Genomic DNA, 72,089 nt, shown 5'->3' with positions numbered 1-72,089 from the left:
TAATCTGAGGCCTGCTTTTCTTATATTTCAGCAACTAGATCACTTAGAGACTTCTGGATTTCACTAAATGATTTGCCTAATCTTAAGGTACAACTTAACGCTGAAAAATTAAAATTCTGAAATAAAATTATTGTTTCCGTTTGGATGGAAAATAGCAAATTTCATGTAATTTCCCAATTAAATGTTTAAATATAAAACCCATCGTTACAAATTTTGTTGCCTTGCAAATGTAATGTTAATAGTAATCAGAGTGAAAATTTTGAATCAAAGTCTCTCTGGAGTAAGAATGATATTTATTCACTGACGTTGCTTTCTTAGGGTTTTTATCCTCATTTATGCATCTGTGCCAATAATCGATAACGGGGCTAAGTCAAGGCCTTGGCTAAGTAAAGAGACATATACTAGGATCTTTATCACAAGTAACTTGTACGCTGCGAACCATTCTTTTCTAAAACTCAGCGACTAGACTACTTAGAAATTTCGGAATTTCATTAAATGATTTGTTTAACCTTAAAGTAAAACTTAACGCTTTAAAAAAAAATCTAAAATAAAATTTTGTTTGAAAACGAAAAATTTAAAAATACTAAGCACTTATCATAATGCACTCAAAAGGATAAAATAACTTTTCTGAGTCAGAAAGGAAAATTTAAGTATTCCTGTAGTTTTCAATTATTCCAAGAAAAAGACTTCACAAACGAAGAAAAGTGCGCTCAAGTCATTTCAAGCCGAACCTTCTCATTAAGAAAAATATGCATGCTTTAACACTCAAATTGAAAAGAGATTGAAACCCAGATAATGATAAAACATTCTCTACATGACTTGAGCCGCACTTTTCTTTGTTTGTGAAATCTTTTTTCTTGGAATTTTTGAAAACTACAGGAATACTTAAACTCTCCTTTCTGACCCAGAAAAGTTATTTTGTCCCTTTGAGTGCATTATGAAAAGTGCTTAGTATTTTTTAAAAAAATTCTGTTATTTTATTTAGTTACTAAGTATTTAAATTTAAACTAAAGAGCAAAACAACGTTAACTGCATTTTAATAATAGAGTACAAATTGAAGTTTACAATATTATGTTTTTACTTATGTAATTGCTGAAATTCACATCGTATTTTATAGCTTGGATGGCATTTGTTGAACAAACTCATTGCTTAATTATAGTAACGAAATTACACATTATAGTATAAGTTAAAAATTGTACAGATTTAACTTTATATAGCAATGTTACACTTAAAAATTAAGTAGTAAAATCAATTTAAGGTAGTAATTATAAAAATGTGTACATGTTTAAATCTAGAGTGATGTTTTTGCGGTTCCAAGAAAGCCGCTTTTAAGTGCTGTTTCTTATTAGGAAATAGCTGCGTTGCCCGGCTTTGCACGGTCTACCTTGAAAATAAAAGCTATGTCAAGGGACGCGTGTTTAACGATATGGCTTGAACAAAAGAAAGAAAAAAAAAACTGTAAAATTTCCCGACTGATTGCGCGAAAATAACCAAAAAGGAAAATTCCAGATCCCCCGATGACAGGAAGGCCCGCAAAACAAAAGCCAGAATTTTATTTATTGACATTCGAGGGAAAAAAAAGATATCTTTCCCGTAAATGATTTTCTTTACACTACAACATTTAATAAAAGCATTGTTCAACAATAAGCATGATCAACAATGAATTTCTAATTTAATGTTTTCCTACATTTTAGCATACAATTAGTTAAAAACATTTATAATTCATTTTCTAGCTACCTTGGAGCTTGGAAAAATTTTATCTGATGCAGAAAAATCAGGGGTTTCTGGATATTTATTCTCATTTTTGCGAGCATTTTTTAGTCTTCGTATTAGAAAAATGCCATTTTTGGGTCCTTAAATTAAAATTCCAACGGTTCGGTACTTTTTTGGCGTTCAAAAACCCCCCTACGTTCCTTCTCGGGTACCCAAGTACCTCCCTGCCAAATTCAGTCGAGATCCGACATAAATTGTGGATTTGTATAGGGAATGTACGTACATGCATAGATACATACACACACATATGTATTTTCTGTTTTATTTATACAGATTTTAGATTTACCGAAGCAGGTCCGGTCCCGTTCGTCTCGGTTAATCAATGACCTAATACATCATATTTATCAAAATAAATAAATAAATAAAATTCTAACTTTTAAGCTTAAAGATACTGAAACTATACCATAAGAATGCAATTTTTCAGAAACATACCCAAATTAACTTTTGGAATGCATTAAATGCAATGGGTTGGATTTGCAGTGAAAAATGTTTGAAGATTTACAGTGCAGTTTTTTTTCAAAGCAATAGTGAAACGAACCGTAATTAAATTTCGATAAACCAAATGCGTAGTACAGTAGAGCTTTATTAATCCAGACTAATGAGTCGTCTGAATAAAGGAAAGTACGGATCAAACAAAATAACCAATAAATTGAACCAAGGTGCACAAACAAACTCTACACAGTAAATTTTGTATTTAGAATTCAAGAGAATGAGATATAAAACTACGAAAGATAAAAATACACAAATACATTATAAAAATACAAAATACGGCCCACAAAAGTACATTACTGCACTAATTTTCCTTTTATTGATGCAGTATGCATATCTAAATGGCTGTCCGGATCAAAAATGAAGCATCAATAGCACGTCATCGGCAATGTTTCCAATGGTAAGCTTCTAGACAACGGAGCCCTTATACAAAACAAGGCAAAATATAATGAAAATAAGGTTAAAATATCTGTACATTATTGAGAAAGCATGTCCCTAGATGAAACATCTTGATGTGCAGAGCTTTTACTTATAATTACTTACAAAATGTTTTGAAAAGTAATTAATAATTGCTTTGATTACAACTTTTTTACCACATATTGTAAAACTATGAGACAAATAAAAATTTTGAAGCATACAACAGCAAAGGTTCTGAAGTGCTTCTGCATAAAAGATAAGCAGTGATACATAAAATAAATAATGAAAAGAAACATTTCTGTTCCTGCTACTAGCAAAGGAACTGCGCTTGATATGCAGCGAGAAATTCCAAATAATAATAAAAAGGTTATAGCGCAAATGTTAATGAACTGTGTTAATTTTTCAGTTGCAATAACTTTTAGCTGGAAAAACCGAGATCTTGGGGCGGGTCTTCTTGAGCCAGACTCAGAGAAATTCAGCTGATATTCCAGAAAGGTAACTGTCGATAACAATAGGTGGCAAATGATGCACGCTAGAAAAGAGAAAAAAAATATTAAAAGATTGGGCACACTGTTAAAACTACAGGTTGCGTTTGGCACCTTTCAGGGGGGGAAACGCTTGTTCACCAGCGACACCCAATACGGAGCCGAAATCGCACCTTTTACAAGGGTGAAAAATAGGCACCTTTTAAAAGACAGACAGCGGGGGTGAAAAGAAGGAACCTTCGGAGAGATAAATGGCACCCTTACTGATTTCTACAGTAGATCCTTCCCCCCCTTCCCCGTATTGTGTGCGGTTTTTGAATATTATTGTGTTTATTGTTTAGGTTTATGATATACAATGTCTTGGTACGTTTTTCACATTGAATTGATTTTGGATTAAAACTTGTCATTTAAGGCTTCACATTTCAGACTTTCCAACATAATTTAGAAGAGTTCATGACTTCAATTCCTCTATTCGAGTTGTAACCCTTTGATTGTTCAGTAGTTTTAAATAATATTTACATTTACTACAGCATGATACCAAAAATTAAAAGTGTAGGCATTTATGGATAATTTACAGGCACAGCCAAAAATATTTAGTTATATTACAATGGCGGAAAAATCAAATCGTTCCATAAATTGCAGGCGTTTCATAAACGTTCAAAATATTTTAATCAAGAGTAACATATAGATACGTATATATGGTTCGACATTTGAATATCATATTTGAACATAAGTAATCTAAAAAAATGCACTTTTTTTTCTTTTTTAAATAGGAACTTATTTAACATTAAAAATAAAAACAAATTTTTAGCATCCTACATAATAAAAAGCATTGGAAACACAAATTAGAAAGAAAAATATAATAAACGCGTCTAGACACTGCATTCTTTTTTTGAAATAACACCAACGAAATATTTTCACGTAATGAGTCATGGCATAAAACACAAAGAGATTTCTTTTGAAAGCGTTTTTTTTTCTTCCTTTGCTACGTCTACGCAGTTATTTTATTGAGAAGATAAAGACATTTAGAGTATCTGCTGCAGCAGTTAGTTAAATCATTGCATTTTCATCCCGGTTACTCAATAATTATTTCGTATTGCTAACAATAAACATTTTTGGGGAAAATCCGCGAGGCCGCTGACGCGACAAACAAGTAACACCATATATTATTACACATGATAGAAAAAGCCATACATCACTGCTAAAACCGTTAACTATAAACAATAAGTAATACTCAGTTTACTTTGTTGAAACACAACTCTGAAAACACTAAAACCCTGTTGGAAAGCCTTAAATGTTACACCATGATTAAAAGCCTGTACTTACGCAAGTTTTTGAAGGTTTGTCACAGAAATGTTGAATTTTAATCCAGTTTCGTTGTCTATTCAATGTGAAAATTTAATGTACCAACAACTTTGTTGCAGCATCGTCGTCCGCCATTAAAGTGGCTAAACTGAACTTATACCGGAACGCACAGCGCATGTGCGAGCGGGGCACCTTTTCGAAGGGAAAAGATTCAGCTATTAGCTACTGCGTGGGCTGATGGCCTTTCATTACCTTCTTTCATCCACTGAGGAGCTGAAAGATATCGGAACAATATTTCCTATCCTCCATGTCTCCCTGTGGTTCCGTCTTTGCACCCTAAGGCGGAAATTCGCTCCAATATGGCACCTCTGGTTATAACAGTGCATCAAGACACATTAAATGCGCTAAAACTAGTGTTGTAAAAACTAGTGTCGTCCAGCTTTCCAAAATATTTTTAAATACTTAGTGTAAGCACAGCAGACCCTCGTTTTACGCGAATTTATTTTACGCGGATTTGATTATACGCGGTTTAAAATTTGGCACCCTAATTTTACTTTACGCAGATGCCGCATAGCAAACAGAGTAAACGTTCACCTCTTTCGAAATTCAATCTCCTACGATCGCAGATTACGTGCGATGAACTGTATTTTGGAGTGCTAATAAGGAGTTTGGGAGATCGGAGATATTTTTTGCAACTGAATCCAGAGATCTTTCCAGAAGCAAAGTTATAAACTCACACAATGCAGAACTCACTGGAAGAAAAGCTCTTAGAAGAGATAGAAGAGAACGAAACCAACGAGGGTACCTAAATCGATGACACACAATCAAAAGCTTTCATACTGAAAGTTTGGAGCCATTCCTCAACAATGACAAATGATCTTTCTGATTTGTTAGTGGAGGAAGATCCCGTCATTTAAATAATGGAGTGATCACGAAAGCGTTAATTCTTCACAAAGAACTACATTGAAAAACGCTTAATGGCTACCAAAAGAGTATCATGACCAGTTCTTTTTTTAATAAACTATAAGTGAATTCTTGTTTTGTGTATGCACGTCGTGCATATGTATCGGAATAAATACGCATCAAAGTTATTATAAATATTTATCTATCACTACAATGCAAGGGCGCCCATATAGAGAGCAAGGGGGGGGGGGGCTCGAGCCCCCCCCCCCCCTTTGAAATTAGAACTTTCTTGCTTTTGGTACTTTCTTCTTTGCAAAAATGTAAAAACATTTCTTCTCCAGACATTAATGAATAAGTTATTAAAAATGACAAATTGTAATGACTCTAATCTGTTCTGAAATCGGTTTCCATGGAGAAAATACCCTGCTAAATCATAGGAGAAAATATCTGAGCTCCCCCACCTAAAATTTTGCATATGGGCGCCCTTGCTACAAAGTTTTTTTTTTTTTTTTTTTCATGTATGGAGCCTAACCCTTATTTTAACACTACTATTAAGTCTCAATTTACGCGGTTTTGATTTAAGCGGCATTTTCGTGGAACGTAACGCCCGTTTAAAACGAGGGTCTACTGTATTAAAAAAGCACTACCCTAAAAGAAAAAAAAACACTTATAGCAATTATTTCAAAAATTGCATCACAAAACAACTGTAGTCGAGGCAAAGCAAACATGAGAGCATTGTGAAGGTTACGCAGATCCCGATCAAAGCATTGCGATGCCATCGGATTAGTCTCGCTCCAAATATTGTGAGGCTCTCAGAATTTGAGCTCCGACTTTGACAATGTTTACCTCTGTTTCGGAAAATAGGAAGGGTTAATTGGTGCTAAGTTGAGTTGAGAAACTTTCTTAGTAGTTTTCAAGAATATTCCAACTAAAATCTGAGCCAATAACACGTCTATTTTTCACTAAACTCCCTAAAACAGGTAAACAGTCAAGGTCACTGCTCAACTAACCAGGGCTGCACTTCATATATCTAAGTGATGCAAATTGACGTATGTTTTTTATTTATTTATTTTTAATATCTTCAGGTTTTTCTTTTCTTTTTTTTTCAATGCTTCAAGTGAGAACGAGCAGTTTCTAAACTGTTAGATAAAGTTTACAGACTGGTCTTATTAATCTTACATTAGCCAATTAAGTAACGTTCATTTTGGCAGTAGAATGATGTTGTTAATTTTCTTTGTCTAGGAATGACAGCTATTCAGTTTATATTTTGCTATGAGGAAACAATGAGACACCATTAAATTCATTGCTCACTACTGTAATGGCACTTTTATAATAAAAGTAGAAAAACCATCCGTTGAATTACATTTAATTACAACTAGCCTGTTGAAGCAAATAACGATAAAATAAGTTTGAAAGCCCTATATCAACAAATTAAGGATGTTTTAACGGAATAATGCCTTTATAGCTACACTAGCGGCCAGTCCCAACCTTGTACGGGTCAAAAAACATCTATCAAGAATTAAACATTATGTAGGTTTTTTAATTTTAAATTTAATAATAACCAAAATGTTTTGTTTCGATTTTATGACTATTGAAACAAATTGGTTTACCTTATTTCCTTATCAAGAGATACCAACACGTTCCTACTGAACAGTACAATCTTTCCGTATGTAACGTTGCACTACGAGGGGGAACCCAAAAGAAACCGGACTAATGGTGCGATGCCAATCCTAGATGTAGTAGAGTGTTCACCAGCTAGATGGATGATGGATCAAGTAGAGACCTTCACAAACCAGCTGTGCAAGTGGCGTCAGTTTAGTCGATAACGTCTGATCTTAGTGCTGGTTTCCTCGGGTGTTGTTGCTTTCCGCTTGCGAACTCCTTACGACAGATTTAAAAAAACAAACTGTAAGCTTGAAATTTTGCTTCCTGCTTGAAAAGTCGGCAACGGAATAGCTTACCAAATGTTTCAACAAGCTTTCAAGAACGATGTTATGAGCCGTGCACAAGTTTTCGAGTGGTTTGGGTGCTCTAAACGTGGTAGCATGAATGTTGAAGATCATGCTCGCTCTGAGCGCTCTTAAACGTCTTGAAATGATGAAAACGTTGAAAAAATCCGCCAAAAAATCGTTGAGTTTTCGTTTTACGATTGACGAAACTTTAGAAGAAACAAGAGTGAGTTGGAGCTCGCGTGGGCGATCGGAAGAATTGTTCCTTTACCATGATAACACTCCTGTACACACAGCCTTCACTATTAACTGCTACTTGGCCTCTCAGGGGTGGCTAGTCGTTCCTCGACCCCTGTATTTGCCAGAGCTAGACCCCTGTGATCTTTCTCTGTTCCCAAGGATGAAAAAAATTCTGAAAGTGAAGCGTTTTGATGATGTAGAGGCTGTAAAAACTGCTTCTCAACGGGCACTGGACATGGTCAAAGTTAAAGAGTTCCAGGGAAGCTTCTAACTGACGAAAAAAAGAATTAACAAGTGCATTGCATCCAAGGGTGAACACTTTGAAGGAGACTAAAGAAATTTTGCGAATAAACTAATATATAAATACTTTAGAACAAAAACCCGGTTATTTTTGGGTCCCTCCTCATATGTATCGTATAGTTGTATGTTTGAACTTCAGATTTGATGATGGTGATGGCATAAGAAATTTAATTGGATATTGCAATCACTTAAATTGGAAAAGGAAATATGCTGGGACCTTAGGGAAGTAAAAACATAAGAGGAACATAAGGGAAAGTAACATAAAGGACTCCTAATTTCTCCGTCAAACACTGAATACGTAAATTCAACCTTTAGCGTGAAAATAAAAACAAATCATATCAAGAATAATTATTTCAAAGTAAAAACTAAGGCTGTGAAGTCGGAGTCGATCTCATTTTGGGGTAAAAGAGTCAGATTCTGGAGTTGAAGGTTTTTAATTCAAAGACTCGGACTTGGAATCATTTTTCCTTACAGTCCGCTACTCTGTCAATATTTGTGGAGTCCGAGTGAGAGTCGAAGACTTGAAATTTCCAAAAGTTGGAGTTGGTCATTTTCCCTACGTGTATAAATTTTTGCCAAAGCTACGAAGTCAGAGTCGAAGTCGGGAATACGGAGTCCGACTAATTTTTGGGTTGAGGAGTCGGAGTCGATTGCCCTAAAATTTTGAAGTCGGAGTCAGGAAATAGAAATCAAAAGCTATTTCCAGCAAAATTTGAAGTAAATCTGTCTTTAAGCTCGGGATCTACATTAATTTTTAGTTTTGCCGTGGGCACTAAGGTTAAGGGATTTGAACTGTTCAAAATTGAACGGCAAATCGTTCAAATCAAAAATATATTTTCTATACATGCTCTTCTTCAGAAACTTTTTCCAACGAAGTTTGTTTGAACTAAATTCGCCTCTTTGTTTGGGATAGCTTGAATTCTCCTGCAGGCGCAAGTGTTAAGTTTTTTTGACCTGTTAAAAATTGAACGAAAAATTGTTCAAATCAAAAAATGAAATATCGAAATGAGGTGTCCTCAGATCTTTCGAACAAAAAAAAAGGCTCAAATCGGACTATTCACTCAAAAGTTATTAAGGGGGGGGGGGGGGGGAGCAGAAAGACAAACACACCGACAGATATTTTCCCCCATCTCAATACCTTACTTTCCAATTTTTAATTTTTCGACATTAATTCAATTATTTTATTTGTTTTTGACTTTTTTTCATGTTTTTCGTGATATTTTTAAGATGCATTAAGCCTTCTTTCATGCTTTTTTCTTCTTTCTCTGACTTTTACTGGGAGAGTAAGCTAAGAAATGTAGTTGAATTTTCGTGTCCTTCTGTACCCACTCTTCCCCTACTTTATTTTTTGGAAATCTGTTCACTTACATATTCCAGCAATAAGACATTTTATGCCTTGATATCCTGGGTGCAAAAAAAAAAAAATGTTTTTTTTTTTGGTTAAGAGTTATTGTCTGTAGATCAGGCAGGTTGTGATTGTTGGAATTTTTAATTTTCTTTATTTTCACATATGTTGTTCCTTATCATGAATGTAATGTAAATCCAAAATATAATCTTTGTTAGATTCACCGTTTTTGAGAAAATAATTTTTTTAGTTTAGGGGGCGTGGCAAATTTTTGCTGGTTTTTCAAATTTGTATTTTTTTATGTGCTTGTTACTTGAAGCGCACTTATAATGACATGGATTTTTTCAAATCCATCTTATTCTACGGTCTTGTTAGATACTGTTACAGCTGTCAAATCGGTGACAATACGAGGGCGACGCCCACAAACTCCGTTTCAAAATGACCGAAAATGAAATTTTTTCTATATTCAAGGTCAATTTTCTCAAAGCGCCTTCATGATGACACCAACATTATTAGATCATTTTTCAGTCACACTTACATACATGAAAAATATCTAATAAAATCGGTAACACTATAAGGGCGCCAGAAGATATTGGAACTTTTATTTGAAAAATTTCACAAAAACACAAATATTTAAAATCTAACAACAACTGTCGCCCTCATAGCAGAGATCTGATACTAAATAAGTTTGATAACCAACATGTTTGTCTAACATTTGCTCAAAAAAAATCGGTGTCACTCCTATTATTTTTGGAAATATAATCATTCGAAGTTAGTACATTATGGCGTTTTTTTATATTTATTTATTTAATCTTTCACAATCAGATAGTTTTTTGAACATATTTATTTTCAATTTAATACAAAGAAGTGTACTTTTTAACGTAAATAGCTTTGGGCAGTAAGAGAATCTTTTTCTTCTATAGAAAATGCCCGTTTTGATACAGGTGCAGGCGGATCTATTGTGCATAATATGTCTTGATTATCATACCAATGCTCGTCTTGTTTTTTCGGCCAAACAAATTTATTTATTCGAATTTTTCTTGACATATATTTGACCTTAACTTGCAAATGGATTGCGTACGAAAGATGTTCAGTGAGAAGTTCTTACAAACATCTTATATAAATGCTTCAAATTGTTCAACTCTAATACATAGGTACCCCTGCATTGCCATAAGTTCAATTTAATGAATTTGGATGGGTCCTATCTTTACGAGTTCAATTCAAGTTCACTTCAAAGCAGAAACAGTATTTATAAGAACAAGTTATGATTGGTGAATATACTGGGAAAAAACAATATCCAAGTCAAGTTGCACACTTAATGAGGAATGCAGTTCGTAACGGGAAAAAACTGTTCGCTACTTCAGAGTATTGTACTAAGAACCAAATCCTACCCCTTTTTTCTCGATGGAAGAAGCAAAAAAAAAAAAAAAAAAACGAAGGCATTCTCAAACACATCAAATTAGAATATTGAAGAAAGCGAGCATTCAGAATCTGAAATAGAACTTGGATAACGTAGACCAAAATGAAGAAAACATTAAGAATCAAATCAACCAGTTTCAGAAAGACGGTCATCTCTTTTTGAAAACTGGTAATTTTGTAGCACTAAAGCATGGGAAAACAAGTTATCCCGGAAAAATAGTAGAAGTTGACCATTTGCAAGTTAAGGTCAAATGCTTGTCTAGAACAATAGGAATAAATAAATTTGTTTGGCCGGAAAAACAAGACAAGTATTGTTATGATAATCTAGACATATTATGCACAATAGATCTACCTGTACCTATATTAAAATGGGCATTTTCTATTCAAGAAAAAGACTCTCTTACTACCCAAAGCTATTTACGTTAAAAGGTACACTTCTTTGTATTAAATTAAAAATAAATATGTTCAAAAAACTATCTGGGTGTGAAAAGATTAAATAAATAAATATAAAAAAAAAGCCATAACGTACTAACTTCGAAAGATTATATTTCCAAAAATAGGAGTGACACCGATTTTTTTTTGTGCAAATGTTAGACAAACATGTTGGTTATCAAACTTATTTAGAATCAGATCTCTGCTATGAGAGCGACAGTTGTAGTTAGATTTTAAATATTTGTGTTTTTGTGAAATTTATCAAATAAAAGTTCCTATATCTTCTGGCGCCCTTATAGTGACACCGATTTTATTGCATATTTTTGATGTATGTAAGTATGGCTAGAAAATGATCTAAAAACGTTCGTGTCATCATGAAGGCGCATTGAGAAAATTGGCGTTAAATATAGAAAAATATTTCATTTTCGGTCATTTTTAAACGGAGTTTGTGGGCGTCGCCCTCGTAATGTCACCGATTTGAGAGCTGTAACAGTATCTAACAAGACTATATAATAATATGGAATTAAAAAATCCATGTCATTATGAGGGCGCTTCAAGCAACTAGCACATTCAAATCTGTAAATATGAAAAACCAGTAAAAATGTGCCACACCCCCTAAACTAAAAAAATCATTTTCTCAAAAACAGTAAGTCAGATAAAGCTCAAACTTCAGATTTACATTACATTCATGATAAAGAACAACATATGTGAAAATAAAGAAAATTAAAAACGTCAACAATCACAAATGCCTTAAACTGCCTGATTCTTACAGACAGTGGCTTTTAAGAAGTATTATTTTCTTGATCTTTTTTATTCCTAAAGGATTGATTATAGTTTTTTCTAAGCTTCAGAAATGATGAAATATTTTTTTACAGCTCATTGCATTTGGCTACATTTTGAAGATAATGTTTTTCATGTTCCATGTAAAAATATAATTAAACATATAGCTAACTTCATTTAAGCACGAGATTTATGTTCCTCAGTTTTAACTCATCGTTTCGCAAACATATCCCGTCTTTGTGTGTGTATGTGTGTTTTAAGCAGGAAGGAGTGTATTAAATATTCATGTTTTAAAGATTTTTATTTGGATCATAATAAAGACAAAATACTTACTCATATAGTATGAAGATGTATCAAAACCATATTTAGCAACCTGAAAAAGATAAATTTTCAATTTCGAATTGAATTGAAATTTAATTTACTATCTGAAACTGATAATTTAATGGAAAATACTGAGCTTGCAGTTGCAAATCAATTAGAATCGGGTTGTTTCATTCAGGCAAAAATAGTACTTTTAGTCACTGAAATTGATAGAATAAGCAAAAAAAAAAAAAAAAAAACAAGGACCCAGAAAATACTTTCATTTTCCCAACAGTTATTTTTTAATTAATTTTTTAAAATGTCCAATTTTTCAAACAAAGCGTGGTCTTGATGACGTCACAAATGATGCTATTTGTGGCGCATCTTTCTACCGCGTTTTCACGTTATGATAATCAAGAAGCGAATTAAAATTGCGCTCTACGCTTGCTATCAACCATATCGTTGCCAATACTCGTGAGTAAAGATGCGAATAAAATATTTTGCTCTGTGAATGGCAACACTAAATGGCATTTCATCATTTGTGATGTCAGCGACAGAAGCGTAAAACAATAAAAGCGCACCGATTTAAGTATTTTTTTAAAAAATATTAAACTTAACAAAATTTAAAAAATGGTCAGATCCTATGTTTTTAAGCATGCTCTTTCAGATAAAATACTTTTAAAATTTTGGAAACGACCCCATTAAACTTTCTTCTTCTAATTTTTAGCATAAAAGCTTATTGGAACATTGAAAAAATAAAAAGGAAATTTTTGGAATTTTTCATATTTGTTCATAAGTTCCATGAGAATTACAATATTTAAAAGTAGTCACTTAGAGATGGTAACAATGCTCCAAATTGTTCACCGTCCATAAGAACGGTCGTTCATTTTTTAAGAGATCTATCTGACCCGTTCATTTTAAGGATTCGTTCTTTTAGACCACTGTGCTCATGAACGACACATCCCCATTGTGATGTCGATAACGCTGTCATTAGCTTTTCAATCGTTGCCCGTTGCGAATTATATGAATGCTTATTTAATAAAGTTGAACTGGTAGTGTTAACGAAAGTAATTTTAATTGGTTTTTTCTGTATCAACCATGAAATTAAGTGGACATTTTCAAAGTACGAAAAAAAAATCATAATCACATGTTTAATCAGCCTCGTTGCTGTTAGATGTGGAAAAAAAAAACAGTTGAAATTGTTACAGTACACAACATTATAATTAAGATTTCAAAAAAAAAAAAAAAAAAAGACACATAAAAACGGTTTCGAAACATTCGAAATGTTTTTTGAAAATTACAGATAGGATTCTGTAGTACTCGGTCACTTTTTTTGAAAACTTCATGAATCGCAGCTGACCAAAACATTCAGAAACGTTTCCTACTGGTAATTAGTTTTTACTTTTGAAATTTCCGCTTATCTTTTCATATCTGCTGCTGACAAGTGGCCAAAGTGGAAGTGACTCGCAGACAGGAAGGTCAAACAGGGAAAACGAATGTTTTTCGAGTGGCGTCGAAGCCTGTTTTTCGATATACAAGGAAAAATTATAATTCAAATGACTTGCTTAAGTGAAGCTCAATCTTTAATGCGATGATTTTTTCTTCTTTTCGTTGAAATTTAAAGGAATGTGATTTACGTCCCAAAACTCAATTTAAAATATTTCACTAGCTTAAGCTGTCTCAGATTGCAAGTGTACGGGGCGAAACCCCAAGAGCACCTTTGTGGTACTGCCAGGAAATGGGATGCTGCACAAATATGCTGCAAGCGGATCCGGAGGGGGGGGGGGGGCATTCATTAATTACGTAAGGGTCCCGATGGGGAGGGGAGTTACAAAAATCTCTACATATCCTTACTTTGGGGGGAGGGAGGGGTCAAACCCATTCTTACGTAATATTTTCCAAGTCGATATTTAAACACCAAAAATCGCGCGATCTAGTGGTTTGGAAGAGATTATATTTCATTTCCTTCCGGAAGGTAAAAAATGAGCTGTTTTTTACTTTTTGAGCAAAGAATGAATAGTGTAAAATATGATTATTTTTAATTAGTATCGTATCATATAATATATTTGAAAATAAAATCTTGTGATTTACGTCAAACTGGGAGCTTTAGTGTAACAGATCCTTTTGTAACAAAATTTTAATATTTTGAAAAACTAAATGAAAACTTAAAAAAGAATAGGGGGAAGGGGTTTGAAATTTCTTACGCACCCTTACATGGGGGGAGAGGGGGTCAAAAATTGACAAAATCATCCTTACGTAATTAATGAATGGCCCCCTAGATGCCGTGGGGATGCTGCACAGCAGGCAGTGGCAAGAAGGCGGCGAAGCCTCCTCTTGGACGGGTACACCTCCGAAAGTGGTGCACACCAAACCGCCGGCGCCGCAAGGGAATAATGTAGCCTCCTAGTTTTTTTTTATAATTGATTTTACGTGTCCCGTGCGAGACACACTTTTGGACACCAGCACTAAAATTCTCAATTATAGTAGTGAAACTTCTCTGGGAAGACCACTCCCCGTTCCTAAAAAACGTGGTCGTAAAAGGAGTTTGGCCGCTCTTAGAGGTTGTTTTCTAAGCAGTGGCGTAGCTACAGTTTCTGCCGCCCGGGGCGGTTCCTCTATTTGCCGCCCTTTCCCTGAAACATAACTGATACCATAGAAAATTATTGAACTTAAAACTTTGTTTAAGGTTAGGGGCAAAAATAAATAAATAATCCGTATTCCTCCTACAAAAACAGGGAGGGTCAAGTTCCTCTTTCGGAGAAATTTTCAATTTTTTTTTTCAAAAATTGCAATTAAGGGGGGTTGGGGGGGTCTCTTCCGAAACTTCTTCAAAACTTGCGTTAGTTTTAGCCTTTGGTGACGTTCGGAGATCGGGGGCTTATGCAGAATACTTTCCAATGTTCCAGTGCCTAAAATAACAATTTTAGTAGGGGACGTTGAGGAAATGAGGAACGTCGGGGGCTCGATGCGAAAGCATTTAGATTTTGAACTCTTTGATCTCTTTCTCTCTTCGATGGTGTTAGGAGAGCAAGGAGGGCTCGGGGTTCCCATTCGAAACATTTTTAATTTGAAATCTATTTTAAGCTGTCTTTTTGGGTATGTTAAGGTAATGGGGAAGCTTCGGACCTTTCTTTGAATATGTTTTAACACCGAAAGGGAGAAGGGCCTCAAAAACAGAATTATAGGATATTTTCGTGGATCTTAGGGGGTGGGGTGAGGTGATATAACGTCACCAAAATTGCTGTGAAGTCAGGTAAGCGATCCTGGAAAGACGAAGAAAGAAGGGTGGAGTAATCTCCCTACTGAAATTGAAATGCGTTGTACGCTATTTTTCAGAGGGGTACGCTATTTTTCAAATTTGTTGCTGTTTGGAAGATAACATAACGATAAACGTTACAAAGATATCAAGAATGCAGAATTCTTTCGTAAGTACTGCAACAATTAATTTTGTAAGTACAGTGCTGTGTTATAAGTTTCGCATTCAATTTTGTGTAAATTAATTCACTCACACCCCATAAGAGTAATTAAATGACCGACTACTGAACTCATACATGGCTGAGCGCTGGATTTCTATGGCTGACTACTGGAGCATATTCTCGTATTAATAATAGCTTGGTTTTTAAAATAAAAATGTTATTCTAGAAACAAGCTAGTGAAGCCATTATCAGAAAGGTATAGCCGCAACTTTTACAATGGTTTTGTTGTATTGATTGCTGAAATTTATAGATCAGTAAATATCAATAACCGATCTCTTAAATGGCCAACTTCTGGAGCTTCTACCCTATTTATAATAAATGTCAAACATGTTACCCCATTCCTCTGCTTGGTCTTTTCATAATTTCACCAGCACCTGTCCGCTTGAGAGCGTGGCGTTATTGTGGAAAATGCTATTTATAAAAATTCATATTTTTACACTATTTTTGACATTCCTCCACTTTTATCAAAGTTTCACACTTCAACTAACCCCCCCTCCCACTGCGTCACAAGCCAAACTGCTTTTCATATGCATACTTTTATTTAAAACACTAGGAGGCATTGCTCCCTGCTCGTTAACGCTCACCAACCTCCGAAGATTTAATAAGATTGCAAAGCAAAGATTTAAATCGTCAGTTAGAAATAAACAGATTAAAAACGCATTGAGTTCCCTTTGGATCAAAAAGCACCCCTTCACCGGGTTTCAAAATAATTTGTACCAACTTGCAGACCCGTAAGGGCTAAGGCGCTCCTGAGCATTGCAAAACTAGTTTTGTATATTCATGGTCTCAGTAATATATTATGCTCTTTAGCTCGGGGCTTGAATTGAGTTGAGCCTAAGATTTTCCGTTAAAATCAAAACTCTTAAAGTTTGTGAATAAGGGAAACAAGAAACATGCGAATCGAAAAGACATGACTATGGCAATGCCAAATAAAACATCAATAATTTTAATGGAGATGAGGATTATTTGAACTTATTTTTAACGGCTTGTAAATTTTTTCCTATGGAGATAGAAACTCAGTTTTTCGACCATAGGTCGAGTTAGATCTGGAGTAATAAAAGTCGCTCTTCTCAGTGGTGTCAAAAATAAAACAGTACTGATAGGCTTAGCTAAAATTTAGGCATTACTTTCTTCATTAAATCTAAAAAATTTCGAGCTAAAAACGGAAATTCCCTCCGTATTTAAGTTACAGCATTGAAACAAATTTCGTAGAACGCGGACTTTCTAACGATATGTAATAGTAATTCGCAACTCCAATGAACTATAGGGGGCACTGTAGCCACTTTCTAATGGCGGACGAAAAAGGTAAAATAAACGCACGTGGTAACGAAGAAAATGCAAATAAGCCTAGTAAATTTGGATCGTATGCATGATTTTTTGGCTTTATTCTTTTTAAATTATTTTTGAAAGTCTTGTTAATATTCTGACCCACGTAGAAAGAAATGAGAATTCAAGAAGCATTACTAAACGTTAGAAATTAATGCAAATTACGCAGTTCGTAGTTCTAAGCAGCCATTTTCACGATGTTGAATTCGATATTTATCAATTCTTGATAAAACTAAATAATAATTGTGGCCTGACAAGAATAACAATTAATGCTAGAAAATTTAATATGACATTACGAATTATTATCAAAACAAGATACTTCTTTGCCTTGCGTGGCTAGTGCTTATTGTTTTGTATTTGTAGCTGAGTTATTTTTCTCAAATTGCCGAATTTTCTAATTTTTGCGTTATGATTTAATTGTGTCATGCCATGCAATTCATCATCAACATTCTCCCGGATATCTCTCACGGAGTTTTCTTTTCAATTGATCTAACGCTATTTCTTTAAACTTATCGAATTCTGTAATCTTTCTACCATTTTATTTCACGCATGATAAAAAATAAATGTGGTTTAACTGACATTTGAAATCTCACCAAATGTTCTTCTTGCACAATACTAAAACAATAACCCTAAACTATAATCCCACTATTTTGGCGAGGAAAATTCTCAGCGTTAAACATTTTTTATTTCGTTTTACGATAATATATTCAAGAAAATATTTTGCATACTGCCCATTCCAACTAAATGCTGCAGTAAAATTAGGTAGGTTAAATTATTTTTAAACTAGGCGGAGATGAAAGCCCTAATTCTTCTGCTAATGTTATTAAATCCTTCTTTCGAACTTAAGATTAAAAAACCCATATTCTTACAAATTCACACAAAACAATTTTGAAAAAACTTACCTGGTATACCGTTATCCTGTTTCAAAAAAAAAAAAAAATTTGTTCGATAATTTGCATTTGTATTTCTGTTCCATGTGAATGAAACACAGAATATCACTTACTTCTCGTTTATTGTAAGTTCACACGAATAATACACGAGTTCAGTTCACACAGGGACCTCTGATCAAAACGAAGCATCTCGTACGCGCACAAACAATCAACTGAGAAAAAATGAAAAAACTCAACGTCCCTGCATGAACTGAAGCGCCCTCTAGAGCAGTGGACTGTATTGGAAAATAATTCTAAACAAATTGCATCGAACAAAAAATGCATCGAACAGAGCAAATGCGAAGTTTGTTAACTCAGTTTTCTTGTCTTTCGCCATTTAAAACAATCATCACACTTTTTAGAGGGTAATAATGAAAACTAACATTATTTTCAGAAGATCGAGAATACCTTTAAGGGATGAAACAATTTCTATTGCTGAAAGCAATCTAAGGGCCGTGGTAGCCTGATCGGTAGGGCATTGGACTCGGGGCCGGAGGGGCTCGGGTTCGATCCCCGCTGGTCGAAGACCCACCGTCGTCATTAAAGGGGACTGGGCGACGTTAAATATGCTCGTGGTCTCAATGTCCTCCAAGTGAAACGATACCTCTGGGGGTGCTAGTACCAGGTAGCTATTAGCTCTTGGACTAGTTCTAAATTCTCATTAACTGTTCGATCCGGTGATGGTGCTGCCATCTATCGGTATATAAAATAATGGAGGCAAGGCACTAGTATGCAGACCTCGACATAAATACAGTTGTAGTCAGTTGTGACTCTTGAATAGAATAGAATAGAAAGCAATCTAAGACACATCGAATGCTGCCTGTGTTTACGTCAACACTCACATTGAACGCAACGTGGCAATGATTTAGTTTTTTCGGAAGTTTTGTGAATCACTGCAAGGTAGCGTATTCGAGCGCTGGAGTTGCGAATATGTGCAAGCAATTTTTCACCCCTTAAATAGGCAATTTATGCGAAATTTCAAAATTTAAGCTTAAAAAATTAATTAGAGAAAAACTAATTCGATTCTAAAAAAAAAATAAAACCCCAGGTGCACACCCCCGGGGTTTGAAGTAATTTTGTACAAAATTAAAAACAAATTGTACAAAATTTGTTTGAAAATATTGTTTTGTTCTTTTGTTCATTATTTTCGAAAAATTATGATGTAATTTTCTATCTTTTGTTTTTGACTTTCTGGTTTACTATTTGCAGCGCCATCGATTGGAAAAATGTTCAACTAAAATTTGGAACTGGGGGGGGGGGGGGGATTTACCCGTCACATTAATTTTCTATAAGAATTATATTTTATTTACAGTTTTCCTGTTATGAATTTTTGGAAACAGTCGGTCTTTTTCAGGACACACTGTGGGTAATAATTATTCGTTTGTTGCTTTGAAAGTATTAATGTTACGATATTTCTCTTATTTAGGGTGACTGATTGTGAAAGGGACATCAAAGTTAGTACTTGGTGAGCTTTTCTAAGTGATACTGGTTACTGTGTAATCTCACTCTGAATCTGGACACTCAACTTTGAAGACAAGCAGTCATCAAAGTCGTGGTGAAAAACATTTGATGGTTTTCTTTGATGGAAACTCAACATGTGAAGACAAGCCGTTATACGTCGTCATTAGCTGGTGTTAAGGCGCTTAACACATGCACCTGCACTTATTTTTCGCTGATGAAACAAAAACATTATGTGAATCTCTCAAAGTTTTAATACATGTACTGAAAGTGCAATCTACACTGATTAGGGAAATACCCAGCACTGTGTTTCTGTCAGCGAACTTTGTTGCAAACTTTGAATTTATGACACGATTGTTACTTTAGTTTCAAATCGAGTCGAAATTCGTGTTACATAAAATTATGTTAATGGTTAAGAGAAATTTACGTTACTCTAATCTCTGTAAACATGTGATCTGTATTCTCTTTTGAAATAAAATTTAGATGCAATGGGGTACTGGGGCGGAGGAATGGGAGACCATTTTCCTTCATACTCTGGTAAGTAAAAGGTAAGTGATATTCAAGTCTCGTAAACCACTCGATAAAGTTAAGTGATTAAACTTCAGACTATTAATGTAAGATTTTGATGCAAAAACATATGAGTAAAATAGGATCTGTCTTATAATGCACATTTAAAAAAAATTTTTGAATTTTTTTTTGTAAGGGAACCCTTAAATTGTTTTCTTTTGATCAAAAACTATGTTACCGTTAAATGTTAACATAAAGGCTAAATGAAAGAGTTGATAGAATTTATGACCGAAAATTGTGCTGGCTTTTAACTGGTCCACGTTCAGTACAACGAAACTTCAACATATGGAACATGAAATTAAAATTAGGTGTAGAAAATAATAATGTGAATGTGATAAAAAAGTAGAAAAAGCAAACAACTCGCATAAAATATATCAAGACAGCAAATATTTATTCAATAAAATGACTTAATACATGTTATAAACATATTTCAAACACTCATTATTAGTAAGAATGTAATAAGTTTTTGAAAAGTATATCCATCAGCAATGTAAGCTAATTGCTCTGCAAATTCTAAATAGCAGTTGCATTCGATTAAAAGAAAGAGAAAGAACTACAAATAAAATTAACTTTAAAAGAAGCCAAGAACACAAAGAATATCTTTTTTAACCTTATCTTTTGCTTTATGTTAAAAGTGAATAAATTGGGAACAAGTATTTTGCATTTTCAAATATGCGTCATGTAAACATGAAGCGTCATGAAAACGTAAGGTTCGCAGTCATTCTATGATAGACATAATCAGTGACGTACCTAGCATGGGTAACAACCGGGATGGTAATTTGTGGTGTCACCCCCCCCCCCCACACACACACACAGAGACGCAAAAGAAAACAAAATTTTATGTAAGCATGAATTTCATGCAATTTTCAGGAACAATTTACATTTGTGTCATAACGAAACTTGAAGTGAGCTAATGTAGCTACAGACAAGAAATAAAGGTGGGGGTCCTGGGGGTTTACACTCCCCTCCCGGAAAATGTTCAAATTTGTAGACTTAAAAATGCATTTTAACTTCATATATATTTAAAAAACTTACAATTTCACTTAGGGTGTCACCAGCCAGACAGGTGACACACGGGGCTGACCCCCCCCCCCGTAGTGACGTTACTGATATAATGCAATAGAAAACTAATTCAGTAACCCCTAGTTATATCGTGTCACGATGTATCACTCATATGGATATATCCTGCTTTCCAATAGTTACCCGAATATTAAAAAGGTAAAGCATAATAATTATTATTTTGAAAGCAATCTGCTTTAAGCTTTAGAGAAATGAAATGGAATTACTTTATTTCTCGCGAAAATATTTTTACTCCAGCCTTTATAGTCCAGTCAATGAACACATTGTAGCGTGCATGGAATATGTGATAATTTTTGACTTCAGAATATTGTTAGGGGTTGTTAGTAAATAAACGAACTAAAAGTCCCTGTCCCTGGGGGGGGGGGGGGGAGAAATTTTTGGGTTTTTCAAGAAATCGTCGGAAACTGTGGAAAAAATGTGTTTAAAATAAAAATTAAAGCCAAATAAACTTACTATGAAACTGCTTCTACACATATTTGTCAAAATTGCAAAACATTTCTAGGTATATGTTATGAAAACTCGACGATTTTCGAAGAAATTCTCTCTTTTTGTCAAACATTTACTCTTAGTACCTCCCAATATCAATATGCATAAAAATTGTCAATGACCAAGTTGTAGATCATAAAATTGCCTTCAATTTGATATGCTGCTTTGTAGCATTTTATTCAACCAATCAAAAATTATAGGATTTCAAATCCGCACCTTCATGGCAAAAATGAAACGCCATTCATAAACACTAAACTGACTCGAACAGTCCAGTCAATGAATACATTATAGCGTGCATGGAATATGTGATAATTTTCACTTCAGAAATTTTTTAGGGTTAGTTAGTAGGTAAACATATTGAAAGTCCCCGCCCCTGAGAGGTGAGTTAAAGGTAGAAGCGGGCAGGGGTTGCAAATTTTGGGTTTTTCCATAAAATCTCGAAAAAAAGAGAAAGTTATGTTCCAAATAAAAATGGAAGCTGACTAAATTTTCTATGAAATTGTTTTTATACATATTTGTCAAATATCAAGTTGTTTTCGATGTATACGTTATTGAAAATCGTTAACTTTTGAAAAAAAAAAAAATTTCAACTGGCTCTTTTTCTCCCAGAGTGCCAAAGCCAAATATGCACTCAAGGGATCGGTAACAGGCCGCAATCATGCGACATGTCCACTGACGATTTTTTTCGTTACGAAAATTCATCGACTGAACACTTAAACTACGGGTTTAAACCTGCGACTAAAGGCTTATGAAGCCAGTGTCTAACCACTACGACATCCAGCAAACAAGCTATCAAAAGTTATGAATTTCTAACATGTACACTGAATGTCGGTGTTCTTTTTGAATTGAGTATGGTGACACTACTATTATAATTAACATTTTAACAATAGGAATTAGATATTGGCAATTGACGAAAAATAATCTGTTGCAATATTCTTTTTATTATATCATTACTAATCACGTTTTAAAAATATTTTACAAATGAATACGGAATGACAGTAATTAAAAAATTAAAATATAACTTTGCAAGGTGACATCTTGGTATTCTTGAGGCGGAAATGTCGAGGCTTATTCATGCTCATCGGCATTGGAAACGGTGTCCACAGAGATTAGCAGTGTATTGATGTCATCGTCGTCGCTTTCGTCATGAATACATATTTTGGCGCCGTTGTTGCAATGCAGGCACGCGACAGAGCAGCTTAGCGATGCTTTTCTACAACTGCCTCTGCCGCTGTCACATTTTTTCGTGCATCGACAAAAAATCATTTTTAAGATTTCGTCAGGAGCAGCATCCAACTCTGAGAGTTCTGGAACTAGTTGATCATGCTTCTTTTCCATTTTGATTTAAATCCACCTCAAGATGAAATCACCCAATTAAAAGTCCAAACTATAAAAGTGGTTACCGCTTACCTTTACCGGAAAAAAAACGTAAATCAATTATCCATTAAACAGCATTCATTATCTTTTTTTTTAATACATGGGTATGAAATAAAATTTAGTTTAAACTATTTATTAACAAAAGCTTCAAACAATTCAACGTGTTTCTTCCGAAAACTTAGCAGGAAAAAATATCTACAAACCAAAATGATTCTCATACTCACAGATCAGTAGCGGATTATGGAAGAGTAAGGGGGGGGGGGCTCCCCCTCCCCCCCAAAAAAAAGAATAAATTAATTCATTAATTATTTTTAATTGACTTCTGTATAACATAATTTTTTTTTGATTAAAAAGACCACCAAACATACACAGCATATTTTGAATAAAAGCATTTTTACTCACTTCGAATTCAAGTGAACGTAATACCACGATTTGTCCATTAATTCTTCTTTGATGGAATCAATATTTTTTTTAAAAAATATGTAGACGTTCTTAAAACAGTCGTTTCTATCAAGAAGCTATTTTCAAAATAATAGATTTCTTTTTCAGCTCATAAAAATGCAAAATGAAAGAACTCACATGGTAGTTTCTTTGTAAAACAATTATTTAATAGAAACAGCAGGTAGTTTCAAAATGTCGCCTCAACTGCATCATGGCTTTAAAAACAAATCTGTAACTGCTTTGAAATTCGCAAAGAAATAGTTTTTGCCGACCCGGATCTGAAAATTTTGGGCCCTCCTGCAAAAAAATCAGCAATGCCCATAATAGCCTACGGGATTGCTCACCTCCCCCTCCTCCCCCCCCTGCTTTAATATTTCTACCTCCTAGATAGTTATGTGGGCTTTTTAAACTCGATTTTATGAATTATGTCAGCAAAGAAACAAGTCTCCCATAAATTAACATTGCTCCCCTCTCCCGAAATTCAAAAATTCTTGTAATTTCAATGTCGGCTCCTATTAGTTAAGATTCGCTTTTGTTCTTGATGCGTAGTATGCGTTTAATTTTCCTGAATTTTTTACTAAAACATTACAAAAATATTTAAATCCTTTAAAATTTGTGTGAAGATTTCTTTTATTTTTTGATTTTTTCTTGGTTTCTTGGGCCGTCGGCCTTTTAGTGTTGTGGGGCCCCACAACACTAATTATCCAGTATACGGAACACAGAATTTTTTTTCGAGAGGGGCTCGTTATCGCTCTTTTCGAACATTGCCCTAGCACACACACACATTTTTTAATGCTCCCCGCTGTTTTTATTTTAATTTTTTATTATCTTTAATTCACCTGGTAACAGGAGAGTGGCCCTTTAAATGAGATGTAGAACATGCATAATTTCAGGGTTTCCTTGGGTTTCTCCACCGGGAAAATTTTCGAAAAAGATATAAAAATCTGTATTTTGAGGCCTTATATGGTGGTAATTGAGACTACAAATATGAAGAAAAATAGGCAAACAAAACCTTTTAAAAGTTATGCACACAACAATAATTGATCACAAAAATGCGAGAATCGTCTTTTTGCATTTTTTAGGCAGGAAGGAGCTGAATTAGACGCATCTTGGTAATCAGACACTTATTGCCTAATCGGAAACTAGGGGCTCGACCCTTGAGGAGTCCCGAAATTGGCGTACTGTAAGTTTTATAAGAGTTTTTGGGGGAGGAGGGGAAGTCTACCAAACTGACCGAGCACCTGCCTTGGTCCTGGACGGCTTTGAATTGAATTGGGAAAGAGAGCAGGAAGCCCTAATAAGTGTCGAAATTTTAAGTATGCTTTGCAGCTAATGAGAACTAATTGCTTATTCTGCATTTCTTCAAATTTTCACTCGCTTAATAGTTACCCAGTTAAGACTTTAAAAAATCCTTTCTTCCGTTTTACGTTGCAAAACGATTCTGGGGAGTGGTCCCCCCCCCCCCCCCTGTGGATACGTCCCTAGTCTGCGGGTACGTAGATCCAGGTCAGAGTTTCTGAATTCTTCAATAAAACTTATGTGTTATGATGTTATGATTTTCCTAATTACATGACATTTTACAGCTAAAATAAAAATTAATTAATAAAAACTCAAATGAGGTATGGGTTTATTTAATAGCCTTGCCCTCGTGTTATAATCAGTATGACAATGTTCCTAATTAAAACCGTTCATTTTATAATATCTAGTGATGTTATATTGGGTTTAGTATTTAATTCGTTTCAGGGGTGCCCATCCCCCCCCCAAGTTCAATGACACAAATCCCCCCCCCTTATTTTTCTCAATCCTCTTTCCATTTTTAAAAATTTTTCATTTGTTTTTGCTCTTTTTTTATTGTATTTATTTTTTTAATTTATTTAATTTATTTAATTTTAATTGCTATTTTGATTATTTTATCAGAAAAGTTCTGTGCTACGCCAATGACATACATACACACACGCACACTAAATAAATAAATGAAATAAATTATAAACAGAATGAAATGAAATAATTTAAATTAAAAATTAATCGATACATTTAAATAAAAAAAATAATCATTAAAAATTAATCAAATTCAAAAAAATAAATAAAAACATTAAAACAATCCCCCCCCCCCAAAAATAAAACTTTTGATTACGCAACTTGTGCCATTATCCTCTCCTGTGGGCACCCCTGATTCGCTTGAAATGTTAAAGATGTTTTACGTCCACATTCAAAGCATATTAGTGTATAATATTTATGTACCTAAAAGTAGACGAAAAGGCCCTAAGTGATCCTAAAAGAAACATTTAAAAATAAAGTCATGAAAACTTTGTTATGAAACATTGTATGCCGGGGGGGGGGGGGGTGCGCTATTTAATTTCCAGACCCCTCCAAAAGTTTTTTCTGTATCCGCCCCTGTCACAGATGAACCGTTTTCTCTGAGGTTTTAACATTTTGATGCTTGTATAAGAGCAGTTATATGCACTACAAGTTGGCATTGGTTGTTATAAAAAAAACTATACGCATCCGATTTAAAATCCAACACTGGAACCACATTGAACAATGCAACAATGAACAACAAAAGAGCCCTCGCCAAAAGGCATCTTCGCCAAATATCTGCCAAACTAGCGATAACGTAGCCACGCTAGGAGCTGGAACCACACCCGAAACTCTCTCCATGAAGGCGGCGAACGGCTTCCCCCGGCTAAGGGGAAGTGAGCTATCCAGAAATTCTAGTTCAGATCAGTGTTCTTTTCCCAACCCCATTTCGTCGACTCGCCATTGGACGCTTCCCCTAGCCACAGGTGTACTTGGTGGTATCAAAGATAGTAAAAGTAGAAGATTGGACACTGCGTGAGTGTATTGCCGAGAAAACAACGACTTCTAATAATGATGGTATGACACAAAAGCTAACATACAGGGAAAGTGAGCACGCGTTTGGCGCCAATGTTGAATTGGAGTTTCTCGGAATTGGCTCAGAAGTTGCTTGGGTTGCTATAGCTTTTGACTCGGAATTCCAAGAAAAAAGAGGGACGCAAGGTTTGTTGAGGGGAACACATGACCACAGAAACGGAGGGTGGGACCGTGTCTTTGATCTTTCAGTTTCGCCGCTCGTGGCTAAAGGAGGGGAGAAATGGCCGTGTCTGACGTCATCCTGGAAGCACTGACTTGCGTATTTCCATAGCTCAATACTGGTTTGCATCTTCAATTTTAATTTTTCTGCTCGCACTGTTTATCGCACGGGCTCCCCTTGCCCGTGCCCTGGGCATGACATTTCCAAGAAACAGGAGAATTTTTTATACTTTATTTAAATTATTTTTCAAAAACTATCCCAGTGCTTTGAAATAAATTCTTTAATTCTTAGTATTCCCTCCTATATTTTTTTCCCTTTTTCGTTCGGTGAGGGGGGGGTGTGTAGTTTATAATGAATTTAAAACACAGAAGCAAAAATAAAATAACTAATGACGAAAATTAAGAGCAGCTGCAACATAGGTTTTGGTATATTGGAAAAAAAGGGGTCAGACAGTGATAGGGGCGGACGGGCCCGCCGACCGATGCGCCTTCAATGTACCTTGGTTATTATTATTTTCTTTTTTGCAATCTCAAATTTGTATGACTTCGTTTTTTTTTCATTCATTCTTTTTTTTTATTTTTTGCACCCCTTCAATCCTGAGCCTCTTTTTTTTTTTTTCCTTTCTTCCTCAAACCTAAACTCAGTTTTTCTTTCATCCCTTGAACCTGTGTACCTTCGGTTTATTTATTTTATTTTACTTAATTTTTTACGGACTAAAACCTGTGCGCTTTAGGGGTGTCCCCCCCCCTTAAACCTGTGGACTTTCGAGGTTTTTTTTTTTTTTTGAAACCTTTGGGAGTCAAGGTTGGTTCTACCTTGGGGAATCCTGTCCGCCCCTGAATAGTTATGGATTTCAGAGTGGTTTTTTAAAAAATACCTATGAATTTGAAATGTTATGCACTTTTTTGTTATTTCATAATCAATGATGTTTATTGATAGAAATTATTTAAGAATGTTAATTAATTGGAGATTAATAAAAAAAAAATGCATATATTTGATGACTTGTGCATCTTTTCATTTCAATTCGTATTAATTCGTATCGCTTCATAATTATTTCCGTTTTATAGTTGTGTACCTGAGTGGTTATTCTTTATTTTTTTTCGAGTTTAAAATCTTCTTATGAAACATACTTACCTGTAAACAAGAAGCAAAATATTTAACAAAAATTGCTTAACATAGGTTCGAAATTTCTTCAATTGAGCATCAAGTCGAAAACATGAAAGGGTTGGCGGTACATCTCTTTGATGTTCAATTTCGTATAACGCATATTTTTCCATCTAGAGTTGCGCATATATTCTACAAATGCAATTATTTCAGTATATGTATTTATTATAGCTTATTTCATTTATTTGAATCGTAAACATCAGGAATTACATAGTTGATCATACTTTGAATGTTCATCAGTGGTATCCATTTGAAAAGTCATGGCCAATAGTTCTTGGAAATATCAGTTTAAAGTAAAGGTTTGATCTTAAAAATATTTCATAGGATAATTTTTTTGAGGGTTTATTAAAGAAACGTTAGGTACCAACCAGCTTCTGATATTCCGTACTTATTCCTCTATAGTTATTTTAATATTCTGCAAAAATAATATTTTAATATATGTATTTATTGTAGTCATTTATGTACACAGCTATTTGCATTTTGAATCAACATAGTAGTTACAAAATCTTTCCATTATACACGAGTAACAGTACTTGGGAAATATCTGCTTGTAATAACAGTAATTGCTTTAAAAATGCTTCATGAGATATTTAATTACTTTCATAAAAGACGTATAAATGAAGTATTACCATGTGGTAATCAGTTTCTGAGTATTTGTATTTTTCCCTCTATGCTGTTGTATATATTTTATAAATGTAAATATATAACTATTTTGAACTAATATAGTTGCTATATATTATTAAATTCAATCATTATTCATTGAAAAATTCGTTTTTTACTTCTTAGAATTAATATTAATTTATTATATTATTAATATTAATAATGATTCTTTCTCTCTTCTACAATTTTTTGAAGATAAACTTTAAATAAATGAATAACAGTACTTTCTCTTCCAAATCAGGAAAAGTTTTTTTGTAGCAGTTTACGAATTTAATGACTCAAATAGATTACCATTTTCTTCTAATAAAATTATTTTAAGTTGTAGTCAAACTTGGTTTAGTTTCATAATAATTATCGTTTGAAATCACTCATGATCAAGTTTTGTTCTTCCATTTTATTCGAATTCAAAACGATTCTCGTAAAATATGGGTGAGAAACTAGTATCAAAGAAGGTAAATTAAGACACGAAGACTTAATTCTTTTTTTTCAAATTATGCTTTTATGTCCAAAAATAGGAGCGAAGCAATGCCATTTCCTATTGAAATCGTCTTAAAGTGCTCCGCGAGTGCTTCCGGAGCTACGTCACCAATTTCATCCCCCCACAACCTGTTTCGGGAGAAACGACGGGATACTAATTACCACCCCGATGTCCGATCAATGATAGCAAGATAGTTTGTGATCGTTCTCTATTCCTGGCTTTTTTTCTGAAGAATGGATGCCAGATGTGTGCAGCGGGCATTTGCTTTGTTGAAATCCAACTGTGCAGTTAAATTGCGTTTGGAAGAAAAGTACACTTGCGGAATTGATGGACTTTTTACTCACAACCATATTTCACTTCTATCTTTTCTTCTAATATTATACATAAATAGTCCAAAAAATAAACATATTTAATTTTTCAACATTTTTATCGGATGGTTGTGAAAGCACATTCACCTCCCCCCTTAGCCCTTAATTAACCGTTGTGCAATGCATGCTGTAACTTTTTAGTTGATGAATTTGACTCCCATCTGCTCACTTTAATGCCTGTAAAAGAAGCGTTCCCGAAACTAAAACATAAAGCTGACGCGGAAACTATGACTTTTTCCAGTATTTTATTATTTATAGTCATGACAAAGCGAGTACTTGTTTCTGATGAGATGAATTGAAAGAAATAATATAATAACAAAAAAAAAAAAAAAAAAAACGACTCACGGAATGCAAATGTCACAAGAATATCTGAATTTGGGAAATTAAATTGCAACCATCTGATCAACTTTTTGCATTAGTGTTTGTGAAAATTCAAATTAAAGCGAAACATAACGAGCTGAGAAATTACTATAAATTAAAGAAAAAGATTAATACAACAATGACTAGTGATACACAGGAAATAATTGCAGAGTTTTAACTTTAATAATTTGTTGCCTGGGACATACATTTAAAAATCTAATTTTAAAAAAAAATAGATTTTGAATTCCAACAAATCATACAAAATTTATAAATAGGTAAACATTTACATGAAAAAAAAAAGTTTTTTCTCAAAAAATCTGACGTGATACATAATAATCTTTCAATCAATAAACATAATTGAAAAGTAATTTCAATTACAAAACGGTTTTCAAAAGTAAAAGAAGCTGCAAACAGTCAGTAAAAATTATGCAACTACTGGTGAACAGCAAAAGTTGACTTTTATTCAGCTTTGTCTTGTGTGTGTGTGTTGAAATTTTTTTTAATGAATTTTTTATTTTTTTATGGTAAATTATAATTTTTAATTCAATTTTTGAATTTTTGTGTACATGCAGTAGAAAAACACGTGAAGAATGAATATATATATATATATATATATATATATATTCATTCATATACGAGTATACGAGTATATATTTAAAGTCACAATTCCTTCCGAACAGCAAATAGCCGCTGAACATTTTAGTCATTGGAGTCCGTTTCATTAATTTCTTGTTGTATATTGGCACTTTTAATTAAATTGCAATTGAAATGAATCTAGCAGCAGATCCTATGCCCAATATTGTAGAATGAAGAACTTTGCTTTTATATAAATTGAGCAGTAGTATTCCTTAACGCCATATCCAAATGTATACCATAAAAATTCCTGGTATATAATTCTCCATAACAAAAGGATTTTACTCGTATGCTTTTGAAAAAAATCTTGTGATTCTCACAAAAGTGATTTATGTTAAAACTTTATTTAAAGTACATTCATATGAATACGAACTGAAATAAGATTAATTTTGATTATTGGCTCAATATGTAGTTCCAGAAAAATTCTTTAACCATTATTTTCTTGTAGCCCAATAGTTACTTCAATTAAAATGACATAACGAATCTCTCTCACCTAAGGAATCTTTGTCTAAGGAATGCCTAAGGAATCATTTATGTTGTAAGTGAGAAATACGCAATGAAAAAATAATCTAAATTTAGAACAGCAATCTTAGGAGATTCTCCTCAAATATTTTGATTATTAGCTCAATATGTAGTTGAAGAGAAATTATTCCACCATTATTTGCTTGTAGCCCTATAGTTACGTTGAGAGAAACTTCATAAAAGAAACCAGGTCCGGATATATAAGTTTTGGGTCCCCCTACAACAAAGTATGTAGGGCCCTTTCCCAGAGGTTTCTCTTCTCTTTTTTTTTTTTTTTTTTTTTCAATTTTTCGTTTCAATTTCTTAGGTAGTTGGGTTGAAAGTCTAAAAATTTCCAAATATAAGAAATCATAATAATAATAAAAATGCATTGAACTTTTTCAGAAATCACATTTCATTCAAAATTAACGGATGAATGATGAGTAGAATAATTTGGATAATTTTTGAAACGTTGAACAAAGAAAGCTACGTGCTAATTTTTTAAACAGATAGAAACATTTCGCATGTGTTTTTGTTAAACAGAAAGAATAATATGGATTGCATTATATTTTTGAATGTTTAATATTTTTGATGTTTTGTAAGAAAAATAAACCGCATTTGATTTGTAAGAAGTTAATTTTTCTAATTATAGTAAATGTAATAAGGTATGAATTAGAAATTTTATTAAGTACTAAAATTTTTAGAGCATGTTCATACATGAAACATTTGCTTGATTCAAGTTGATGACTACTGAAATTTCCAGAGGCGATTACTGTGGTCATTTAGCGAGAAACATTTTGAAGTAATGTACAAAATAAAAGAGTGTTAAGACTCCCCCCTTACCCCACCACCATTTTGAATTTTGTAATAAAAGTGGACATTGTTATTAATGCAGTACTTCTGCTTAATACTGTTATTAGTATTTAAATTATTGATCGCTAAATAAATGTGTATAAAATGAACACAAAGATTACAAAACATTATTTAAGTTTTCAAATAGTTTTGGGGGTAATGCTAATGCAACTACTTAATAATGAAAAATTCGAAACCGAACAGAAAAATATTGTCAAAACAACAAATTCGGCCTTCCAATTAAAACATTACATTTATTTGCATTATTAAAGGCTGTGAATTTAACAGATTTGCATTTCGTAACGTTTAAATTAATTAGAGCATGAATAAAATATCCCACCACTTTAAATTTTTTCTAATGGAGTTAAGCCTATCGAACTGAGTCAATCATAAAAATTAGCCAATAATAAAGATTTTCTTTGTCGTTATTTAATGTTTTAAAATCAATATTTTAAGACCGCTAAAATCTTCATTCCCGTGACATTTTCCTTAAATCTTAGAACGCTTTCAGTAAAATTTAACCATTTGATTCACTCTGTTTTGGAACATTCAAATGAAAGTATTAAATTACCCGATTTATTTTACTCTTTACTTATTACAAACTAGGTAGGGTGTCCGAGAGAAACGGAAAACATCGGATAGCGGTCAACAGAAAGAGCTTTGGAACCTCTCCGTTTAGTTACAACTTGAGTTACCCGTTTGTGGCAGAGAAAGCAACGTGCAGGGGCACGCAAGATGATTTTCTTCTGCTTCTCTTATGTTCTTTATTTTGCTCTTCTATCTTTTAAGGTTAGAATTACTGCGTGAAGGAAAAAGTGTGCATTAAAAATTTTTATTTATCGAACAGATTCTTTTCTGCTCAATAATGATTAAAAATGAGTAAGTTATGATATAGTGCTTTCAGTTGGTTGTGATTAGCATTCAATCAGCAATAGGTTTAAAAGAGTCTTGAGTATTTGAAATTTTAAACTCTTTTGCTTATAATATTCAATTTTATCTCTCTCACACTGTCTTTTTCTTTTTTATCCGCTACTTCTCGACCTAAAAAATTAATTTGAAAAATAAATAAATAAATAAATAAATGAAATAAAAAAATAATTTAACAAGACAAAGATATTAGTGTACAAACACGATATCGAATGCATAAGTATATGAAATGAACGGTTTTATCTCAAGATCTTTCTATTTTGATTCTTTGAAATCAGATTTTATGGTAATATATAATTTTTAATTTAATGTTTGTGATAAGCTGATTTGTAGGTTTCGTACATGCAGTAGAAAAACAGTGAAGAATGGGGGAAAAATACGAAATTAATAAAGTCACAATTCCTTCCGAACAGCAAATAGCCGCTGAACATTTTAGTCCTTAGTTTCCGTTTCATTGATTTCTTGTTTTATACGGGCACTTTCAATTAACTCTTCATAAATTGCGCTTAAAATGAATCAGCAGCAGACTCGATGCTTAGTACTGTAGAATGGAGAACTTAGCTTTTATAATTTCACGTTTCATTCAAAACTAACGGATGAATTATGATTAGAATAAAATGGGTAATTTTTGAAGCTTTGAACAAAGAAAGGTACGTGATAATATTTTAAACAGAAACATTTGGCATATGTTTCTGTTAAAAAGAAAGAATAATATGAATGGCACATATATTTTTGATGTTTTCTAAGAAAACGAGCTAACTGCATTTTAATTTGTAAATATTCAAATTTTCCATTTTTCCAAAAAAAAAAAAAACTTTTTGACAGCAAAACACCTCTAAATTTCCGAAATTTATCAAAATTTCCCAACCCTCTTTCCGTTTTTTTATTTTTAAGCGTTTTTCTTTTAGTTTATTTATTTATTTATTTAATAATGTTTTTTATTTATTTATTTATTTTTAATAGTTATTATTATTATTATTTTACTAGAAAAGTTCTGTTCCAATGACAGACCACATACACACACAAACTGATTAAATAAATGAAATAAAATGTAAACAGAATAAAATAAAAGTAAATATTTCAAATTAAAAAAAATAAGGAATTTTTTAAATTTATCTATTTGAAGAAATAAATTTAGGAATCTCCCCCTCCCCCCCCGAAAATTTTTTTCCATGGCGGAATTCGCGCCATAATTCCCCCCCCCCCCCCAAATCCCCGGTGGGCACCCTGTTGTTCAGAATGAAAAAAGTAATAAGTTTATGATAATGTCAATCTGTGATAAAATCTCATTGTAAGTCAAACTTGAAATGCGTTAAATTAGTTGCAGCTTTTCCAACTTTAAGCAGCATATTGTAATAAAAATAACGCTCTAATAGCAAATTATAGCAACCGAATTCGCTGGTTTATTTCAATAATTAATATTCTTAAGCATCTAAGACTTTTAGTTTATAGCTTTTTCACATTCGCGAACAGATGAGACAGTAGATATTTTCGGAATCTTATTTTACAAACAGCTACTCTCTTGTGCTTGACGACACCCCGCTGGCGACCCTCCCTCCGAAAAACGGCTTCAGGCTTAATTACTTTCACCACCTCCAAAGACGCGGACGACACAGCGTAGCGAAAAGAGCAGCGCTTCCGTATTGGCGACGTATTGCCTCTACGACACCTAAACGCGACTTTCGCCAAAATTTTCACGCCAATCTTCTCCTAAATGTTGGCTTTTTTGTCATAATGTTCGTAACCAGTCTTCTCCGAGAAAAATAGCATAGGATTATGCTACAGTGTCCCGTCTGGATCCTCTTAAGTCTGTGGGGTCATCATGATTCTTCCGAGAATCACGTGATCAAGGGACATCGTGTCTCCCTCTTCTCGGGCAGCAGTGATATAACAATGCGAAGCGTCGTTAAAAGTCTAGGATTGTCTGAAGATTTTCATTATACTTATGGGAGAAATCTCTATATGTGTGAAAGTGAGATTTTCTAGCGAAAGAAGATTTGATGAATTTTATTAAAAAATAAAGACATAGTGAGTAACAGAAATCTTTCTTTCTGCTAAAGGCAAAAAAAGTCCCCATGCAGAGTCGAAATTAAGAATATTTTAAGCAATTTACTATAGATACCGAGCATTATATTAAATCGCTAAAAACAAGCGATGGAAAACTAGTTATAGTATGTCCGCGAAAACCTGGATTTTTAGGTTTCCTAATTTCTATGAAAAGTGTGCTGGGAACATATAAAAATTATGTAGGTGCCTGAATTCCAGTTTTAAACTGCGTAATGACTTATAAGCTTACTCAGGATCACCTTGAAACTTTTTTCAGTGCGATCAGGTTGTGAGGGGGGATTCAACAATAATCGTCGGATAATTTCGAACAGTGAAAAAAAGATTATTCATTCATAGGGAAATTAAAGAGTCCAGTTCTTCAAATTGCGCTGATTTTGACAACCTTCAAATGCTATGATTAAATTTTAAGCGTAACGAAAATGCTTTGAAAGAAAGCCTTTTCTTCCGATTCCTTTGACGAATATTTGGAAAATTCAGAAATCATCTCAATTAACACGACGCAGTACATTAATGATGTTTCTTACTACGCTGGATTTTTTTGTCCGGGAAGTGCACTCTGTTGTGAATTGCGACGACTGCAACGCAGTCTTAACTACAACAAATCAAAAAATAGATCTAATAAAATTTAAGAATTTTGAGACACATTTAAGTATGATAACTTATTGCAAGATTTTGCAGCCATTGAAATATGTACATTTATGAAGAACAACTGAGCGAGAATGTGAAAAAGTTTTGGGAGTAAAACACAAAAATATAATGTTACTCATGATACCACAAAAGTTATGCGAAAAAATTTCAAATTCCGTTTTTCTAAGTTTAAATAAGCATATGTTGGAAACAGAAGCAGCAGATTTTCTCAATAAAAAGTTTATAAAATTAATCGTTACTAAATATTTAAGCGTTAGAATGTATCGCGCAGTCAATTCAAACAATGAAAATAATTCACAAAGACCAATAAGTAGGAAAGTAACAAAATTAATGTTGTTAAGGGACAATAATCACTAGTTTTCTTCACCCTCGAGTTTAAATTGTCAAAATTATCATAGTCTGTGGGACGAAAAAAAAAAAGAAGAAAAGAAAAATTAGGGAGGGAGCGGATGTCAAATGACCATTCATGTAGTTTATAATTGCAAATAATTTATTTTCTGAGTACTTTAAAAAAAAAACACTGAAGTTGCAGTTAGGAACAAACCAAAGGTTTGTTCCTAATCCGTTCTATATTGGTTTGGCTAATATAGTGTTGATGCGAAATGCATGCGAATATTAGAATATTATTTAATTGAGTTGATATTCGATACTATTTACATTTGTATTTCTAATTGGTTTATGGTTTTAGATCGGGTTTTATGTTAAATTGTTGCACTGGTTTCAAAAGTTGTGGGAAAAAGCACGCATTGAAACTATTTATCTGTATTTGAAAAATTTGATTGAAATAAAAGAAAATTTATAAGGTCAATTTTTGTTTAAGATTTTTGAAGACGTCTTTTTCTACTCAGTAAAGCACTTGAAAAAAGGTTTAAATAGCTTGTGCGCCTGCTTCAAAAGTTATGATGGGAAAATATCTTTCTAATGGACCATTCCATGAAAAAGCTGTCATTTTGTCCCGCATTTCATTAAAAAGTAATAACTTAAAAAGGTCACAAAGAATATTTTTTTTAAAAGTACAACAAATACATTTGCGATTTCTTAATGAAAAAAACAATTGTTACCTTTTTTAATTATTACTTTTAGTGAAAAATATGAGGTGTTACGTGAGGGACAGAGTGTTCCGTTTTTCTTTCATAATGGATAAAATGCTTTAATTTAACCCATGCTTAAAGGGGGATTTAACCCATGCTTAAAGCATTTAACCCATGGGTTAAATGCTTTAATTTCCCTTAATTGTGCAAATGATCGCGGCGCAAAGTGATTCTCTTCGATAAGGGAAACAGTTTCTTGTGAGGGGAGTCCCTTGATCACGTGATGTCCAACGGGGGATGTTGACGCGCGCTCTGAGGAGAAAAGTGGGGAGAAGGCACATCTATTCTATTTTAAGATCTATGTATGTAACATGTATAAACTTCAAACATTTAAGCCATTACAAACTCTAACTAAAATTACGTTGATTTCATATTGAAGAAACAAAACTTAAAGGGCTATTTATTCCAAAGCGTCGTATAGGATCATACAAAACAAAAGAAATAAATATTTCAAATGCTACAAAACGATGCGTATTTTGGTGGCAAAAAAAAAGTAAAAAAATCGTGTGCTTGTCAGAGAACAAAAGGCAGACAATCCAAATAGCTGTTCCATTCTCAACAAGTTGTCCACGTTGTCGTCAAAGATCTGCTAAGAAGTCGTGACGGAAAATCAGTATATGCTTTTGTGAAAGTTGAACGGCGTACAGTACAATGCTTATCCGAAATGAGCATTCGTATGATTTTTTACACTCGTCTCTTGTTTAATGCTTTTAGACAAGCCATTCAACGCCGGATGCGCAGGTGATGAAAACAAATAACGTTAACCTTGTGAACACAGAACTACTGTTCAACAAAATACTTTAAAATTTAAGACTTGTATCACATCTAGGATGTTAAATGAAAGTTGGAGAAATCATACAAGATACATATTGATGTCGTTTGCTTAAATGCAACACTATTGGCGTTGATTACGTATGTGCTGTGTATTATTACGCAAACTGGCGTGGACGAAAATTTTGCATTTCTTCTTGAAGAGGTTTTTGATACTATGCAGTAGAAAATCAAGAATCCGAAATGATTGGGATCATAGGTAGTTTAAATCTTCAAATTATTTGAGTTTAGAGTATTATATTGTAACGGATCCGCTGCGACTTCCAACTTTCTTGAAAGGACGACACAGTTCTTGATAAAAACACAGGAGCTTTATTTAGACTATGTACAGGAGAAATCGTTAACAACTGCTAAATTTCATCAGCAATTAAACAAGTATCACTCAACACCGTAAACTCAACGGTTACACACGTGTTTACTTCCAAATACGAAAACAACACAGCGAAATGCCTCGCAATAAACAGAAATAATACACTCTCAGTACGAATTCTCAATCGAAACTCACTTTTTATCACGCGGGACGCTTTTATAAACATCGATAGAAATCTCTCAAATATTCCACAAGATTCCAAACGCTTCTGGAAAATAGTAGACCGATATCAAATTTTATCAATGACCAAAAAAATAGGGGGATCGTATACTTTAGCCGAATGTATGGGGTTGTATATTCATTACGGGAAACTATTTACAGGTTACGTTACTACAATAATTACTATTTAAAGAATTTGTAACATTGCCCCCTTCCTAAGGACTGCACGTCCCGGGCAGTACAATCCCCAGAGAGGGTGCCAAACTTCTATCACAAGTTCACAAATACACACATTAAATAATAACCAATAACGCATAGGAAACACAATAATAACAAGAAATATTACTAAACATTAAAAGCAAAAAAATTATCTACAACTTTTATGTTATCAACCATGGTTGTTTAGGTAATACTCATGAACTATGGCCATAGAATGGGGCTAACCGATCATAATGTACAACCCTAGGTTTTGCATTAGGTGATTTTTGGATCCTCACTACGACGTCATTCAGTCGGTTAAGGACTTTATAGGGTCCATCCCAATGCGACTGCAATTTGGGTGAAAGACCTTTCCGTCGGATGGGATTCCATAACCAAACCTTGTCGCTTTCGCTGAATTCATGTCCAGTAGACCTTGTGTCGTATCGGGTCTTCATCTTCTCCGCCGCGATGTTGATTCGCTCTCGTGCGAAGTTATGAACGTCTTCCAACCGGGCCTGGAGATCCTAGATGTACTCCTCAGGCGATGAAGGCGCATCCGGAGGACGACCGAAGACGAGATCACAAGGTAGCCGAAGCTCTCGTCCGAAGAGCATCTGAGATGGGGCAAATCCGGTAGTCTCGTGGACAGCACTGCGGTAGGCCAGCAGGAACAAAGGTAGCTTCTTGTCCCAATCCTGTTGATTTCTGGAGACCATAAGCGAGAGATTATTTAGGATTGTGCGGTTAAATCTCTCCACCATGCCGTCTGATTGTGGGTGTAGTGGTGTTGTCCTAGTTTTCTCAATTCCGAGAATTTGACATAGGCCCTTAAACACAGCAGAGATGAAATTCCTCCCTTGATCGGAATGGATCTGCAAAGGTGTTCCATATCTCGAGATTCAATGCTGGACTAGAGTCTCTGCTACGGTGGTAGCCTCTTGATCTGGAATGGGATACGCTTCCGGCCATTTGGTGAAGTAGTCGATGGAAACAAGAATGTATTTGTTCCCATCAGCAGTTCTTGGTAGAGGACCCAGGATGTCGATCCCAATTCGTTCGAAAGGAGCTCCAACGTTGTACAGATGTAGCTTTCCTCTGCTTCTCTTCTTCGGTCCTTTACGAGCAGCACAGGCGTCACAAGAATGGCACCACTTCTCCACGTCATCCTTCGCCTTGCTCCAGAAGAAGCGCTCCCAAACTTTATTGAAGGTTTTCAAGACACCAAAATGTCCTCCAGTCGCACTACTATGTATTTCTTTCAGAACATCTGAAATCCTTGATCGGGGAAGTAGTAACTGTCACCTAGATGTTTTGCCTTCGTCAGATTCCCATTTTCGGTGTAGCACGCCGTTCCGTAAATGGAGCGAGTTCCATAAAGCCCAGTATCTTTTTGTTGCAGGACTGAAGATGGAAACGTCCTGCCAGCTACGTCGCCGACTGTCACTCTCCATGAACTCCAAAATTGGTTTTATGTCGGCGTCTTCAAGTTGATCTTTTCGAACTTGGTCGTCACTCCATGGATCAGGTTCTGATGTTGTTGGAGTCACTGTCACCTGATAGGCAGTAGGGCTAGTCGTTCCATACTGTTTCTCGATTCGGAAACAATAATTGCAGTTCTCAGGACAGGGTCTCCTTGATAAAGCGTCGGCAATACCGTGAGACAACCCTTTTCGGTGTTTGATCTCCATGTCATATTCCTGGAGTCGCTGTATCCACCTGGCTATCTGGCCTTCCGGATTTTTGAAGTTCAAAAGCCAAGTTAACGAGGCATGATCTGTCCGAAGCAGAAATTTTCGGCCGTAGAGGTAATGATGGAAGTGTTCTACAGCTTTCACTATGGCCAGTAACTCCTTTCTGGTGACGCAGTAATTTCGCTCTGACTTTGATAAGTATTTGCTCCAGTAAGCGATGATATGTTCATTGCCGTCAATTTCTTGGGATAAAACAGCTCCGATGCCCTCGTTGCTCGCATCAGTGTCCAGGATAAAGGATTTTTTCAGGCTGAGGATAGGCGAGGATAGGCGTTGATGTTAAAGCCTCCTTCAGTCGTAGAAATGCATCTTCGCATTCTTTGGACCATTCAAACTTTTGCTTGCTCTCCGTCAGCTTATGCAAAGGTCGTGCAATGTTGGAAAAACCCTTCACAAACTTCCTAGTACGTGCAGAGCCCCAGGAAACTTCGCAGCTGATGGATGTTTTCGGGACGACTCTTACTCTTGACCGCAGATACCTTTTCTGGATCGGTTTGTACACCTTCAGAAGAGATGATGTGACCGAGGTAGTTCACTTCCCGGCGGAACAAATTACATTTGGACGGGCTTAACTTCAGATTGATTTCCTTAAGCTTTTGCAGCACCTTCCTAAGATTTGCCAGATGTTCTTCGAAACTGCGTCCCACGATGATGATATCATCTAAGTAGACCAGACAGGATTCGTAGGAAAGTAATCTTAACACTGTCTCCATAAGACGCTCGAACGTAGCTGGTGCATTACAGAGGCCGAAGGGCATCACTTTAAACTGCCATAAGCCTTGTCCAGTTGTAAACGCTGTCTTCTCTCGGTCATCAAGGTGTATCTCAACCTGCCAGTAGCCGCTCTTCAAGTCCAGGGTCGAAAACCACTTGTGTCCGGAAAGAGTGTCTAAGGTGTCGTCTATCCGTGGAAGAGGGTAACTGTCTTTCTTGGTGATTTCATTCAGCCGTCGGTAATCGACACAAAATCTGGTGGAGCCATCTTTCTTTCGGACCAAGACGATGGGAGAGGCCCAAGGACTGGATGACGGTTCGATTACATCATTCTCCTTCATCTCTTTCAGGAGGGTCTCAACCTCTTCCTTCTTGGCGAACGGTAGTCGTCTTGGATGCTGTTTAATAGGGAAGTGTTCTCCTATGTAGATCCTATGCTGCGTTAAATTCGTACGGCCAACATCCTCCGATGTAGATGAAAACAGATGCTTGAAGTCATCCACCAATTGTTCCGCAGCAGTTCTTTGATCTTTCGATAAGGGTGCACTCCCAATTAACTTCGATGTCAAGGACTCAGAAGACACAGTCTCGGGGGAATTGATTCTTCTAATGATGCAGTTTACTGGAGTACAAGTTGCTAACACTTCACCTTTCCGGATATTCCTTGGCCTTTCACTCACGTTGGCGACTCTCACAGGAATTACATTCTTAGAAAGGTCCACAAGCGTAGATGCTACCAGCACTCCTTTAAGGCTATTGCTTAGGTTAGGGTATTCAATGAGTCCAAATCGAAAACTATTGCTTTCTTCAATGGAGCCAGGTATTAATGATTCTGACCTTGAGGGAATCGATAAATCTGTTTGGGCTATTATTTGATGAGCGGACTTTACATCATTTTCAACGTTGAAGATGGCTATGTCTTCTCTCATCGAGTGCAGTTCATTAGTCTTGAAGTCAAGGGTGAAGTCGTATTTCTTTAAAACGTCCAATCCGAGAATGAAGGGGTCCGTGATATCAGCAACGAATGCCGTATGATGGTAGGTGGCATTCCAAAACACTATTTCCAAGTCCACTTTACCCTCAATCTCACTTTTGTCACCTGTCACAGTCTGGAGACTTACGCGTGGCGATCTCCACAACAGTTTCAATCCAAATTCACGAGCCACATCTGTGCTAACGATTGTCACATTGGCTCCAGTGTCGACAATCAGTTTGCAAGGATTCCCATTTACATGTGCGTAAATGAAAAGTCCATCACTGCCACTACTAGTAGAGGAAATCTGCAGAGCTCTGGTGGAGGTGATTTCTTTCCCTCGCGTAGCTTGGCGAGCAGGACAACTCCTTTGCAGGTGCCCTTCACTACCGCATTTCCAGCACTTCTGCTCTTGTTTCTTTTGGGCTGTTATGCTGTTCAGATGTCTTGCCAAGTCACCGAGTTGTCTCTCAAGATCAGCGAGATGGGACGACCTGGAATCATACTCATCAGCTTCCAGAGTTCGGATGGGATGGCGATCCACACGGGTTGCTTGCTGGGCGGCGTTCAACTTCATCGCATACACAACAGCAGAACTCAGGTCTTTGACATCCGCCATCCGTAGAGCTTTCTGGATTTCCGGATCTCGAACCCCGTCGATGTTGTAGTTGAGTGCCAGGTTGTCTCGAACAACCGCAGGGCAGTCGCAAAAAGCAAGATGAGATAGTCTCTCGATGTCCGCCGCAAGCTCTTGCAGGGTTTCCCCGGTTTTCTGGAAACGGGACTTCAACTGGAGTCATCTGAAATATTTCTGGCACTTCTCACCGAAGCGAAGCTCCAACGCAGATGTGAGGGCGGCGAAATCCAGGCGCTGGCTGTCCGGAAGGGTCTGGAAAATGTCCGCTGCGTCACCTCTCAGGGATGCTGCAAGATGACAGGCCTTGGTAGCAGAGTCCCATCCGTTCGCTTCCGCCACTATCATGAATTGGGTCTTGTACACCTGACACGAAATTTTCCCATCAAATGTGGCCAGTTTAATGGACGGTCGAGCAACAGATGTGGGAGCGCCAAACTGTACAGAGCTGCTTTCCGCGGTCGCCAATCTCCTTTCCATGTCTTTAATTATTTCTTCCTTAAATGAAGTAAATTTCTTGTCTTCTCCTTCCAACTTATTTTCCACATTGGCGATACGCTCTTCCACAGTATCAAATTTTTCTTCCAGAGCATCATCTCCCATGGCGGTTAGTTGATTCTCCATCATGGTTTTCATCGACGTAGGTCACTTTTTATTTCATCTTGACTTGTAGTAATTTTAGCAGTTAAATCACTATTTAACTGTTCTTGGTTAGTCGCCAATTCATTTTTCAAATGTTCTTGATTAGCCGCCAAACTTTCGGTCAAGTCACTTTTCACAGCATTAATTGCTTCCAGAGGTTGTTTTAGTTGGTCATCTATTGCGCGAGTAATCACCATAAACAAATAAAGTCCCAAATTCAAAGTCTTTATGAAAAAAAAATGTCCAAAGTCACACTTACTCCAAGAAAGTCCAGAAGAAGCCCCACGTTGGGCGCCAATTGTAACGGATCCGCTGCGACTTTCAACTTTCTTGAAAGGACGACACAGTTCTTGATAAAAACACAGGAGCTTTATTTACACTATGTACAGGAGAAATCGTTAACAACTGCTAAATTTCATCAGCAATTAAACAAGTATCACTCAACACCGTAAACTCAACGGTTACAAACGTATTTACTTCCAAATACGAAAACAACACAGCGAAATGCCTCGCAATAAACAGAGCTAATACACTCTCAGTGCGAATTCTCAATCGAAACTCACTTTTTATCACGCGGGGCTTTTATAAACATTGAAAGAAATCTCTCAAATATTCCACAAGATTCCAAACGCTTCTGGAAAATAGTAGACCGTTATCAAATTTTATCAATGAACAAAAAAGAAATAGGGGATCGTATACTTTAGCCGAATGTATAGGGGTTGTATATTCATTACGGGAAACTATTTACAGGTTACGTTACTACAATAATTACTATTTACAGAATTTGTAACAATATCAAGAAAAAATCAATTTGGAAAATAGTATGCCATTTAATCAAATAAAGTAGTCGTACAATATGTATGTGTATACGTACAATGCAGTACATAGCGCTAGTATGCAAGTATTAAGATTTTTAACAAAATTTAACAAAAATTAACGCTTACTATTTAGTTAACGCTTTACTAATTGTAAAACTGAAAGTGAATCTCTGGATATCTGGATCTCTTAGCGCTTAGACCATTCTGCCGATTTTCATGAAATTTGGCACACAATTAGTTCGTGACATAGGGGTGAGCATTTTGAAGCAATTTTTTGAAACTTTGATTTTGTTCTTTTTCAATTTCAATTTTAAGAACATTTTACCGAGCAAATTATCATAACATGGACGAGTAAATTACCAAATTATCATAACATGGAACCATAACATGGGCGAGCAAATTAAAGTAGCAAATTGGCGAGAAATTCATCATCCATTATATTTAAATATACAAGCGAACCAAATAATCTTTTAATTTTCTACTACCGGCAAAGCCTTGCGGGTACCGCTAGTTGAATACAAAGGAAAAATGGAAAACATTTACAGTTGTTTTTTCACTTTAATCACATTTACAGTACTGTATGTGCTTTTAATTGTTTACGTAGTTTTGCTGTTTCTGTGAAATGTACTACTTGACATGTTTCTTATTGAGAGACTGATATAGGTCTCCCATCGTTTAATCGGCAACGAACGTCCCCCCGCCCCCGTTATGACTCTAAACATTTTTACATTCGAACTTAATTTCATGTTTTGCTTAATCCGATTTCCTTTGTGGAGGAATTCATTTTGCATTTTACCATTTTTGCACGGTAAAATATTTCTCCACCTATGTTACCTAACGTCGGCACCATGCTAAACTAACGAATGAAAATTCTCACTTTTCAACAGAGCCAAAACATTTTTTTTTCACCTGACACGTTTAGTTAATTGTAAAACTATCGTTTCAAGTAGCTATTACCAGTAGGTACCCCTTTTTGAGTAATACTGCAAACCATCGAATTTGAAAAACGCGATTCATGGTTCTTCACATTCGTTAGTTAATCATGGTGGCCGATGATATGTAGGGGAATATGGGACAAAGAGAAATAGCGGTGCAAAGTGTGAAACAGTTACTCTGTTTCTTGCGCCAACTATCCGGTAACACTAATTATGGAGTAACACATGTAGCCTATTCTGGTCAGGAAATGTTACCTCTAAAGATCAAAGCATATGGTTTTGTTGTAAGTCAAAAGTTAACTTTTTTTATCATATAATGGCAAAGTTCTTGGTATAAATATTGTTATAAATCCTGTAAATAGTAATCATTTTTATGATTAATTTGTTGTAATCTGGCTATATTTAGCGTTTATTCCATTATCTTTCATCTGAAATTGTCTTAGTAGCGTTATCTGTAAATAGTTTCGTGTAATGAATACACAACCTTCTTGCATTCGAATGAAGTATATGGTCCCTCCATTTCTGAAAGATAAGATTTATGAATGGAATAAAAAGAAAATACGAGAAATTTGTAGAACGTAATCGAAATTTCTCAATGGAATATCGTGGAAACTTTTCAAGGATTTATAAATAGCCTCCAAGGCATAAAAAGGGAGTCTCGACTGAGCCGTCGCGCTGGAAGAGAGTGTAGTGTTTTAGCTCTGTTCCACGAAGCCCTTGCTCTGTGTTTTTACGTATTTTTATGTGAATACGTGTGTGACCGTTGAGTTTACGGTGTTAATTGATATTTTTGCCTAATTGCTATGGTTAATTTAGAAGTTGCTAACGATATTTCTTGTACATAGTTGTAAATAAATCTCCTGTGTTTTCTCAAGAACTGTGTCGTCATTTAGAGAAAGTTTGAAGTTGCAACTGAACTTGTAACAATATTTGAAATACTAATTGAGGCCTACAAATATTCGGTGCGCTATTTATTTATTTAATATTGCTCTTAATTTTACTTTAAATTATTTGCGCAATGATTCAAGTGCATGCGGGACAAAGTGGATGGAGCAAAGGGAAATAGTTCCATTAATTTCGTTTACATATTCAGTCACTTATTAAAATTCTCACAAGTTCATTTATTGATTAGTTCATTTACATTCCTTCATTTAATAAACTAATTTCATTCAAATAACTTATTTAACTCATTCACTTATTTCTTATTCATTCACTACTTTATTCACTCACTTTATTTTATAATTTTTCACGCATTTTCTCACATATTAATTAATTAATTGATTAACTTTTCCATTTATTGTTTCATCATTTATTCATTCATTCCTTTATTTACTCATTCACTTCATCAGAAATATTTTCAATAATCAAATAGAAAATATTTCGTTAGAAATATTATTATTATTGCCTTTGCCTCATGAAAAAAAAGGGGCAAATTTTTCACTTTTTTTTTGAAAACATAAATTTGCTACCAAAAATTTAAAAAAAAAATTCAGTGCAAGTTTTATTATAAAAAACATAGTGTTAATTCTTAATGGACTGTAACTTTCAAAACACGTTTTCAATTTGTTCATTTTGAAAAATGTAAGTCATCTTAACTATTTCACTTTGTGTGCCCCACATTCTCTCATTTAGTTTCATTTCTTTAATCATTGTATGCAATTATTTTTTTCATGAAAAGAATCTGTTCTTTAACCGTTATTAAAACTTCATGGGGCTATGCGATCGAATTTTTGGCGTTTTGAACTTTCACGTTCGAATTTTTGACATCCTACTAAAATTTTCCAACGTGAGTGCCTCCGTAATGGTGAAGCAATTCGCAATTCCAGCAAACTATAGAGGCACTGCAGCCACGTCTAATTGCGGATGAAAAAGGTAAAACAAACGCATGCCGTAGCGTAGAAAATGCTAATAAGCCTAGGTATTTTTGTTTATAAAAGTCTTGTGGGTATTCTGGCCCACGTAGAAAAAAATGAGAATTCAAGAAGCATTACTAAATGTCAGAAATTAATGCAAATTACGTAGTTCGTAGTTCTAAGCAGCCATTTCCACGATGTTGAATACAATATTTATCAATTCTTGATGGAACAACATTTTCAGTGTATCCATAAGACTGACAAGAATAACAATTAATACTAGATAATTTAATTATATTACATTACGAATTATTATCAAAAGAAGATTATACTTCTTTGCATTGCTTGGCTAGCGCTAATTGTTTTGCATTTGTAGCTGAGTTATTTTTCTCAAATTGCCGAATGGTTAACTTAAAATTTTTCTGTTTCGTATGTTTCTAATTTCTGAATTATGATTTAATTCTTTCATGCTATGCAAATCATTAACGAAATTCTCACTGATATATTGTAGTAGTTTTCTTTTTAATTGATCTACCATTATTTCTTTTAACTTATCGAATTCTGTAATCTTTCTAACATTTTATTCCACTCATGATAAAAAATTAAAATGGTTTAACTGACATGTGAAATCTCGCCAAGGGTTCTTTGCTCGCACAATACTAAAACTATAACCCTAAACAATTTTTTGGTGAAACTCTTCAGCTGAGAATAAAAGCAATAAAGTTGGCACACTATTTTGGCGATAAAATTTCTCGGCTTTTGTTTTTGCTTCTAATTTCATTCTCGGTTAAACATTTTTTTATTTCGTTCTACGATAATATATTCAAGAAAATATTTTGCATACTGTCCATTCCAGCCAAATGCTGCAGTAAAACGTTATTTTGAGAAGCTCGAGAATACCATTACGGGAGGAAACAATTTCTGTTGCTGAAAGCAATCTAAGACACGTCGAATGCGTCAATAAATACTCATAAACAAACTGCCTATGTTTACGAACAGACACACGTGGAACGTTTACCTCTTTCTTTAATTTTGTAAATCACCGCAAGGTAGCGTATTCAAGCGCTGGAGTTGCGAATATAAGTTAATAACAAAAAGCAGTTTAGTCATTAAGGGCAACTTGAAACCATGTGCGTTGGCTTTGGTCCACTTTTTTTTTTACTTGACTGCAAAAGAAACTGAAAAAGCCCAATGCTGTTCTCTGCTCTCAAAGTTAGAATATCAATTTTTTACTTCTTATTTTATAAAATAACTTGGCAAAACCGTAAACTGACTCACGTTATCATCTAACCATTATGAAGTTACTGTTTGAAAGTAGCTCTTGAACGCTGATTTTGAAGTTGTTCAAATTCCTCGCCCTCTACGCTGTTGACATTATAAGCTACACAATAAAATTATAAAAATTTTGTGATGTCGTAAAATAAAAAAGACGAGTTTAAGAAAAAAGTAGAAATTTTATTTCTCTGGTTCAGTATTGTACTAATTTACTAAAATTATATATTTTGCATCACATTTCTCACAAGGTTCAAGTAGACCTTGAGTTGCAGCAAAACTTCGAAGCCGGTTAATAATTCCTTTTAAACAATTTCTGTAATTGTTAAGTAGAACCCCGATTTGACTTTTTTTTTCCGGGACTGACGAGAGAAAACGTATTAGACGAGAAAACGTTTAAAGGGGTTCAAATTTTCATTAGATAGAGGAGAGTTTTGTACCTTGGGACACTTTTCATATTTTAATTTTTAACGTCAATTATTTGAATCAAATTTTAAAACTAAAAGTCTCATTTAAATACCCCAACATACTTCTATGCAATATATTTTTATAAAATTCAGACAGTTTGAAAATAAAATATTGCCAGCCATTTTTAAAGTAAAAGTTCCGAACTGTCCCAAGGTACAACATCCTATTGTACCTTGGGACACATCTTGTTATACTAAGGGAAAGTCTTTATGATTCATGAAAGAGCCATATACTTGAACCAATTTTGCACCAGAAAACAAAACAAAACAAATATATATATATATATTAGGGTGGTCCTCATTTATATGGGAAAAAAAATTCGGAATTCAACAAGTGACGTCCCCTAGTTTTGTGACACTATAATAAAAAGTAACTTGCGCAAAATTTGAACTCGATCGGTCAATAATAACACGTGCCCCTAGGCCGTTGAACTTTAACAATTTTGATAATTTTCTCACAAATCTTCGAGTTTTTACTTCAGACCCAGTACATCGTTTCTCCTAGGTTTGCAAAATATTTTTACAGCGTTGTAGCATTAAAATTAACCTTTTTAATTACTTTATATCATCTAAAGATTTTACGTTGAATAAGAAGGAAATAATGCTTTAGAAACTTTCCTTAATCGTACGCTTTCCCAATGTATCTCGATAGTGTGTATTTTTTCCGATAGTCTTGGTCTGTAAAATAAATTGCTTTGTAACTTATATTTGGTAAATTAGTTGTGAAATTCTTCGATTAATTGTGTTCCTCTTTCAAGTGTATCATTCACAATGTTCAGTATTTTAACAATCTCTCTTCCCTTCAAATAGCTTCCTTCATTTTGCCGTGAATGAGGATCAAATAGGAAAAAATCTTTTAGTGTTTGTAACTTATCAAACAGTTTTATTGACCCGTAATTGATTCTATAAAGTGGTAGATCTTTACTAAGAAAGTATTTCAAATCATCTACTGTTATCTAAAATTTATTAAACAGTCATCAGACACGTCTTCCTTATCACAAGCACTTTTTTGGACTAGTCTTTTCCTATCTTCCAAGTTAATTCCTTCATCCAATACGGACAAAGCTACTAGTTTATCCCCTAAATAACATAAGTGATTTATGAATTTTCCAATCATTGCTTCTGCTGCATGTTTGTCGTCATTTTGTACGCTGCTAGTTTTTCAGACATATTATATTATTCAAAGGAGCCTCGATTGAGTTGCTGCGAATAACCATATCTTCATACAGCATTTAATTGTAAAACAACATTGAAGGGCTTTCTTTTCATGCAAGGTCAATTTAAATTGTTTCCTAAATTATGAAAATTTTCAAACAAAAATTCCTTTTGCCACCCATGTGGCTCAGGGATAAGTTCCAGGTTGCCGAAAACATATCCCTGTAGGAGAAAATTCACGAGGAAATATTATTACAAGTTATGAGAATTCTCTGTAATCTTTCTCAATTCCGCTTTTTACGAACAATAATATGTCATCAATTTCGTCTTTTAGAATTTAAGTGGTATGTGTACTTGATTGAAATGTTATAAGTTCTAAATAATTGAATATCTTATCTAGAACTAAGAAAGGCAAAAACTTCTTTCAGGACACACTCTGCAGTACGATTTCAAGTGCATGATCATGGCAATCCAAATGTAATATATCACCGTTCAGTTTTTTCTCTAAAAAGTTGCATGCACAGTTTATACCTTGATATTGCAAGTCGTTGTATCAAACACTACAACTAGAACAGTTAGCAATATAGAGCTATCATCTAAGACATCACATACAACTGAAGAAATTTCTAAGGAATTCCGAGTAGCTGTTCAATATTAGGACCTGAAGCTGTCACAGTAATTCTGTCGGCGTTTTTTTTTTCCAGTTTCAGCTGGATGTAACTTTGTATCCCAGTGAATAACTCCAAATCTAAATTTAAATTCATGAAATTTAATTTTACCTCTCGAAGATTTTCTTTTGCTCTCTTAAGGAATGTACGATTGATCACTAGGTCATTTGGATTTAAATTTACTGCATCTACATAGGCTGTAAATAAATGAACATCTTTATCCTTAATATGGCATTTGTCTAACAGTGATGAAAGGCGAGCAGATATCAATAGCTGTCAAGCGTTTTTGCATTGTGGTAGACCAGCTGCAGAAAACAAAAGTTCAACAGCTTAGGATAGATACCCATTTCGGTTTCTAAATCTTGTGAATCGCAAGAATTTGATGATAATAAAGATCTATGTACTGAAATAGAAGAAAATTAATTTAAAGTATAGATTTCTACATTGTTCCGATCAGGATATTTTTTTTAATTTATATTTTAGCTATGGAAAAACAGTATATTTTTATGTTAGGAGTAATCGAGGATTTTTCGAAATTTATATTTTAAAAATTAAAAATTGCATAAGTATTTAGGTATGTTTATCAGTAAAGAACAGCGAATTAAAATATAACTACATTTACTTATATTTATAGCATTGAAACCTTGCGACTCTATTTGCCACATCTATTACATACACAGGGAATTTTGTAAATCAACATCCCCAAAGCATGGAGGAGGCTATTTGTTGTTGTCAAAGATCGTTCGTCAATGGCTTAGGCCATTCATTAATGGCTTATAGAATCTCTTGTGTCCATCTTGATGGGAAGAAATGTTCTGCTGCCGCTTGGTTGGAACAATCGCAGAAGAGCGGTACTCTTGACCCAAGGCCATTGGTGTACATTTTATTCTCTGTAACATGTTAAATTTTACAGAATGAAAGTGAGAGAATGGTCGGTCTGAAAGTAGCAGCACCTATTGAGGTTCAAAATTACTTTAAATATAAAACGTTAGAATATTTTTACATAAAAATGAGAAAATCCGCAATTTTTCCTTCGAAACTCGGGCCCTAGGGGCACGTGTTAATATTCATGGATTGACTTAAAATTTTGCAAGGATCATTTATTTGTACAATGGAACAAATTGAAGTGGCGTCGCGTAAAATATCTGCAACTTCAAAAATAAGGACCACCCTAATATATATATATATATATATATATATATATATATATATATATATATTCTATGGTAGTGAATTAAATCATGAATAATGAATAATTATCTAACATTAAAAGTGTTTAAAAGACAACATATGTTTAGAACATTGCTCCATGTTCCTTAATTATTAAGAACTATGCATATGTTGTACCTTGGAACGTGTCCTAAGATACAAAATGTTTGGCAGTCCCATGGCACAATCACCACGTTGTTTAAGAAAAACCAAAATAATGGTCAATCAAGATGCACTCTCATTATTTTCTCATAAACAACATATTTAAAATACTAGGGTCTGGTGGGGGAAAGTGGTCAATGGGGTAAAGTGGTCATAATTCAAATAAATGGCTATAGCTTGGAAATTAATGTTCGAATGAATGTGAAAATTTTATTTTAGGGTAGTGCATTTATAAACTATATTTTGAATACAAAATTTTACAACTAGCAAAATTTTATGTGGTAAAAAAAAATATTTTGTGTAAATATGAAAATTCTTAAAATCTAAACACCTTTTTTAACTTCCTTGGGAAATTTTGTTTGTTAGAATTATGAACAGATTGACTGTACGGGAAGCTTCCTACATGTCTCAAGAACTCTTACTCATTAGCAGTTAGCTGAATCTATTTTGAATAGTTTGTTAGAACAATTTAAGTAAGATGGGGTAAAGTGGTCATAATATTAGGCTTAACGAATATTGTTCTTCTAAAGTCACTAAATCTTTAAGTATAAGGCAGATATAAATTAAATATTAATTTCACTTAATATGTACTGTTTTTACAATAAACAGGGTTAAATATACGAGTATATGCGTATGTATACGCATATACTTGTGTAGGCACGTATATATACGAATTCACATAAATGCACCAATAAATACGTATTTGGGTACCTGCAAGTATTTTTTATCTATACAGATATACATTCGACTATACACGTATATTCCCGCTTATATGCTCGTATATATACGAACAATTATATACTGAGGGAGACACGTATATACGCATACGTACTCGAGTAGACACTTGCATGCAAGCATACGATATACATGTATACAGGGTGAGTCTAAAATCTTGGTCAAATTATTAAAAGGTGTTAGACGGGAGGATAAGAAGCAAGAATCATAAGAAACATCCAGAATCAAACTCAAGGCTGACGCGCTACATGCACGCAAAGCCAGAAACTGATGGATGCAAAACATGTCACAAATTTATTACACAAAGACAGTTTTACACAACATTTTAGGTTTTAAGAAAATTTTAAAGTTATTGATGAAATTTGCGGCCGGCAGCTGTAATACTTGCATCGCAATCACTCTGTTGCAATTACGAGACTTATGAAAAACTTTCATCAGTCGCTGCACCTTCGTTGCGATGCGTGTATTAGAACTACTACAGGCCGTAACTTTCAGCAACTGCTCTAAATATGTCTTAAAAATTAAAATGTCGGGCAAAATCATCTTTGTGTAACAAATTTGTGACCTATTTTGCTAACGTCAGTTTCTGACCTTTTGTGCATGTAGCGCGTCAGCGACCATAAGTTCCTTATGATTCTTTGCTTCTTATCCTCCCCTTTCACACCACTTAGATTTCGCAAAAAATCTTGGATTCATTCTGTAAGCATACATTTATATTAGCGGATATACTCGTGGATATACGTGTATACATGTACTGATGTATACACACACGTAAATGCACGTATATACGTCTAACAGGTATATAATCGTGTTTACACGTAAATATACGAATATACTCGTGCTTTCATATATATTTACGTGAGTAGACACGTACAAACACGCACTGGATATATCCACGAATTAACTCGTGTATACTAGTATAAGTATGTATGTTCACTTATATATGTGTATATACGTCGACTGTACACGTATATGCTCAGGTATGCACGCATATACTCGAGATACAAGCGCAAAACACGCATATGATGTTCTTTTCTACGCTTTGCTCGCATATACACGTGATACGTATATACTCGTGTAGACACGTATACACTCCTATAGGTAATCACGTATACATGCGTGAGTATATACGTGTATACACTCGTGTATACACGTATATACTTGAGTAGGCATGTGCATGCATCTGATGTATACATGTATCTATTCATATATGAACATGTTTATTCATGTCTACACGACAAGTATAGTAGACTCGTGTATATCCGTATATACTCGTACATATACTTGTAACTATAAAAATAACCGAAATATACAAAAATTAGGGTTATTTGTAACGGTTTTGCAGTTTTTTTAAACTATGACCACTTTACCCCATGCTATGACCACTTTCCCCCATCCCATGGGGTAAAGTGGTCATAAATACAAAGGGAAATGAAAGTGTTATAAAACTACTTAAATTCAATATTTTTTTCCTGAAATGCAATGTACCGTGTTCTTTAATAATGCAATGTAAAATAACAAGAAAAAAAGTTGAAGTGTTTAAAGAATTTATTGTTTTTATTATCCACCTAAGTTGAAAACCTACGATTTTATGACCACTTTACCCCACCAGACCCTACTCTTTTATAACAAAATAAAATTCAGTTGATTAAATTGACAAATACAAAGACAGAAAATGAATTAAAAATAAAGAAATATTTACTTTGGAGTCATGAAATTTTCTTTCTCTCACAAAATCGTCAATTTTACTCATTTGATGCTGATTTTTACTATTTTCATCATTTAGTGGTGGAGGTTACTATTAGAGATCACAAAAACATGGCCGCTAAAAATTGATTCTTAGAAATTAGCAGTGTCCCAAGGTACAACACTCTCCCGTGCTATAAAAACATTTATGAATGGAAGGAGATTCACAGAGTAAGAATACTTTGCATTTGTTATTTAAAATTAATTTCATGCAAAATCTGACAACATTTTTGCCTGTCCCCCCCCCCTTTATTTTATATTTCTGAAAGTGCCTTCTCAATCTTTTAAAAGGTTTTTCAGTCATTTAACCTTTTCAATAGCAGTACCAAGAGTAAGTGCAGTTCTGAATTCGACTTTTGGGTCTTCAACTTATCGCTGCCTGATGACTGGAATGAGTTTCGTATTTCTAGAATAGCTGAGGTGATAAGATTTGCTTGCCAATCCGCGACTTCTTCAAAATAGAAATTAATGTTGAAAAATCAACGCCACCAGCCAATGTACAATGAAAATCCACACTGAGCAACGAGCGATGCTGTTTAGTGTACCATTTTCCTAGGCAGAAGATATGAAATGCAATGCCTGTAACATATTCTTCTTTTTCCCATGCATTTTTTAATAGACTACAAAGAAAGAAGTTATAAAAAATGTTCTTCCTGGTTTCGAAACAAACATAATGTGTAATTTGTCATAGGAAGTTTCTCAAAATTAAGTTGATATAGTTTGGCAAAAACGTTAAAAGCGAGAATGCGGTGAATCGAGAAGCGTAATAAATGTACGGGTATGCACACATAAGTACTTTTAATGAAAAGAGACATTCGAGCATTTGAAAATTGCAATGGGGTCGTTTCCAAAGTTTTAAAAGTATTTTTTTCTGAAAAAGTATGCTTAAAAACATAGACTCTGACCATTTTTTAAATAATTTCTTTAATAGCAAGCGTAGAGCGCAATTGCAATTCGCTGCCTGATTATCATAACGTGGAAATGCAGTAGAAAGATGCACTGTAGTGCATCATTTGTGACGTCATAAAGACCACGACTTGATTGAAGAATCGGACGTTTTAAAAAATCAATTAAAAAATAACTGTTGGGGAAAATGAAAGTATTTTCTGAGTCCTTTTTTTTTTTTCTTTTTTTTTTTTTCTTTTTTTTTTTTTTTTTTGCTTATTCTATCAATTTTAGTGACTAAAAGTGCTACTTTTGACTGAAGGAAACAACCCCAATGTCCTCAAATTTGCTCAATCATCAGAAAAAAATTTTCGAATAAGGAACATTTTTGGGAGTTCACAGTGATCTCCTGAGCCTGGTTACAAATGAAAATAGTTGAAAATATTTCTTTGCGTTTGTAGATTACAGGAGAGAAAATTTTAAGATCACCAAGTTCTAATAAGCAACTTTTTTCACAGTGTCATCTCCAAACAATGGTGACATCAACATAGGCCCGACGAGATGCCATGTCAGCCGAGTCGGAAACTAGGAGCCCGGGCCTTGTAGTTCAGGATCTGAAGGGGGTTGAGCATGCATGGAAAGGCTGAAGCAATATTATTTCTGATTATTGTTACAAGCACAATAGTGATTATGAAACCACATGTCGCCGCCCCCCCCCCCTGTGTGGTCGACAACCCCGGGGGAGGGGGGAAAAGCAGTGGGGGGAGCCGTTTGCTAAAATACTCATAACTCGCGAACTATTTGAGATAAAGCACTGAAAAAGGTGGCAATCGACGCAGAAAAACAAGGGCTTTATAAAAGTTAAATATGATTATGGTCCTATCTTTGTTGGTTTCTGAGTAAAACATCAAATGGTCACCAAATCAAATATTCACCAAATTTTGTTGAAAACTTTTTGAATGATATCAGTTTCTGCGTTTAATCTTTTGGTAACAGTCAAAGAGTGAAAATAAAACGTCCATTCGGTGGCATATATTCGTTTATTGAAATCGTAAATTAAAAGTTGTACGATTGTCTTTTATGGTCTTGAAAGTTGTCAGTTTGATGGAATCAAAGAGGAAATTAAATACGCTTTATCATTTTATTTATTCCATTTCGGCAGTTTTTCGTTGCGAAATTTTAACATCGTCATGGCAACAAATCAGCGAATTCTGGGATAGATAATAATATACAGCATCTTTCCTTGATAGCGGCATTCCTATGGAATTGACATTCCTTTTATAATGGCAAATATTATGCATGTTTGTTTTGTAAATCTCGTGAATAGAAGTAGGTAGCACTAAGAGCGGGAAGGGGTATTAGGGGCTGTTAGGCAGTGAGAAGCAAAGGAATATGTTAGTGGACATTTTCAAGTTTTGAGTAAAACGCGTTTAAAGTTACTGTTCTAGGTAAACTTTCATTGAATCGTTTTTCCAAATCATGCTGTATAACACAGGAGAGGTTTACTTACCGTTTGTACTGGTTATCTCCAAATTTTTAATTTGATGTGAAAAGAACTTAAAGTGACGAATTATGAGGTGTTCTAATTATCCTTCGAGCTTCGAGTACAATTCATCTTGCGCAGCTTTTTAAGAGCTTTGACATATTTCAAAAATCGATCAAATATCACTTTTTTTCGATAAGATACTCTCAAGGTGATGATTTTCTTTAAAATTGGAATAAAAAGCACTTTTCTTCTAAACGAATAGTACCCTACCCTATGTTCGTACCGGCACCCCTGACAACGCCTACAAAATTTCATGTTGATCGGTTGAGTAGTTAATGCGTGAAAAAGTAACAAACAAAAAAAGTCATTTTCGCATTTATAATATTAGTTAGAATAAAAGAAAATAATAAAAAAATATTTTTTTTAGCTCGTTGCATGCTACAAAACGAATATTTCCATCATATAGAGAGCATTGTTCTTAATACGTCATGTCAAGCCTTGTTACACAATGATGCTTCTTAGATTGGTGATAGGTGCGTGGTATGAAGCTTAACTGTACCATAAATAAGTAACGAATTGAACCCTTAATATATATCTACAGAACGGCGGAGAGTGATATGACTTTGAAAAATAAGTAAATAAAAAACCCCAATTTGCCATCTCTTACAATAAAAGTAAGACATAGAATGGCAAAGGTCATTGATGAATGGCATTTCAAAAAAACATGCGATTTCTGCGGAACATGGACTAACGTCAATTGATATTTTCTTCTGTCTCTTTTGTTTTCGCTGCTATATTTTATGTGAGAAAGAAGTGGTGTTAAGGTCTAGGCTTGCACGAAACCTTTTTGAATTGAACGTATTTAAGAGTTTCTGTTTTTGGCGAAGAATAATTATATTCTCCCTCTGCCCGAATTATTGTGCATTCATAAGGAGGAGACACTTCGGAACGCCTTCCCGAAAGCAGAGCTAATTTTAGCGCGGGGGTGATCGCTACCGCTTGCAATTGAGACAACCCCAATTTTGGCGGGCATTTAAATTTGCGAAAACGTCTTTGTATTCTTTCCTTTCGTTTCTAGCTTCGCGTAATTGTCGTCTACAGGGAATCTTTACCTTTTAAACTGAAAATTTCAAAACTATAAATATTGTATTTACAAAAAAAAAAAAAAGCAAGGTATTTTATTTTCCGAATGAAACATTTCCATTAAGGATATGGTTTCTGAATCCTATCCTTAAGGAAGGAATTTTAAACGATATCCTTTTAGACACTAACGTCCTATATTCGAAATTGCAAGTGCTCTGATGAAAAAAAAGGGGGGGGGGGCAGGAAAATTTCATTGCCACACAGATTGTGGCTTTGAAATGCTTAAGGGTTGCGTTCTTTTTGAAGACTTAGTATCTCTCTCCATCTCCCCCTCTCTTTTCTTGAGGGGGTGAGGTGACTCAGCAGCTCTTAGGGGCGGGTCTTTGATGCATCTGTATGGATTGTACAAAATTATAGATCATATAGAGTGGATATACAGTCAGTAGATCTACAGTAGCAGTTATTTTTTTAAAATGCTGAAAGCATTATTCAAAAAAAATTTTGCCCCCCTCCCCCACCCCCAAAAAAAACCTGGTTGAACCAAAGAAAGGTGGGACTGGTAAATTGCTCCAGAAAGGATTTACATGTGAGAAATAAAAGTAAATGAGAAAACAATAAAAAAAAAAAAAACAATCTAAAATATATTAATGCAATTGACTATTAAAATCAAGCTTATTTCTATGTGTATTGTATTAATGTTAATGTTTAGAAATATGTAATAATTTTCGGTGTTTTATAAAAAGTGACTTTGGTTGGAATACTGCTTTAAAATTATAGGTTCATCGGTAAGGCCGTCCTAAGACATGACGACTACCCCCAGGGCGAGTATTTCCCAGCGCGGGGGGGGGGGGCTAACCAATTTTTTTTCTAGGGGGGGCAGAAACGAAGCTAGTTATAATACTTCAGTACACAGTAGCTTAACGTCCACACCGATTGTCCATAAAGGATGTTACGCTTCACCTTACCCTCTCCCCTCGTCACATCTCACGCAATGTTCGATGAACATATTGCTATAACGAACGCTTTTATTTGAACCAAAATGTGTGAAGTCACATTTCTTGTAATCCCCTCCTTCCCCCTTGAGACTAACTGTCAGAAGTTCATGAACCCCGAACCCTCCCTCCCTACCAGTGAGCTCTATAAAATGGAGAAAACCTACAATAGTGGAAACTTGAGCTCGCTTGGCGGGAGAACGGGGTAGAGCGGAAGACTAGATTTGTAAGATTATCGCTGTTTCGCTGGCGTTACGATTTTTGCTGATGCACTGGAGGGCGTGTTAACGAGGATGCGATCGCTGATCTCATTGGATGCAACCAGTGATGTAATAGCTGCGCTTTTTGGGAAGACTGGCAGTTTTGCTTTTCTCTTGAAAGGAAATAACTGATGCAAATGAAACTTAAATGAAGTATTGTTGTGTTGTGTACCGTATCCTGTTGTAAAACCATAAAGGGTGGACTTGACACTTATATTTTACGTGAAATATATTACAGTAGTTAGTAGTACAAGAACTTGTATTAAATTAAAAAAATAAAATAATCGCGACCTCGATTGCCTTAGCTCATTTTCAGATGAATCTCGCGGGAAAAAGCGCGCGTTAAATTCAAATTTTTTTAAAAGAAATGAAAAAACAAGCAAAAAAGAAAGATAATCACAACTACTGAGTTTTGCTAGTCGTAAAAGCAGAATCATGAGAGAAAATTGAAAATCCCTTACTAAAACAAATTACGAGTGTTTTGTTTGTTAACTCAAAAGAATTGACAGTAGATAAGAATTTTAAATGATTAAGCTTTCTACTATTGAGTGCCAATATAATAATGAAATCGTTACCAATTGCGTAAATAAAGGTTTAGAATTGTTCTTGAAACTTACTTGAGAAAGGTTATTTATAACTTCAGTTCAATATGAATCTAAAGTCCCAAACGAATGCTTTCATAAGCAGGAAAAATGTGTTCTTTCGATTGCTATCAACGGGTCAGTCCAAACACATAAAATAAAATACTTTTTTTTTTTGAGCAATCACGAATTGCGTACTATTCTCACTTTCCCAAGTTTGATGTTGCTCTGATTTTTCAGATTTCCATGACAATGGTTGTTTTTAGTACTTATTTAGGAGGGAAAATTTCGCCTTCATAGTTACAAACCATGTGCGGTTTGATTTTATTTATATTTTTTTCAGGGCTGGTTTTTTTTTTCAGCAATAACGAATTATATACTATCCTCGCTTCACCAGAAAGGATGTTACTCTCCTTTAACAGACTACCATGACGATGGTTGTTTTTAGTATTTATTTAGAGAGCGAAATTTTCGTCATCATAGTTACAAATCGTCGGTGGATTGGTTTTATTATTATAATTATTATTATTTTTTTTTCAGGGCCTAACTCAAGCAGACTTAACATTTAAAAAAGAAGGTTTTTTGGGTAAAAATTGCGTTTTTTCAGGCGAAAACACCTGTATGGATGAATTTAAACAATAAAACTATCTAAATTCAAAATTTCCCGATTACTCATTCCCATCAGTTAACACTGATAAGAAATAAAAATACATAACGTAATACGCTGTAAATAATCTTTATGATAAATGTACTGGTGAATATCGGCCATAAAATCACAATCTTAATTACTGCATCCATATCACTATTTTATTTTTCATGGATATGCCTCGTATTATCTATTCTGGAAAATCATGAGTCGTAATAGGACGGGTGCAGATTTCTTTACCATTTCCATTCCATCTGTAGAAATATGAACTTCAACGAGTGGGGTCCTATCGCAATTCGTGTTTGCGGAAACGTCAAGATATCAAAATTTAAATGATTTTTTTCTCTCTGAAGAGAATGGTATATGGCAAGTGGCAGATTATTAATTTTTAAAACTCAAGTGTCATGTTTCCTTTTTCTTGGAATTCACCTTTAGTATAGTTAACAGCTGAAAAAAGTAGAGATCCGAGTTCACCAAATCAGGTAACGTTTTTTTAACATTTGTCAATCCCCACGCTGTTTTCATAAGAAAGGTATAATAAAACAATGCATGAAAAGTGAATAATCATCGTTACTTCCTTGTTTAAGATTATTTGTGTGCTTAAAGTCAGAAATTTATTACGCCTGGGTCCTGGTTATTGAAATCAAATTGCAGCAAGTCCCTCATTGTCATCCCTTCACTAATGTATACAATGGGGGAATGATTCTGAAATATTAATTCTGAAACATCACTCTGAATTTCAAATACATTTGTTTTATCACGTATTTTCTAATTCTAAGCGAATTCTTTTTATGTTTTGTTTCGTTTTCATAATTATTTTACGATTGCCACAACTTGCTGATTTGCAGTAACTATTTTTTTGTGGAAAAATGAGCCCCTGAATCTAAATATGACCACTGTCCCCCTCCCCTCACTTAAAACTTTTTCGAAGTCGCATCGCATAATTAGTTTCCAGTAGACAGTTTAAATATTCATTATTTTATTTGGAGGGGAAGAGAACATTCATCTGAGGTGCAGGAGAGGTAAAACGTTCAAAAGCATGAACATTTGTGGCAAGGACCCCTCTTTATCCCTCCCCCCATGGGGGAGTACCCCCCTTCCCCCATTCCGTACTCACTCATGGGGGGTACTACAGCAAAATTTGATGAACTATGAGGGCGATGCATTACCCCAGAAATATAACAATACATTAATTATAATACAGGAAGGTTCCTTACTGAGGATCTCGCTACTGATATTTATTTTTTACTTCTTAGTTCATACAGCTACAAAAGTGCATTTTTTATTTCATTTTGTATTTTTCATTTTACGTTTGCGTACACATTTTCATTAACTTATTCCTTCAACTTTATATAATAAAATAAAGGATTGGGATATAGGCTCAAAAATGTGCCTTTAATTTTAACCATTTTCGTACTTTTCCCACGGAAATGGCCGGAAAACAATTCGTCAACGCAAGGAGGAAGAGGACAGTTTTATTACGGTTTTAGGGGAAAAGAGGACCTTTTAAGTGTTGTCTTCTTTGTACTGCTATCTTCAAGCGGGGGAGGGGGGTTTCATTCGAAGAACACACATCCTCAGCATTGTGATGCTTTCGATAAAAAGCAGAAGAAAAACAAGCATTGGTCATCGCAGAAAAACACTTTCTCACGATTGATTCAAAGCGTCCACTTTCTCACAACATATCCATATCCAGTCTATTCATTTTCCGCAGTTTTTAAAAATTCAAAAATTTATCTTTCTACATATTTTGCTCATGCAATCAAAGTCAAAAAGAAGTGTATGTTTGACTTACTATAGAAAACTTGTATCATTTCATTATTATCATTTGTATTGTTTTGTGTATACAAGAAATGGTTTCATGAATTTTATATTTCGATTTTTGAATTCGTTGATTTATTACACTTGTTTTATTTATAGTACGAACAGGAACTGAAATACATATTTTTTTTTTTTGCAAATGTATTGAGTTGAAATTTTATTCTTTCTTTCATCTTCATTTTTAGGAACAATTGGAAGTAATTGTACTATTATACATAGCATACAAGAACATGGACTTGATTGAAATAATGAGTTTCAATTCAGTCACAAACCTATTTTAGAAATATAAAAAAATATTTCACTAACAAAAATCCCCCATACGTGCAAGGGCGGACACAGAAATAATTTTTGGGAGGGGCACCGAAAGGTAACCCCCCCCCCCCCGATACAATTAAAAAATAAAATAAACAATATCATGGGTTTTTTAATAATGTTTTCAAAAAGCCCTTAAGCCAATAAATCTTCTTTAAAGAGCAGAAATATTGTACAGTAAATTATTTCTAACCTGGACACTTATGGAATGGAACAAAAATATTCTGATTGGGGGGGGGGCGGTGCACCATAAAGGGGGATTGGATAAAACATTGTTGCCGCAAAAGCAACAGCAGGATATCTTACTATATGGATTCGCCCTCAAAATGTGTTCAGAATATCGGGGGTGTTCACATTACGGAGTGTTCAAAGAGAAAGTCAATATTGATTTCTTCCAATGTGGTCGCAAAATCTTTTCTTTTTTTTTGGAATTTTTATACCTATAAACTGTTTAACCTTATATAATTTCACCATAATTGTATAAAAATACACGGTATTACTTAGAAACATTTTCATAATGATTAAACCAAGAGGATATTAATACATAATTTGTACTTTTTTCTATCAACGAAGAATAAATGAATAAACGATTTAAAATAATTAATAATAAAGTTGGGAATTTAGACATATTTTTTTTTCCAACTATTTCTTTATATTGCAAAAGAAATAGTTCTCAAAAAGATGAAAATATAATGCGATACGTTACAAATCTGTAAAAAAAACTGGGAATTGTGTAAAAGGAAAATTGATAAGTTCTTTTCTTCTATAAATTCTTTTCTAACGGTCAAAAAAAAAAAAAAAAAAAATCTGTGATTCAAAAATTAGTATCTACCTCATAATTATAGCTAAAAGCCAAATTAAGAGGGTTTTTTTTTAATGTTTTTGAAAAAAAAAAAATTTAATAAATATTATGAAGACAACACAATACTTACAAAATATCTGCTGAATATTTGAGAAAGAAAACCTAAAACTTCCCTGCAGAAAAGAGATAAACATTCAAAAACAATATTGTGAATGTGAAAACCCTTGTTTTCGTTTTACTTTAATTTTCGCTAGCTCATCATTATCGCGAAAATTTAAGTCACGCGAAATATTTAAACTTTCTGTTCTATTCACATACAATTCACTAAATTTTTTATCTCGCAAAGTCACCGATACGTTCATTTTCGCAAAAATTACGACTCGTGTAACTGTTTTTACAGAAGGTAAATGGTTAATAAATTGAAATAAATCTGCATTTGTTTAAAAAGTACTGTGTTACTGTGTTAAATAATCCTACATTCTCGATGAAAAATACTAAAATTTTTAATTATACAATTAAAATTTTAATTAACAAATTATCTGTTAATTATTTCTCTTATTAAGCGAAACAAACAAAAAACGAAGGAAAAGAAAAACATATCTCCGAGCGCTCCGAGCGATGGAAGTTTCCTCCCTCTCCTTCTACGTCATCTCACGTCAGCCCGAGTCTTGGCAATAATGGTTGCCGAAAAGGAGCCAAATTTTTATTCTTTTACTAAATAAAAGTAAAGAATTGTTTTGTTTAATGATGTATATATTCAGCAGACCGACAACGTGATGTGGTTAAAAACCGGTCATTTGATAACAAGAAAGCAAATGGGTTATTTTTAAATATTTTTTAAAGCTTGCGAGCTTCCTCGTAGACTCCAATGCTAAGACCATCTCCTAAGCCTAACGAGGGGAACATTGGCGAGATTCGAAGGTTACACTCTACCCCAATCCGATTCGACCCCATCCGCTCTCCAGGGTTACTATACAGCTCAATGCTCCCTACCCCTTTCAAGCGTGACATCATTTGTGAACGGCTCTTTAGGTTTGCTCTAAATAACCAAAATCGCACTAACACATTTGAAGGGAAAAGTTCGGCTCCCCCCTCCCTCCTGGATAGCGCTAGTCACAATATTTTTATGATCATGTATGTTTTTAACAAAGAATCATGTCGCACCCCGGCAAGGAAAGTGACAATTCAAAATTTGGAAAAATCGTACCGGCTATTGATTTAAAATCTAAATTTAATGCTCTTTCTCGACACAAAAATTGCAAAGTTAGCTCACCTAAATGGTGCAGGAGGGAGGGGGTGCAATGTGCGATATGTTGAACAACTGAATAGGTTGACTATAGCAACGTTTCTTGCTAAAAAGTACGCCTTTTACATTAAGAATCAAGGACGGATCCAGAGACTATTCAAGGAGGGGGCGATTGATTTCACACCTTTACCCTTTTATAAATTTGCAAACCTCCGCCCCCTCCCCCTTCCAAACACCATGAAAGATCCTCTCATTTCAGTTATTTTGGGAGGGGGGGGGCGACTTCCTTTTCTACAAAATTGCGGAGGAGTGTACCAAACCCCATCCCTTACCTTAACGCCATCAAAGGTGTCCCATAATAGTTTCTCTCTTTTTTTGGGGGGGGGGGAGGAGGGGACTTTCCTGAGAAGAGGCCTTGAACCCTATAACACTATTTAATATCACTAAAATCGTTTACAATTGAGTTTTTGGATTTTTGAAATACTTCCTGTATAAAGTTCGGATCCCTATCACTAAAGTGTTAAGATATGTGCAACAATTTCATTTTCCAGACATCAAGAGCTTCGTAAAACTATTGAAGATAGGCTAAAACAATTTTCAACTTCAGTATCAAAAATATACCGTGGGAGAGTTCTGCATCTCCACTCAAGGAAGGGGCGATCGCTCCCATCGCCCCTCCCTTGTATCCGTACTTGTTTGGAGCTGTATTAGAATACGGGCAACAAACTTTTGCCTATTTTATGATCCCCACACGTAACGCTGTTCCGTAAAAGTACTGGAAGAACTGAATTACTTTTAGAGTAATCGAAAAAACTTGAAAAAAAAAAGCATATATATTTTTTCGTATTTACAAAAATAAATGGGTCAAAACAGTAACATAAAACGTTGTTTCAGGCACTTATTCAATTATTCTGTAGATAACCATATTGGCAGGTGAAAAGCTTTAATTTTTGTTTTATTCCTTTTTTCATTTCTGAAGAATAAAAGCCATATTGAAAAAAAAAAATAGTACTAGTAGTATTGAAATGTGTCATACAGAGTGCAACTTACCTACTGTGGCTTCCAAAATTGTTCGTACGCTTTAAATGAGTGTGGTTAAAAATTAAGTGCCTAGAAATTGAAATAGTAGTTCAGTACTTTTTCATACTGTCTCTACATGATTACATCAACCCAAAATTTTTTACAAAATATTTACTGTTTGAAATGGGCCAAAAATGAGGTAACAGAAAAATATTTTCAGAAAAATTCGAAATTCAAGTTGTCGTCTATCGTTTTCTTCTTTTATTATTTTTTCAATGCAGTGATAGTTAAAAAATCGTTTGGTATTAATTTTGCTTGTTTACTTCATAAATTCTACGTATTATTTTTAAAATGGTTTGAATTCGCAAAGTAACAATAAACGCAATTCGAAAATGTATTAATTCTTCATTATATTCGAAGTAAAACAGTTCGAAATATTGCAAAAGTAGTTCATTTATCCTATACTACTGTGTAATACTTAAAAAAACGCTTTAAAGAAGAAAATTGGGTCGAAAATAAGGTGAGAAATGTTGACCAGCAAAGTTAACAAATTGCGATCAGAGATTTATAATAAGAAAATGGGTGAAAAAACCCACGTTTGAGTTCTGTGAAAGTTTCAGCATAATAGAATGAAACATTTTCGTTCCAATTTCACCTGTTACTGTTCACCGTGTTTGCAGAAAATGTTTAGTTAGTGTGAAAAACAGAAAAGTTTAGGATTTCCTTTGCAAAATCAATGATAATTTAACCCGAAACCCCCAAATCTTAAATTACTTTTAAGTCGAACAATTGTCTTTGTAGCACACCCTTTTCTTCGAGAGAAGAGGTGGGAGGTGGTTTCTTAGAAAATTATAGAACACTTGTCTTCTTCCAGCGCGATAACGATGGCTAACTGGCAACCTTTCTCAGTGTTGGTCTGAAGACTCATCCCCAAAAGACGCATATAGAATCTTCCGATACCCATGTGTTGGGGGCGTGGCCAAGTCTCAACTGCTGAAAAACGGACAATAATCGCTTGCTCGATCCATTTGCACGGGTGTGGCATAGCGTGGTTCAAAAAAAAAAAGAAGAAAAAAACTTAAATTGCTCTCCATCCAGCCGTCAACGAAAGGTTTCAAGTCATCGAAGATCACCAGAAGAGAACAAGTTATAATATCTCGGCTTCGTGTTGGTCATACCAGATTCACACATAAACATCTTTTTTTCACGTGAACCAGCTCCAATATGCAACACATGCCATGTCAATCAGACAGTGTTGCATATTCTTTGCAATTGTCCAATTTTCAAATCATATTTCGTTTTAAATTGTTCAATCAGTTTCATCCATCTCTGAAGGAACTCCTTGGAGACACATCTCATCCCAAATTGTTCCCCTTCCTTCAGGAGATTGACTTTATTTCTTTAATTTAGTGTTCGTTCTTATGTCCTTGTTTATGTCTTGTTTTTGTTTTGTTGACGTTTTGTATAGTATCACTCAAAATTGTTTCTCAGTTATTCCTTTCGGCTCGTCATTCCAAATTTAAAACTTCCTTTATGTGTTTTATTTTGGAAAACTTTTCAAAATTCTAGAAGTTTTATGTCCTTTGCTCCTTGATGAAAAACACTTTTTGGGCTTTTTTTCTTCCCACTATTCGACAATCGTGTGGCGCAGTATACTGCCGTGTGCAGGTAAAGGGCAGTAAGTGCAAATTTTTCATTTTTCATATTTTTGCATTTTTGTCATCTATTGTACGTTATCTTTATTGTGCAAGCTCGCTTATTTGGTTTCCGCTGAAAAAAAAAGGCGCGAAAAAGACGTCAAATTCCAAAATTTCCCTATTCTTAGCATTGAATTCAACACGCATTTCTTCAAATTTCTCGAAAACTCATTTCTGCAGATACTGCCGTTTTCCTGCACACGGCTGTATAGCCTACTCAGGCCTTTTGCGTCAAAAAACTCAATGGAACCAACCAATCAAAAAAAAACTTTTTCTCAGCTAGAGTCCACGACACTACTCCCTATTTTTTTAGAGTTACTAATAGTATTATGCTGTAAAAGTTTTAGCTTCTTAGTCAAATTTTAAGAAGATGCTCAATGACCCCTCAATTTAACATTAACCTTATCATAGAAAATGTCACAAATTTAGAAATACTTAATTTCCTCTGCTGTTCTTTTTTTTTTTTTTTTTGTAAATATTATTTTATTGCAATGTATATGCATATTACTCGTGTATAGTATAATACGTAGTGTTGTTTTTTCAGTTCAATGTATTTTTAACCCCCCTCCCCATACTTATGAAGTGGGGGGAGGGGGGTTGAGCACCCTATTCCAGTTGAAATAGGAAGCTAACATTCTTCCAATATATTGCTATCCACAAGTCTAAAAATAGTGAGGGGTGTCCTGTTTTCTAGGAGAAACTTTTTTTACATGTATTTTTGAACCACCCTCGTGTGGCATTTGACTTGACATATTTGCATTTTTGGGTGTGTCATTATATTTGCACTTGATACGCATAATTTTAAACTTTGGCTTTCAGTTGTGTTATATTCAAATGGCGGCAAAAATACCCGGCGTTGCCTGGGTCAGTAATAATTGTGAGAAACAATCGCTACTTTCTTTCGTTTTCTGTTTTAACTGAAAGAACTTAAAACACACCACTTTGACGTGATTAAAAATCAAGCTTCTTCCTAACCCATAAAAATAAAATAGCAATAAGTATAAAGTACAAACGAGTACTCATTTAGAAACGAAAGCACGAATTGAAGCATATAAAAATTTGAAGAATTTCCAAAATCTAAACTAACAAAAACAAAGATCACTAAAAAAACCGTGTGCTTTATTTAATTAAATAGTACACACAAAAAAAATGAAAAAATAAAAGGTTCTTTACCATGTTTCCCTAAGTGTGCAAAAAGTAGAGTTTCAAATGTTTAAATGACTTTAAACTCATGTTTGCTCCGGAGAAGCCTTGATTCAAAATTTTCATTATGATTACTCTTAATATTGCTGTTGTAAGGCAACGAATTTTCGTAACAATGGGTTTTATATTTAATCTTTGAATGGGGAAATTACATGACATTTACTGTTTGTTTTCCATCATAACGTTTTTTAAACTAAGTTTTTTAGGAATAAATTATAGCCTAAGTTGCTCTTTGATAATGTGGCTATCTATGGTGAAAAAATGGTTGAAATCGGTCCATTAGTTTTAAGATTACCCCGGACATACATACATACACACACAGAAGTAGCCATTTATGTATAAGCCAATCTAAAAATAGCCCGGTCATCACATCCAGAGATGCTTCGTACTTGTTGAGAACTAATCAATATGGAATAGTGAATGTCCGAGCTGGAGACAGATGTCCTTTCTCTGAAGCTGAGAGTGTCAACAAACTGGCAGAAAAAGTAAATTTATCTCACCGGCATGCGCTAGTCCGCAGGGTGCGATTCTTGAAGGCAAAGCTTGTGTATTAAACAGTAAATAAGTCCCTTAGGCCAGGGCGAAGGAAAAGCTACATCAGCAGGACCCATCATGTACTATCACGATATGAAGTATTCGCCCTCAACACATACGAATCCTTTTAAATACAACTTTAAATTTAAAAAAAAAAAAATTGATACTTTTTATTATGAAACATAACGGTTCCTTCGATTCGAATATATCACAGAGAAGTTAAGGTTTAAAATTCTTTAAATAAATTGAAAATAAATACATTAAAGTCACATCCGTTCAAATGGACTGAGCACGTTACATTTACATCGAAAATTTTGTCTCAAATTAGTTCCAACATTTGAGCACTTTTGTACCAAACATTGAAACTGTCAACAGTTCTCTTTTTTTACAAGCAAAATTAACATTGTGTATACAGAGGAGAACCGGGAAGAATTGGACACAGGGGGAATGGGACAGCTACATTCAATGGTGCCCATACCCCCTAGGGTGATGGCGCACCCATTCAAATACTACAGAAGATCTCCCCAGAACGGCAGACCCCTCCCCCTTTAAAACGAGACTGAAAACTCTCTCGAATCTCCCCCCCCCCCCCGAGAATTTCAATGGCACAGTCTGCGTAATGGACCCCTTCCCTCGTGAGCACCCCATGCTGCATTAATGGCAAAATAAAATATGAAAAATTATTTGTAGCTTGTCCAGTAGATGTAGCAAATCAGAATCAAGCGTCTAAAATTGCTACATCTGCTGAACAGAACTGAAAATATCCACATTTTGTTGCAGCATAAATGCATGTCCTTTTCCTCGAACTGTCCCGTTTCTCACAACTCTCCCCTATGCATCGAAAATCACATACGCTTCACCTTCCGTCAAACATTTGAAGAAAGAGTCACCTCTGGGTTAATATCAATATTTCTATAAAAGTAATAATAATAATAATAATCGTAAATAATAAGTGAAAAACACTTGTAAAACGTATAAATTCTTAATCTCGATACATGTCAAAAACAAAAGTACTTTTATTCTACCGCATGCTGATAAACAGAATCATAAATCCAAAAAAGCAATATCAGTATACCTACGAGACGTTTCTTTCGAAGAAAACACGTATAAAACTAGACTGTGTCCCTTTGTCTATCGTAATAGATTAAATTTTATTGAAAGAAATTTCTACTGTAGTTTTTGAAGCTTGAATTGAAAGGACGCAACCACAAAAGTTAACAGGTAATTTAATTCTATCTTTTTTTCCCCCCCATTTCTTTCTTTCTCTTTTTTTTTTTTTTTTTTCTGTCGAACACGATTTACAGAGATTGTCGAAGAGAAAAAAATTGACGAGCATAAATTTTTTCATGCATCGATAAATATTTTTCCAGTCTAAAACATCTAATAGTTTCTATCAAACGCATTGGATATTAACTATTTCCGGTTTTCAATTCTAAAATTTAAGCTTAAAGTTTTCATAAAAAAATTTTACATCCTCATATATATAATAGCAAATGATCGAGTAACGCTCCTGGTGTCATCAACAATGAAACTCCGTGCCACGACATGATAATTTGATAATATTTTTTGGTATGTTTGACATGCAGGGAAAGGCTTTTTTTTGACGAGGCCGACCTGGATGCGGTACCTTAACTGTTTTACTGTTAACACTGTAATTTTAGGAGAATGAAGAAACGTAAAAAGTGGTCAACAATGACCGCAATCTATTGGAGTTTAGGGTTAATCCAATGGAGTTAGGGTTAAAATTTCAACAATCAAAACATCACCAAACAGGCATCTGCTTCGTTCAAATGTTGGAGCAGTTTTCACCCGTCGTTCCTAGACAGGCGATTTTCTAGTAATTAAAGAAAACAGAACAAAAGAAAGTTAATTGGCCAGTGTTTTAAACATTTATTCTCCTTTGAACTTAAGGGTCATTAAAAACGGAAATTTTGCTCCTCACGAAACAGCTAATGCATTTCATTAAAATAATAAATTTGAAAAATACTGAACGACATTTTATTGCTTAAGAAATCTCAAACGTATGAGTGATTTCGTAAGCAAAACTTTTGCTTTATTACCTTTTTAAATTATTCCTTTTTAATTAAATACTAGAAAATCGCCAGCCACGGTATTACGGATGAAAATTGCTTCTACATTTAAACGAAGCCATTACCTGTTTGGCGATGTTTTGAGTGTTGAAATTTTATGCTTAATTTCAATGGATTAACCCTAAACTCCAGTAGATAGCGTTTAGCTGTTGACCTCGTTTTCCTTTCTTGCGTCTCCTAAAATGAGCCTTACCAGTAAAACAGTTAAGTTACCGGATCCAGTTCAACCTTGTCAAAATAAAACATTTCCCTGCATGTCAAACTTACCAAAAAAAATATCAAATTATTATGCCGTGGCGCGAGTTTCGTTGCTGATAACGTCAGGAGCGTTATTCGATCATTGGCTATGAAATATTGAGGATATTAGCAGTTATGCGCAGGACAAAATGGTGGCTTTCGTCTGAAATGGCCTTTCACATGTATTGTCACGTGATAATCAAACAAAAATCTGCTTCATGCTGATGGCTGACGCGCTACTCTGTACTCACTCAGTTGGAAATCTGCTCTAAGTAAGACCAAACTTATCGCAGTAAGAATGTGTTTAGCTATCATAGTCTGGAATTTTATACGTTTGCTTTGACTCGCCGCATTTTATCACAGCATATTAAAAGCTCAGTTGCAAATCTGCAACTGAGAATGAAGGGTTAAAGCAAACGAATTCCATTCCCGCTTTGATCCGTTCCGATAACGAAAAGTACATACACGCACATCAGCACCAATTTCCTTGTCTGTAATAGGTTTTATTCTATAACGTCAATCGTCAAGACTGAAATTAAAGCTAGGAATACATATGATGCAATATCAACAATGCCTGTCAACATTGAAAATAAATTTCATCATATAGACGTAGTGACAGACAGTTTGCACTTGAGTTTATGATGGACTTCTTGATCCCTGTATACGATCAATATTCAATTGACAGAATTTTTATTAAAATTGATAAAAGTTCCTTTAAGAAATATATCATTCAAGCCCATTGTTTCATAAGTTTAGTGACGATGACGTTAAACATTATTAATTCTCCTCTAGTGGAATGTTTTCTGAACTCGCAAAGTAAAGAACTACTGATTACATTTGAAAGAACAACCTTGTATCTCCCACATATTGCAAAACAAGGGGTGCCCACCTGGGGGGGGGGGGGTTCATGGCGCAGACTGAGTCATTGAAATTTTTAGGGGGGTTGTGTTGAGGGGTATTTTGCTCATTTTTAGGGGGCTCTTGCTTTTGGGGGCTCCGCGATATTGAAGGGGGTACGCTCTTGCCCTTACGGGAGTGGGCACCCCTTGCGAAACAGACTCATATACGTGTTTCGTTGTCAACCAGAACTATTTTTTTAGCTATAAAAACGCTTGATCTTTGCCAACCAAGTGAGATCCAAAGTTCCTCAAATTATTTACCTTGTAATATTTACATGCCTCTCTCTCATTTCTCACGATTAAGTACGCAAAATCGAAAACATTCTCCGCAATATGTAAGACAATAAAGACTAGGAAGAATAGGGAAAATCAATGTCAAGATAAATGAATTCTAAAAGTCTCATCTTCTCCTGGATTAATTAAGAAGAAAAACTTTACACACACATAATGTTTTGAATCCATCTTTTATCCACTAAATTTTAATGGAAAAATAATTTTCGATCTGTACTTCTTTCACATATGCAGAAGAATCCCTGAAGTTGCTAGTCCAACCATCCAAACTAGGGTTGATCTCGGAAAGTTATATAATAATCGGTGTTTTACTGTATCTTAATACAACGCATTAAAGAATAGTGTGACTAAAAACCAGCACTAGTGGGCAATTCTGGCTTGTCATGACGGAACCTACCATTCCCCCCGAGAGAAAATTCTGGCTCGTCATGACCAAGCTCTCATTACCTAAAAAAAAGTTCTGCCAACCTCTCATCCTCAAAGAGAAAGTTCTGGCTTGTTATGACCAAATTCCCATCACTCTGAAGAAAATGCAGGCAACTATTTGAAAATCAATTACCTTTATTTCAGTCAGGAATTCTTAGGGCTTCCAAGGTGCCCTGCAAACTAAAGTTGCCACGAGACGATGAAC

The sequence above is a fragment of the Uloborus diversus genome, chromosome 2, assembly GCF_026930045.1.
Source record: "Uloborus diversus isolate 005 chromosome 2, Udiv.v.3.1, whole genome shotgun sequence".
Classification (NCBI taxonomy): Eukaryota; Metazoa; Arthropoda; class Arachnida; order Araneae; family Uloboridae; genus Uloborus; species Uloborus diversus.
Note: the sequence above shows the minus strand (reverse complement) of the source record.